We start from the raw sequence: 72,089 nt of genomic DNA on the forward strand, positions 1-72,089 counted from the left end.
TCAGCATCAGGGGGCTTCAGTCTGACCGTCAAGGCCCTCAATGACAAGGCACGGAGGGCGTTTTATGCCATTAAAGCACGGTTTGGCCAACTAAATCTACCAATTAGAACATGGATTAAATTATATCACGCAATCATCAAACCAATCCTACTGTACGGGAGTGAAATTTGGGGACCAATATTAAAATTTGAAAACTGGGACAAAAGTTTAATAGAAAGAACACAATTGGAATTTGCCCAAAACATCCTAAGGGTAAACAGAAGCACTTCTAATATCGCCTGCAGGGCTGAGCTGGGCTTATACCCCTTACACATAGAAATACAGAAAAGAGCTGTTCAGTTTTATCATCACCTGACTCAATCTGTTCAATATAAATCCCCCTTTCTGACATCATCTGTGAAGAACAAAAAAATAAAATATTTTAACATATAAGATGATATTATATATGATATTATAGTTACCGTGTTAGACTACAAACTGAAATCCCAGTTAAACCACTGACAGGATCAAGGCTGTAAACAGCTGTAAGGATAGTCAGATTGATCAACACAGAGTACAGGTTTCCATCAGGACACAATCCCTCGCTGAACTGAAAAACCAAAACAAGCACTGCACAGCAAATGTCAGAGTGTTAAAATCCCAGAGTTTTGATGACCAGAGTATAATTTATACACTTTGGAGTAAACTGGGCTTAAAGTACACTTGTCAGGTTTCACCAGAAACTCTCTCAAGTGTTAGTGTATTGGTTCAGTGTTGATGTGGAGCTGTTGTAGTGTAAATAGTGAGATGATGAACACTTTGAGAGTCAATCTGTTGCTTTCCCGTCCGCACATGAGTTTAGGTTTCGATACGTCATCAGATCGACAACGCGTTGTGGTTGAATCATGATGCAGCCTCGTGGACATCAGTTTCCAACTGACATCTGAAGTCGTCGACATTTTGATTCTGCGGGACCATAGGTAAGAAATCACCAAGTGAATCATCCCGAATATTCCTGTTTGTCTTCTTGTTTTAATTCCCATAACTAAAACACTAAAAACGCTAATGTAGAAGTAGAAGAGGTGTGACGTTTTGTAATTTAGTTTAACTAGCTAACTTACTATACCAATGGTAGCTAAAGTAATGGTGAATGTTTTTTTTAGTGGTGATGTTAACGTTGATCGTTGACCATTAAATGAAATTTCTAATTGAAAATGCAGCAATCATTTGTTAACGTTAGCTGCCGCTCCCAATTTCGCGCCTTGTGCAGGCTAAATTGACTAGCTATCCTTGAAAGCTAACGTTACAGATTCCCGTCTGAAATGATTGAGTCTGACTTTATTTGCACTACATTTGGTATTGTGCGTGTTCAATAAACCAATTGTATTTTTATGTTTTAGTAATATGTGAGGAAAACTACAGCAATGCTTTTCAAAGTGCAGTAACGTTACCAAGGAAAGAAGAAGTACATCAAACTCAATGGAGTAACTTATCATATCCAGCATTTCTCAGGGAGGGTAAGTTAATGTTAATGGCATTCTTCTCTTAGTTCTCTTTATAATTGAAGTTTAGATCAGAGGTCGTGTTAACCGAATATTTTCCGTCATTGACTGATTTTTTTTTAGCAGTGACGGAAACATCTGAAGGTCGAATCCTACAAAGTCTCGAAAGTTTGGAAAATGCTTGATTTAAATTTATTTCTTCAGGACATCAGATGTAACGTTAACTAAAAATATAAATAAAAACGGCTGACAATCTGTATTTTTTATTGTTTAATGTCGCGAGGCAACCTCTGTTACGAAGCACGTCTCGTGTAATTCCATGTATTTGGCGCCTCGTGTATTCACCTGGCGCGCAAACATCTGCATTAAGAAATGTTGCTTGCTTGCTGTAATTTTATCGATAACTGGCTAGAAGATAAATAAAAACTGATTGCGTCGACGATCAACAGACTGAAAGGCATCCTGTTATGTAAGAAACACACTGATGTGAGCGCTATGGGAGAATAAGCCTTCAGCAGCCATTCCAAAGGTAATCGGAGACAAATGAATTTGACTGAATTCTTTAAAAACATTATTAAATTAATTAATATCGAATCAATATATAATTGTAATGTAGGGGGGGGGGGGTTGTTCTTTCCGTCGTGCACGTTTGTCTGAGCACTCTGGTTTCTATTTACAAAAGCAAAAGTTTAAATTTTAACGTCTGCAGCATTGTATGCATTGTAGCCAGTCGAACGTTTAGTTTTTCGTGATGCTTAGAGCAGTAGTTCCCAAAGTGGGGGTCGCGACCGAGAGCGGGGGGTCGCGAGATGATTTACAAAAAATATAATTCCTGTATATATATATATATATATTTTTTTTTTAATATATATATGTTAATTCGAGATGGTGAAAAAAAAAGTCCTAAATACACATTTAGGTCTTTATTTTATTACACTTTGTCTGTTTGCGTCTGTAGATTTCGCGTGAATTCAACAAGAGTTAACGTTGTAAATCATCCTGCCGATCCGCGATCTCTGTCTGCTCTCTTTCATCACAGGCACGGCTGGAAAGCTCTCTCTTCACTGTACAATAATGTCAGATCCAAATATGGTCATTTCCTTTTTATCAGCAACCAATCCCGAAAGTAAAAGGGATGAATGCGCAATCTCATTGGCTGATGATAAATCTTTAAAGCCTGTTTTCTCAAAATGACCTTTCTCTCATACTCCAAGTACGAAATCTCCACTTTAGTAGCACCTATATACACCTAACTTTCCAGTCTTGTACCTAGTTATATTATGAAGACATTTACAGAGGGATTTGTAAATATATTATTCCTAGCCTGATTTATATAACATTTTATTACAAAAAAACATGGCGAAAATCATTTTTTAAGGCTATTGATTGATAGTATATTCTGATTTACAGGATAACATAAGTAGATATCCATAAATCCCTCTGTAATTTTTTTACCATCTAATATGTGAGCACAATGAAAAAAATAATTTTTAATCTGGTTTTATCCAGATCACTTTCATAAGTATTTCCCTGAAGGAGACGCTCCCGATATGACTGGATAAGGTCACCATTTAATGTAACCACGGCAAATCATCTGGCGTCAGATGCGCTTGATGAACTTTCAACCGATCGAACCCTGAGGACGGCATTTGACGGCAAGACGCTGGATGAGTTCTGGGTTTCTGTCGCGCTGGAATATCCACAGTTGTCGAAAGCCGCGTTGGATGTCCTCATGCAATTTGGTTCAACGTATTTATGTGAAAAGACATTCTCCGCGCTGACTTACATTAAGAATAAACACAGGTCACGGCTTAACGTGGAAGATGATCTGCGGGTGGCGATCTCCAAAATTAAACCTAGAGTGGACCTGCTTTGCTCCGCGCACAGCGCCCATCCATCACATTAGGCGTTTGTTTGTTTTTTTGTTTTTTTTTGTTTCTTATTCACAATTTAGCACATATTACACAAACAACGCAATCACAAAAACAAACAAAAAAAACATCCAAAAGAGTACTAAGGCCCATATAGATTGGAACTCTTGCAGTCTTGAATGCTGTTTACTTGTAATCTTAAAAATGAAATTAAAATTATAAAAATATACAATTATCTGCTCCACCCATTGACCAAATCTGGGTCAAGATTGGGAAATCCATACATGTATGCAAGGCGTTTTTTCTGAATACAAAGTTATTGTTGTATGCGTGTTATAGGCAGCTTGTTCGTATTCTGTCTGTAAGCATTTCACAGTTATGGATCTATTTGTTTTTGTCCATAATTTGTTAATAAAATAGCCTGGCTTAGAGATTGTGTTCCTTTTTGTTTTAGCTCTGTCAGTATGTAACCAAATCGCAAATCCTCATAAGACGGGGGGGGGGTCGCGGGTCGTCAGCAATAATATTGGGGGTCGCGGTCTGAAAAGTTTGGGAACCCCTGGCTTAGAGGACTAAACTTTCGGAGTGACCACCGCTTTTACCAGAGTGAGTTCTGTAAATAATCGTTACGTGATAGTAGTAACCATAGCAACGGACGTGACAAAAAAAATCTGATATGACAATATAGATCTGTGCATCATGTCTTACTGTGTAAATACAGACTAATAGAGCTGCCACTGACAAGAATAAATAAAACAAATCAGTGTTGGCTGTATATGTTTAGATTCAGTTAAATAACACTTAAACACTCTTTTTCACGTGTCATTTTTAAAACAATGTTTATTTATTAAAATAATATTTTAAGGTATTTAAGGAAGATATTCATGTATTATATACTCATTATTATCATTATTATTATGCCAACCATCTACAAAAAACTCAACCTAACTTACAGTTGACAACAAATATACAAAAATATAACCACATTTTTAAAAAGTATCCAAAGAGTGATTTAATATAAGTTGTATTATATTGAAGATTCTAATATTTTAGCTTGTAGTTTTCTAAAGGGGTGCTGTTTATACTATTTATATTCTTTAATTTTGTTGCTGCTTGAAAAATGGATTTAGGGACCTTAAAAATGCTTGAAAAGTGCTTAAATTAAACTCTTCAAAATCTGTACAAACCCTGACTATGAAAAGTGACTCTTCATATATTAAAAAAATGAACAATCTAGCCTATATGCTCCTATATCCTGTAAGTTCATGAATGATTAAAAATAAAAATGTGAATTAAAACGAAAGCTATTAAATGTCTTATAATTAAAATATGAAAATTAAAATAGAGTAATATATTAAGGTGCAATTTTTACGACCATATCCATCAAAATAAAGGACAATGTGAAAGTCTTACGCAACCACTGGTTTAGATGTACATTTATATGAAATTTTATTCTTAGCACCATGCTAGTCTACCATAGCTTTGCCCATTAAGATAAAAATAGTGCTAAAAACATTATTGTTCTCCCACTTTCTAACCCTAACACAACAACTTCTGTTTTTTCTGTATTCAAAGCTAAAGAGAAGTTCAGCATACCCCCTGAGACAAACATGTATGTGCTGGATGACAGTGGAACAGAGGTTGATGAAGAGGTCTTCAGCGACATCTTGGAGGAAAAAGCAGACATCCTGTGGACCATTGTTAATGTTCTTTCAGTTTCTGGTAAATGTTTGTACAATTACAGTGTACACTGCAGGGTAACAATACCAATGTGTTAACATTGTAATTTATTTGCTATCACAAAACCAAAACAGTAGCTTCTCACCAATGTCCGATTTGTGCTTTCTCTGTTAAAGGACCACTTTGCATATTTCCAACCTTATCTCTTATCTGTCAGTGTTCACATAAGGATTTGAAAAACTACATTTGAGATAAAACGGATTAGCCAGTAAGACTGTTGACCCGAGTACTTCTCAAAAAACAGTCAGTCTTGCCATCTAGTAGTTAATGTATCATGGCCCAAACTGCTTAAAGTCTGGCCACATTAACTACCAAAACTCATGTAATTTATAGATGGCAAAGAAAAAAGTTTCCTGGAAGCAGTCTCACCATGCCTTTTTTTAACCTCTCCTCACTTAAACCTGTGGAAACATTGACTGAAATATTTTTTTTTAAATTATGATCTTTTTGCCCTTTTCAGACTCTCCCATCCAGTCCTCGTGCACAAACACCTTGTCACTATCATCACCCTCATCGGACAGTGATGCTTCTCTGATGTCCCCAAAAAGACAGCGCATTGATGACACCTTTGTGATGTCCCCAAAAAGTCTACATACTGATGACAGCCAAAAAGAGGTGATGTTTTTTCAGAACATTTCTCTTTATGTTGTAAACATTACATTTACCTGTTACTGTTACCATAACATTTTTACCTGTTGTCAAGCTTGTCAAAAGAATTCTGGAACAAAAGCCTGGAGGTGAGAAAATCCTTGCAAAATATACAATGACAGGAGAGATGAAGGACCGAGCACGCCGTGATCTCGTCAGCATTGTTGTTGCTGAAATGTTTGAAAAGTATGGGTAAGTAAAATGCTTTATGGTGCATGATTTGGTAAAGTGTATATTCATAGAATTCAATTGCAGATTTGGTAGTTGTAATCAAATAGGTGATTATCATTAAATGACAACCGTGGCCAATGAGCTGTGGCCTTGCGCAGATCATAGGTTTTCCGGTGTGTTGGTTTTAATACACAACATTTATTCCACAGACGTGCTCCCCCTATGGATAAAAGAGCACAGTATGCATTGGGGATAGTAACACTGTTCCCCTCTCTAAAAGATCCCTACTCCAAAAAAGGCTATGTGAGTACATATTTAAAAGTAAGATTAATCTTAATAAACAAATGAATAATGTTCTGGTGCATTTTAAAAGTCTAACACTTCTTTTCTAAAGATCTCTATTGATTCATGCTGAAACAATTTTTTTATACATTTCCATCTTTGTTGATACTGTCTTTAGGAACACTTTTTTGACATAGACAGCAATGAGGGCTACATTGCCTGGAAGATTAAAAACACACAGCGAGAACTCAGCAATGGCGGTACCAATGGGGGTAGGAGAAGGAGCTCTCACACTACAGGCAGCAGCGGACCAAACTTAGAGAGAGAAGTGACTAAAGTGCAGCAGTTGGAGGGAGACCAGTGTCGAGAGGCCATATCTCTACTGAAACACAGCACAGACAACGAACAGATCTTCATGAAAATGAGAGAAACCTTCCAGCACAGGCAAAAGTTGATCCATGATCCTGAGCAATGCAGCACAGTGCTTACTGTGTTCCCAAGGTTTCTTGACACAAAAGGCCTGGTAAGTTGTTTTTTTTTTGTAAGCACATTTATTATGTTTTTGCAGTGTCAAGAACAGCTGTTCAAAGATGAAAACGGTCACCTACCACTATACCACCATCATCAAATACACATATGCTTGCTTCCTCCCCTTTAGGTGGCACACGACTTTGACCTGTTGTTTGGAGCTGAGACTTCATCAAAACTCCTTGAGAAATGGGATTTCCTGAAGGCCAAAGTAATAGAGCAAGCCAAGGACATCAGCAAGACACCCCTGCTTGACCATCTCATCCAGTCTGCAGAGGAGAACACTGATGAGGATGACGAGGTCCCAGGTAAATAATTTACATGAATCTGGTGTGTATCTTTCAAATGTTGACTTAATTTATTTACCATGACAAATCGTTGTGTAGACAAATTATATATATTTTTAGGGCTGAAACAACTAATCGATAATGAAAATAATCAAGAAAGAATTTCATTATCGATTAGTTGGGTCTGTGACATCACTGTGGAAAATTCCAGTCAGTGATGTCACTTCACAATGGTGTAAAACGCATTTCTATGCATAAAACTCATCTGAAAAACAGAGCAGAGGTCGCAGAGTTAGCTGCTGCGGGAAAATTGCACAATACAAAGCATGAGAATGTTTTATATTATTATACAATTTATTATAAATTGCCCTTTTAATCCAACCAATTGATTAATAATTGACAGGTTAATCGATTATCAAAAAAAATGTTAGTTGCAGAACTAGTATTGTTATTGAAAAGAGTTTTGAGTTTTAATATTGATGTAGTATCAAAGGTTTTGGTCAGGTGTATATCATGCTTTAAGCAGGTGCTTCTGCCTTCTCAGGTTGGGATAGTGACATGGCCTCACTGCTACTGCTGGTCTACCTACTGCCACCACCTCCAAGTGGAAAGAAGGGAGCTGTAAAGATCAGTACCCGGGAAGCTGTGGACCATGTAGTCAAATTTCATAAGGTCAGTGTGTCCTGATCTCCAATGGCAATAGCCATTGTCAAAAGGCAATTGTGTAACCCCCCAGATTATTGATCTGTTTCTTTTCAATGCCACCTCCACAGAATTTTAAGTCTGATAATTTATGTTTTGCCTCCTTGAAGTGCATAGCGACTAGAGAGTGGGGTTCACCTCTTTTCACTGCAGTCTTGTGCTCGTTCATTCTTATTTTCAGTTGTCTGTTTGTCTTGCTAACGTATTGGAGTTTGCAGGGACATGTGCTAAGGTAACCAACATTAATGACCTCTCTGTTTAATTCCCTCTCTTTGTGTGACCGTGGTACAAAAACCTTGGTTGCCTAATCACAAGCTGAATATATCCTGTATGGGAAAGCTAACTGTGCCATCAAAGGTTTCTATCAGAGTGTGACTTATCCATCAAAATGTGATGTTCAGTGTAGATTCATTTCAGTTTATTCTTATCTTACAGTCATGTCGCAGCCTTCAGGAGCACTCTGGTCCAAACCAGCGGAGGCAGCCCTACATCCTGGCAGTTGGGACGACAAGAAAGCACATCCACGAGTTCTACATTGCATTGGATGGTGATCTCCTTCCCTGCAAGGGCAAGTCTTCCCTGTCAGCCTTTGATGAACTTGTCACAAGGTGACGATCTTTAGGGGCGGAACCAAAATTCGGGAAGTTTGGTTCCGCCCGGAAGTGTTTCCGCCCGGACCGGAAAAACAGAACACCGGAACTTCCGGTAGCGCCGTAAGAGGGAAAATCAGGGAATTCGATGCACCTGTGCCTAGTTAGGGACAGCGGTTGGTGATTGGAGGATACGCTGGACAAGGCAGTACTTAAGGCCAAGTTATTTCACAGTCTGGGAGCTCTTTCTGGTGTGTGTGAAGCACTGTGTCGTGCCCGTCTTGGTGCGCTGCTGGTGGCTGTCTAACTCTCTCTCTCTCTCTCCCTCAGGCTGGAATTGTATGATTGTGAAGACATCGCGAACCTTAAAGGTTGAGAAGTGAATGGATTATACGGCGAATTGAGACGACGTGAAAAAGGGGATTGGAAGCGGCATTGATGTGAGTACTAAGAGCAAGTCGAAAGTGCCCTGTATATTGACCTGGCGTTGTGTAGATCTCCCCAGGAGGAGGAGGGCGGCCCTACCCCTAATATAGCGTGGTGGGAGAGCCGAAGGAATACTTATTGAAGTAGTCACAACGACGACATCACTAGCTAGGCCGCATATTCCATCGCCAGATCCGAACCAAGCGAAGTGAAGGAAGACGGGTGTCCTTTTCGTACACTGAGTGTGGTGGGTGAGTCTTCGTGCTGTGAAAACCTATAATTTTGACGTGGTGCTGTATATTGCTGTGGGTTGCTGTGTATTGCTGTGTGTCCTGTCAGATAAACCCCCGCCTTCACGCACTTCGTCGCGGGAGGACAAGGAGACTGCTGGTTCTAGCCTAGTTCAGTACAGTATATGTTGTGAGCGTGCTTCAGATCTCCGGAGATAGCACGGTACGCTGTGTTCAGCCCAGAGGTGGGAGCTATTCAAAGCAAACTAACTGTGCTTTGTGTCCAATCTGATACCTGTGGAGAGAAAAGGAAAGAGAGAGTGAGTAACACAAGGAGAAACAGAGGAAACCTGTACGTACAGTACGCTGTGTTCAGCCCAGAGGTGAGAGCCATCCAAAGCAGAGTAACTGTGCTATTGTGCCCAAGTTGATACCTGTGGAGAGAAAAGGAGAGAGTGAATAACACGAGGAGGAATAGAGCGAACCCTGTACTTACAGTACGTTGTGTCCAGCCCAGAGGTGAAAGCCATCCAAAGCAGAGTAACTGTGCTATTGTGCCCAAGTTGATACCTGTAGAGAGAAAAGGAGAGAGAGTGGATAACGCGAGGAGAAATAGAGCGAAACCTGTACTTACAGTACGCTGTGTCCAGCCCAGAGGTGAGAGCCATTCAAAGCAAACTAACTGTGCTATTGTGCCCAAGTTGATACCTGTGGAGAGAAAAGGAGAGAGAGTGGGTAACACGAGGAGAGACCGAGGAAACCTGTACTTACGCCGCTGCCTGTGGAGAAAGAGAAAGCGAGTGAGCACCCAAGGAACGAACTGTGTGAACCAGTACTTACTGTGAGCTGCAATCAGCGGAGAGGTGAGAGCAAAAACCAAGCCGAATTAACTGTGCCTTTGCGTCCCAGCCGTTGCTTGTGGAGGAAGAGAAAGAGAGTGAGCACCCCGAGAACGAACTGTGTGAACCAGTACTTACCGTGAGTTGTATTCAGCGAAGAGGAGGAAGAAGGAGGGCGCTACGGATACCTAAGACTCTGGCCGGGCCCCGAGTCCCACGCCCCGGATCCCCGTGGCCCCCTTGCTCCCTGACCTCTTCCCGGCCATAGCCCATCTGGAGGGCCGAGTCAGAGTTTAGTTTTAATTGCCCTTTCCCTATTCCCCAAGCTATTTTTAAATATTTAAATAAAGATTTGTTTTATCACTTACTTGTTCTCGTGTTGTTTGGCCATTGGGTTGGCTTTGGGGACCTCCTCGAGGTGGAAGTTGAGAAGGGGTGTGGCTTAGTCAAAGCATAGCCCGCCCCTTGGGTGTGACAAACTTTTCAAAGCACATTATGTTTTCGGCATCTCCTATGACCAGGCCTTAAATGGCATGTACACATTTGTGCAGACCACCATCTACAACATTGATGTAGGTCATTCTCACGAAACTCCCAGAGTCAAGGACCTAAGAGCTAAGCTCCTCAACTAAAGAGTTATGATGTTCAGATGCTTTGTTTGCAAGTCTAGTTTTGTTACCGTTCAAATGTTGATCCGTCATCTCAAAGTTTTCCATGCCTTTTATCCTGGTAAGAAGTTTCAGTTGATGTGTGACCAGACTGGATGCCACCAGAGATTTTGGACTTTTTCAGGCTTTAGAAAACATCTCCATAACAAACATAGCGCTAAAAGTCTAGATCAATTTGAGAACGAACCCGTCATAGTTGACGTATCTGATGAACCCGTAGTTAATTTAATTCCAGAGCAACCAGAGAATTCTCAAAGCTGTAATGAGACCAGGCAACATACCCAAGAAATGTGTGCATCCCTTATTGCAAATCTCCAAGGCTGTGGTGTGGCTACTAATGTCATAACGACTGTTGTTGAAAATATGGAGGAACTTGTAGAGGAATTGCATTCAAACGTTAAAGATGATGTTGTAAAATTACTCTCTAACGATGAGGAGATCAGAACAAAGTTTGACGATTATTTTGACAACCTTGAAAATCCATTTAGCAAACTGAACACTGAGGCAAAAAGGAAAAAACATTTCAGTGAGAAATGGGGTATTGTAGAACCTGTTGAGGTAGCCCTAGGAGTGAGGTATGACACTAGAAGGAATCGAACTACTGGCACATATGATCAAGTTCCCATAACAGACAAATTTGTTTATATTCCTCTATTGCAAACTTTGAAGTTCATATTCACCAACCAAGAGATCTGTGATCATTTTGTGCAGCCTTGTGAGAAAACTGGGTTTTACAAAGACTTCTGTGATGGTAACTATTTTAGAGATCACCCCCTCTTCTCTGAAAATCCAAACTCTCTCCAAATACAGATATTCTACGATGATTTTGAAATGGCAAATCCTCTCGGATCCAAGCATGGTATCCATAAGGTTGGAAGTATATACTTTGTTTTACGAAACCTATCTCCAAAGATAAACTCCGCTCTTATGAATATTCATCTTTTAGCCCTTTTTCATACTGAGGATGTGAAGAAGTATGGATTTGATTTAATCTTACAGCCCCTCGTACGTGATCTGAAAGTCCTTGAGTGTACAGGAATTGAAGTTCCTTTCTCTGATGAACCAGTTTACGGAACAATTGCACAAGTAACTGGAGACAATTTGGGATTGCACACATTACTCGGGTATGTTGAATCATTCAGTGCAAACAATTTTTGTAGACAAACAGACCTCACAAACGGTTTTCAGGGATGATGATCCAAGAATAACATTGCGTAATAAAGCACTGCATGATCAGCATTGCAATGACCTCATGGTAGATCCTACACTGCCATCCACATTTGGAGTTAAGCGACAATGTTTATTCAATGATCTACAGTACTTTCATGTTTCTGAAAATTATGCTGTAGACATTATGCATGACATATTGGAAGGAGTGGGGCAATTTGAGCTGAAGTTGCTGTTTGCTTACCTCTCAGACAACAAAATCATATCCAAGACAGATGTTTGTAACCGAATATACTCATACAATTATGGCTTTGTTGAACGAAAAAATCGTCCAACCAGAATAAACTTGGAGCAGACTGGAAATGGAATTGGTCTCAATGCCATTCAAACTTTTTGCTTAATCCGGAATATGCCCTTGATCTTTGGAGATGTTTTACTATAGACTCTTGTTGCTTCTGTTGCAAATTATGAACATTATATTTTCTCCAGTTGTTACTGATGGAATGACAGTATGTCTTAAGCATCTCATTGTTGACCATCACCAACTTTTCAAAGAGCTTTACCCACATCGTAGAATGATCCCTAAACATCACTTCATGATTCATTATCCCAGAGTCATTCGAAAAATAGGTCCAATTCTACATGTTTGGTCAATGAGATTTGAAGCCAAACATAGGTTTTTCAAGAACACAATCAAAAATTTCAAAAATGTAACAAAGTCATTGGCCCAAAAACATCAGATGGCTATAGCATACCATTGGGAATCAATGCCATTTAAAAGTATTGACTGTGGGCCAGTAAAAACTGTTCAGCTCATTGACTTGCCACATGGTGAGATGATTGCAGAAGAACTGCAGGTTGACTTAGACTGTCAAGTTGATCTGACTTCTTGGATCACTTGTTTTGGAACTGAGTATCGTCCAGGCCTTTTAGTTTGCACGGACAAAGAGGACGATTTGCCTGTATTTAGTCAGATAAAAGACATCATTGCATTTAATCGAGAATATTTTCTTGTAACAGAGGACTTTCAGACACTTTGTTTTGCAGAGCATTTTCATTCCTTTCATGTGACACAGGGAAATGATCAGAATGTTTCCATGCTTAAAGTTGATAAATTGCACTTCTTTAAGCCGTTTGATCTGCAAACTACTTATGGTTTTGATAGAGATTATCAATATGTGGTTCCTGTACATGTGTTTGTATAAGTTTGTGGTTTTTGAACATCCATGAACTGTTAAATAAAACAGACATAAAAAGCACTGACTTGGGAGTATTTTTAATTCACTGATGGTTCTAGGTTTACACTGCAGGTGTTGGAAACTATTGAAACATTGTAAATAAAAAAGTACCAGCTTTAGAGTACATTTGTACTCTCCAAGTGTTAAATAATGAGCTCTGCAAAGGTTCTAGGTTTACACTGCAGGTGTTCAAAAGCACTGAAACGGTGTCAAAAAGTGCTATTTATAAGAGTACATTTTAACTCTCCAGGTGTTCAAATGTAACTATTTTGAGAGTATTTATTTTACACTTTTTTACAGTGTTCAATGAACATCGAACTCTTGGACCTATATATACACTGAAACCAGTGTTCAGTGTACTCCTATAGAGTACATTGAACACTCAGATTTTTGCAGTGTGGTTTCCACATGTTTTATTTCTCAAGCGGTCAGCACACAGGCTCCTCCCACACCCTTGATCTTCTCCTCTGCTCGTCTACTGAAGAACTTGGCCTTCACGATCACCGGCTGCTTGGGCAGCTTGCCCTTCCCCAACACCTTGAAGTAGCCCTGAAACACAGCACAACATCAGCATGATCACCTCACAAACACACAGGAGAAACCTCCCAACACATAGAGAGCACGCTCCTCACAAACACACAGGAGAAACCTCCCAACACATAGAGAGCATGCTCCTCACAAACACACAGGAGAAACCTCCCAAACACACAGGAGAAACCTCCCAAACACACAGGAGAAACCTCCCAAACACACAGGAGAAACCTCACAAACACACAGGAGAAACCTCACAAACACACAGGAGAAACCTCACAAACACACAGGAGAAACCTCCCAACACATAGAGAGCACGCTCCTCACAAACACACAGGAGAAACCTCACAAACACACAGAGAAACCTCCCAACACATAGAGAGCATGCTCCTCACAAACACACAGGAGAAACCTCACAAACACACAGAGAAACCTCCCAACACATAGAGAGCACGCTCCTCACAAACACACAGGAGAAACCTCACAAACACACAGGAGAAACCTCACAAACACACAGGAGAAACCTCACAAACACACAGGAGAAACCTCACAAACACACAGGAGAAACCTCACAAACACACAGGAGAAACCTCACAAACACACAGGAGAAACCTCACAAACACACAGGAGAAACCTCCCAACACATAGAGAGCACGCTCCTCACAAACACACAGGAGAAACCTCACAAACACACAGAGAAACCTCCCAACACATAGAGAGCATGCTCCTCACAAACACACAGGAGAAACCTCACAAACACACAGAGAAACCTCCCAACACATAGAGAGCACGCTCCTCACAAACACACAGGAGAAACCTCACAAACACACAGGAGAAACCTCCCAACACATAGAGAGCACGCTCCTCACAAACACACAGGAGAAACCTCACAAACACACAGGAGAAACCTCCCAACACATAGAGAGCATGCTCCTCACAAACACACAGGAGAAACCTCACAAACACACAGGAGAAACCTCACAAACACACAGAGAAACCTCCCAACACATAGAGAGCACGCTCCTCACAAACACACAGGAGAAACCTCACAAACACACAGCAGAAACCTCCCAACACATAGAGAGCACGCTCCTCACAAACACACAGGAGAAACCTCACAAACACACAGGAGAAACCTCCCAACACATAGAGAGCACGCTCCTCACAAACACACAGGAGAAACCTCACAAACACACAGAGAAACCTCCCAACACATAGAGAGCACGCTCCTCACAAACACACAGGAGAAACCTCCCAAACACATAGAGAGCATGCTCCTCACAAACACACAGGAGAAACCTCACAAACACACAGGAGAAACCTCACAAACACACAGGAGAAACCTCCCAACACATAGAGAGCACGCTCCTCACAAACACACAGGAGAAACCTCACAAACACACAGGAGAAACCTCACAAACACACAGGAGAAACCTCACAAACACACAGGAGAAACCTCCCAACACATAGAGAGCATGCTCCTCACAAACACACAGGAGAAACCTCACAAACACACAGGAGAAACCTCCCAACACATAGAGAGCATGCTCCTCACAAACACACAGGAGAAACCTCCCAACACATAGAGAGCATGCTCCTCACAAACACACAGGAGAAACCTCCCAAACACACAGGAGAAACCTCCCAAACACACAGGAGAAACCTCACAAACACACAGGAGAAACCTCACAAACACACAGGAGAAACCTCACAAACACACAGGAGAAACCTCCCAACACATAGAGAGCACGCTCCTCACAAACACACAGGAGAAACCTCACAAACACACAGGAGAAACCTCACAAACACACAGGAGAAACCTCCCAACACATAGAGAGCATGCTCCTCACAAACACACAGGAGAAACCTCCCAACACATAGAGAGCATGCTCCTCACAAACACACAGGAGAAACCTCCCAACACATAGAGAGCACGCTCCTCACAAACACACAGGAGAAACCTCACAAACACACAGGAGAAACCTCCCAACACATAGAGAGCATGCTCCTCACAAACACACAGGAGAAACCTCACAAACACACAGGAGAAACCTCCCAACACATAGAGAGCACGCTCCTCACAAACACACAGGAGAAACCTCACAAACACACAGGAGAAACCTCACAAACACACAGGAGAAACCTCACAAACACACATGAGAAACCTCCCAACACATAGAGAGCATGCTCCTCACAAACACACAGGAGAAACCTCCCAACACATAGAGAGCACGCTCCTCACAAACACACAGGAGAAACCTCCCAAACACACAGGAGAAACCTCACAAACACACAGGAGAAACCTCCCAACACATAGAGAGCACGCTCCTCACAAACACACAGGAGAAACCTCCCAACACATAGAGAGCATGCTCCTCACAAACACACAGGAGAAACCTCCCAAACACACAGGAGAAACCTCACAAACACACAGGAGAAACCTCACAAACACACAGGAGAAACCTCACAAACACACATGAGAAACCTCCCAACACATAGAGAGCATGCTCCTCACAAACACACAGGAGAAACCTCCCAACACATAGAGAGCACGCTCCTCACAAACACACAGGAGAAACCTCCCAAACACACAGGAGAAACCTCACAAACACACAGGAGAAACCTCCCAACACATAGAGAGCACGCTCCTCACAAACACACAGGAGAAACCTCCCAACACATAGAGAGCATGCTCCTCACAAACACACAGGAGAAACCTCCCAACACATAGAGAGCACGCTCCTCACAAACACACAGGAGAAACCTCCCAAACACACAGGAGAAACCTCACAAACACACAGGAGAAACCTCCCAACACATAGAGAGCACGCTCCTCACAAACACACAGGAGAAACCTCCCAAACACACAGGAGAAACCTCCCAAACACACAGGAGAAACCTCACAAACACACAGGAGAAACCTCACAAACACATAGAGAGCATGCTCCTCACAAACACACAGGAGAAACCTCCCAACACATAGAGAGCACGCTCCTCACAAACACACAGGAGAAACCTCACAAACACACAGGAGAAACCTCACAAACACACAGGAGAAACCTCACAAACACACAGGAGAAACCTCACAAACACACAGCATGCTCCTCACAAACACACAGGAGAAACCTCACAAACACACAGGAGAAACCTCCCAACACATAGAGAGCACGCTCCTCACAAACACACAGGAGAAACCTCACAAACACACAGGACAAACCTCACAAACACACAGGACAAACCTCACAAACACACAGGAGAAACCTCCCAACACATAGAGAGCACGCTCCTCACAAACACACAGGAGAAACCTCCCAAACACACAGGAGAAACCTCACAAACACACAGGAGAAACCTCACAAACACACAGGAGAAACCTCCCAACACATAGAGAGCACGCTCCTCACAAACACACAGGAGAAACCTCACAAACACACAGGACAAACCTCACAAACACACAGGACAAACCTCACAAACACACAGGAGAAACCTCCCAACACATAGAGAGCACGCTCCTCACAAACACACAGGAGAAACCTCACAAACACACAGGAGAAACCTCCCAACACATAGAGAGCACGCTCCTCACAAACACACAGGAGAAACCTCACAAACACACAGGACAAACCTCACAAACACACAGGACAAACCTCACAAACACACAGGAGAAACCTCCCAACACATAGAGAGCACGCTCCTCACAAACACACAGGAGAAACCTCACAAACACACAGGAGAAACCTCCCAAACACACAGGAGAAACCTCACAAACACACAGGAGAAACCTCCCAACACATAGAGAGCACGCTCCTCACAAACACACAGGAGAAACCTCCCAAACACACAGGAGAAACCTCACAAACACACAGGAGAAACCTCACAAACACACAGGAGAAACCTCCCAACACATAGAGAGCACGCTCCTCACAAACACACAGGAGAAACCTCCCAACACATAGAGAGCATGCTCCTCACAAACACACAGGAGAAACCTCACAAACACACAGGAGAAACCTCACAAACACACAGGAGAAACCTCCCAACACATAGAGAGCACGCTCCTCACAAACACACAGGAGAAACCTCACAAACACACAGGAGAAACCTCCCAACACATAGAGAGCACGCTCCTCACAAACACACAGGAGAAACCTCCCAACACATAGAGAGCATGCTCCTCACAAACACACAGGAGAAACCTCCCAACACATAGAGAGCACGCTCCTCACAAACACACAGGAGAAACCTCACAAACACACAGGAGAAACCTCACAAACACACAGGAGAAACCTCCCAAACACACAGGAGAAACCTCACAAACACACAGGAGAAACCTCCCAACACATAGAGAGCACGCTCCTCCCAAACACACAGGAGAAACCTCCCAAACACACAGGAGAAACCTCCCAAACACACAGGAGAAACCTCACAAACACACAGGAGAAACCTCCCAACACATAGAGAGCATGCTCCTCACAAACACACAGGAGAAACCTCACAAACACACAGGACAAACCTCACAAACACACAGGAGAAACCTCCCAACACATAGAGAGCACGCTCCTCACAAACACACAGGAGAAACCTCCCAACACATAGAGAGCACGCTCCTCACAAACACACAGGAGAAACCTCCCAACACATAGAGAGCACGCTCCTCACAAACACACAGGAGAAACCTCCCAACACATAGAGAGCACGCTCCTCACAAACACACAGGAGAAACCTCACAAACACACAGGAGAAACCTCCCAACACATAGAGAGCACGCTCCTCACAAACACACAGGACAAACCTCACAAACACACAGGAGAAACCTCCCAACACATAGAGAGCACGCTCCTCACAAACACACAGGAGAAACCTCACAAACACACAGGAGAAACCTCACAAACACACAGGAGAAACCTCACAAACACACAGGAGAAACCTCACAAACACACAGGAGAAACCTCACAAACACACAGGAGAAACCTCCCAACACATAGAGAGCACGCTCCTCACAAACACACAGGAGAAACCTCACAAACACACAGGAGAAACCTCCCAACACATAGAGAGCATGCTCCTCACAAACACACAGGAGAAACCTCACAACACATAGAGAGCACGCTCCTCCCAAACACACAGGAGAAACCTCACAAACACACAGGAGAAACCTCACAAACACGCAGGAGAAACCTCACAAACACACAGGAGAAACCTCACAAACACACAGGAGAAACCTCCCAACACATAGAGAGCACGCTCCTCACAAACACACAGGAGAAACCTCACAAACACACAGGAGAAACCTCCCAACACATAGAGAGCATGCTCCTCACAAACACACAGGAGAAACCTCACAAACACACAGGAGAAACCTCACAAACACACAGGAGAAACCTCACAACACATAGAGAGCATGCTCCTCACAAACACACAGGACAAACCTCACAAACACACAGGAGAAACCTCACAAACACACAGGAGAAACCTCACAACACATAGAGAGCACGCTCCTCACAAACACACAGGAGAAACCTCCCAAACACACAGGAGAAACCTCCCAACACATAGAGAGCACGCTCCTCACAAACACACAGGAGAAACCTCCCAACACATAGAGAGCACGCTCCTCACAAACACACAGGAGAAACCTCACAAACACATAGAGAGCACGCTCCTCACAAACACACAGGAGAAACCTCACAAACACACAGCAGAAACCTCCCAAACACACAGGAGAAACCTCACAAACACACAGGAGAAACCTCACAAACACACAGGAGAAACCTCCCAACACATAGAGAGCATGCTCCTCACAAACACACAGGAGAAACCTCACAAACACACAGGAGAAACCTCACAAACACACAGGAGAAACCTCACAAACACACATCAGAAACCTCCCAAACACACAGGAGAAACCTCCCAACACATAGAGAGCATGCTCCTCACAAACACACAGGAGAAACCTCACAAACACACAGGAGAAACCTCACAAACACACAGGAGAAACCTCACAAACACACAGGAGAAACCTCCCAACACATAGAGAGCACGCTCCTCACAAACACACAGGAGAAACCTCACAAACACACAGGAGAAACCTCACAACACATAGAGAGCACGCTCCTCACAAACACACAGGAGAAACCTCACAAACACACAGGACAAACCTCACAAACACACAGGAGAAACCTCCCAACACATAGAGAGCATGCTCCTCACAAACACACAGGAGAAACCTCACAAACACACAGGAGAAACCTCACAACACATAGAGAGCATGCTCCTCACAGACACACAGGACAAACCTCACAAACACACAGGAGAAACCTCACAAACACACAGGAGAAACCTCACAACACATAGAGAGCACGCTCCTCACAAACACACAGGAGAAACCTCACAAACACACAGGAGAAACCTCACAAACACACAGGAGAAACCTCACAAACACACAGGAGAAACCTCACAAACACACAGGAGAAACCTCACAAACACACAGGAGAAACCTCACAAACACACAGGAGAAACCTCACAAACACACAGGAGAAACCTCACAAACACACAGGAGAAACCTCCCAACACATAGAGAGCATGCTCCTCACAAACACACAGGAGAAACCTCACAAACACACAGGAGAAACCTCACAAACACACAGGACAAACCTCACAAACACACAGGAGAAACCACACAAACACACAGCAGAAACCTCACAAACACACAGGAGAAACCACACAAACACACAGGAGAAACCACACAAACACACAGCAGAAACCTCACAAACACACAGGAGAAACCACACAAACACACAGGAGAAACCTCACAAACACACAGGAGAAACCACACAAACACACAGGAGAAACCTCACAAACACACAGGAGAAACCTCACAAACACACAGGAGAAACCTCACAAACACACAGGAGAAACCTCACAAACACACAGGAGAAACCTCACAAACACACAGGAGAAACCTCCCAACACATAGAGAGCATGCTCCTCACAAACACACAGGAGAAACCTCACAAACACACAGGAGAAAACTCCCAAACACACAGGAGAAACCTCACAAACACACAGGAGAAACCTCACAAACACACAGGAGAAACCTCACAAACACACAGGAGAAACCTCACAAACACACAGGAGAAACCTCACAAACACACAGGAGAAACCTCCCAACACATAGAGAGCATGCTCCTCACAAACACACAGGAGAAACCTCACAAACACACAGGAGAAACCTCCCAACACATAGAGAGCACGCTCCTCACAAACACACAGGAGAAACCTCACAAACACACAGGAGAAACCTCACAACACATAGAGAGCACGCTCCTCACAAACACACAGGAGAAACCTCACAAACACACAGGAGAAACCTCCCAACACATAGAGAGCACGCTCCTCACAAACACACAGGAGAAACCTCCCAACACATAGAGAGCACGCTCCTCACAAACACACAGGAGAAACCTCACAAACACATAGAGAGCACGCTCCTCACAAACACACAGGAGAAACCTCACAAACACACAGCAGAAACCTCCCAAACACACAGGAGAAACCTCCCAACACATAGAGAGCATGCTCCTCACAAACACACAGGAGAAACCTCACAAACACACAGGAGAAACCTCACAAACACACAGGAGAAACCTCACAAACACACAGGAGAAACCTCACAAACACACATCAGAAACCTCCCAAACACACAGGAGAAACCTCCCAACACATAGAGAGCATGCTCCTCACAAACACACAGGAGAAACCTCACAAACACACAGGAGAAACCTCACAAACACACAGGAGAAACCTCACAAACACACAGGAGAAACCTCCCAACACATAGAGAGCATGCTCCTCACAAACACACAGGAGAAACCTCCCAAACACACAGGAGAAACCTCACAAACACACAGGAGAAACCTCCCAACACATAGAGAGCACGCTCCTCACAAACACACAGGAGAAACCTCCCAACACATAGAGAGCACGCTCCTCACAAACACACAGGAGAAACCTCCCAAACACACAGGAGAAACCTCCCAACACATAGAGAGCACGCTCCTCACAAACACACAGGAGAAACCTCACAAACACACAGGAGAAACCTCACAAACACACAGGAGAAACCTCCCAACACATAGAGAGCATGCTCCTCACAAACACACAGGAGAAACCTCACAAACACACAGAGAAACCTCCCAACACATAGAGAGCACGCTCCTCACAAACACACAGGAGAAACCTCACAAACACACAGGAGAAACCTCACAAACACACAGGAGAAACCTCACAAACACACAGGAGAAACCTCCCAACACATAGAGAGCACGCTCCTCACAAACACACAGGAGAAACCTCCCAACACATAGAGAGCATGCTCCTCACAAACACACAGGAGAAACCTCACAAACACACAGGAGAAACCTCCCAACACATAGAGAGCACGCTCCTCACAAACACACAGGAGAAACCTCACAAACACACAGGAGAAACCTCACAAACACACAGGAGAAACCTCACAAACACACAGGAGAAACCTCCCAACACATAGAGAGCACGCTCCTCACAAACACACAGGAGAAACCTCACAAACACACAGGAGAAACCTCACAAACACACAGGAGAAACCTCCCAACACATAGAGAGCACGCTCCTCACAAACACACAGGAGAAACCTCACAAACACACAGGAGAAACCTCACAAACACACAGGAGAAACCTCACAACACATAGAGAGCACGCTCCTCACAAACACACAGGAGAAACCTCACAAACACACAGCAGAAACCTCCCAAACACACAGGAGAAACCTCACAAACACACAGGAGAAACCTCACAAACACACAGGAGAAACCTCCCAACACATAGAGAGCATGCTCCTCACAAACACACAGGAGAAACCTCACAAACACACAGGAGAAACCTCACAAACACACAGGAGAAACCTCACAAACACACAGGAGAAACCTCCCAACACATAGAGAGCATGCTCCTCACAAACACACAGGAGAAACTTCCCAACACATAGAGAGCACGCTCCTCACAAACACACAGGAGAAACCTCACAAACACACAGGAGAAACCTCCCAAACACACAGGAGAAACCTCCCAAACACATAGAGAGCACGCTCCTCACAAACACACAGGAGAAACCTCCCAACACATAGAGAGCACGCTCCTCACAAACACACAGGAGAAACCTCACAAACACACAGGAGAAACCTCCCAAACACACAGGAGAAACCTCCCAAACACATAGAGAGCACGCTCCTCACAAACACACAGGAGAAACCTCACAAACACACAGGAGAAACCTCACAAACACACAGGAGAAACCTCACAAACACACATCAGAAACCTCCCAAACACACAGGAGAAACCTCACAAACACACAGGAGAAACCTCACAAACACACAGGAGAAACCTTACAAACACACAGCAGAAACCTCCCAACACATAGAGAGCATGCTCCTCACAAACACACAGGAGAAACCTCCCAACACATAGAGAGCATGCTCCTCACAAACACACAGGAGAAACCTCACAAACACACAGCAGAAACCTCCCAAACACACAGGAGAAACCTCCCAACACATAGAGAGCACGCTCCTCACAAACACACAGGAGAAACCTCACAAACACACAGGAGAAACCTCACAAACACACAGGAGAAACCTCCCAACACATAGAGAGCACGCTCCTCACAAACACACAGGAGAAACCTCCCAACACATAGAGAGCACGCTCCTCACAAACACACAGGAGAAACCTCCCAACACATAGAGAGCATGCTCCTCACAAACACACAGGAGAAACCTCACAAACACACAGGAGAAACCTCACAAACACACAGGAGAAACCTCACAAACACACAGGAGAAACCTCACAAACACACAGGAGAAACCTCACAAACACACAGGAGAAACCTCACAAACACACAGGAGAAACCTCCCAACACATAGAGAGCACGCTCCTCACAAACACACAGGAGAAACCTCCCAACACATAGAGAGCACGCTCCTCACAAACACACAGGAGAAACCTCACAAACACACAGGAGAAACCTCCCAACACATAGAGAGCACGCTCCTCACAAACACACAGGAGAAACCTCACAAACACACAGGAGAAACCTCCCAAACACACAGGAGAAACCTCACAAACACACAGGAGAAACCTCACAAACACACAGGAGAAACCTCACAAACACACAGGAGAAACCTCACAAACACACAGGAGAAACCTCACAAACACACAGGAGAAACCTCACAAACACACAGGAGAAACCTCACAAACACACAGGAGAAACCTCCCAACACATAGAGAGCACGCTCCTCACAAACACACAGGAGAAACCTCACAAACACACAGGAGAAACCTCACAAACACACAGGAGAAACCTCACAAACACACAGGAGAAACCTCCCAACACATAGAGAGCACGCTCCTCACAAACACACAGAAGAAACCTCCCAACACATAGAGAGCACGCTCCTCACAAACACACAGGAGAAACCTCACAAACACACAGGAGAAACCTCCCAAACACACAGGAGAAACCTCCCAAACACACAGGAGAAACCTCACAAACACACAGGAGAAACCTCACAAACACACAGGAGAAACCTCCCAACACATAGAGAGCACGCTCCTCACAAACACACAGGAGAAACCTCACAAACACACAGGAGAAACCTCACAAACACACAGGAGAAACCTCACAAACACACAGGAGAAACCTCACAAACACACAGGAGAAACCTCCCAACACATAGAGAGCACGCTCCTCACAAACACACAGGAGAAACCTCACAAACACACAGGAGAAACCTCCCAAACACACAGGAGAAACCTCCCAACACATAGAGAGCACGCTCCTCACAAACACACAGGAGAAACCTCACAAACACACAGGAGAAACCTCCCAAACACACAGGAGAAACCTCCCAAACACACAGGAGAAACCTCCCAAACACACAGGAGAAACCTCCCAAACACACAGGAGAAACCTCACAAACACACAGGAGAAACCTCACAAACACACAGAGAGCACGCTCCTCACAAACACACAGGAGAAACCTCACAAACACACAGGAGAAACCTCACAAACACACAGGAGAAACCTCACAAACACACAGGAGAAACCTCCCAACACATAGAGAGCACGCTCCTCACAAACACACAGGAGAAACCTCCCAACACATAGAGAGCACGCTCCTCACAAACACACAGGAGAAACCTCCCAAACACACAGGAGAAACCTCCCAACACATAGAGAGCACGCTCCTCACAAACACACAGGAGAAACCTCACAAACACACAGGAGAAACCTCACAAACACACAGGAGAAACCTCCCAACACATAGAGAGCATGCTCCTCACAAACACACAGGAGAAACCTCACAAACACACAGAGAAACCTCCCAACACATAGAGAGCACGCTCCTCACAAACACACAGGAGAAACCTCACAAACACACAGGAGAAACCTCACAAACACACAGGAGAAACCTCACAAACACACAGGAGAAACCTCCCAACACATAGAGAGCACGCTCCTCACAAACACACAGGAGAAACCTCCCAACACATAGAGAGCATGCTCCTCACAAACACACAGGAGAAACCTCACAAACACACAGGAGAAACCTCCCAACACATAGAGAGCACGCTCCTCACAAACACACAGGAGAAACCTCACAAACACACAGGAGAAACCTCACAAACACACAGGAGAAACCTCCCAACACATAGAGAGCACGCTCCTCACAAACACACAGGAGAAACCTCACAAACACACAGGAGAAACCTCACAAACACACAGGAGAAACCTCCCAACACATAGAGAGCACGCTCCTCACAAACACACAGGAGAAACCTCCCAACACATAGAGAGCACGCTCCTCACAAACACACAGGAGAAACCTCACAAACACACAGGAGAAACCTCACAAACACACAGGAGAAACCTCACAACACATAGAGAGCACGCTCCTCACAAACACACAGGAGAAACCTCACAAACACACAGCAGAAACCTCCCAAACACACAGGAGAAACCTCACAAACACACAGGAGAAACCTCACAAACACACAGGAGAAACCTCCCAACACATAGAGAGCATGCTCCTCACAAACACACAGGAGAAACCTCACAAACACACAGGAGAAACCTCACAAACACACAGGAGAAACCTCACAAACACACAGGAGAAACCTCCCAACACATAGAGAGCATGCTCCTCACAAACACACAGGAGAAACCTCCCAACACATAGAGAGCACGCTCCTCACAAACACACAGGAGAAACCTCACAAACACACAGGAGAAACCTCCCAAACACACAGGAGAAACCTCCCAAACACATAGAGAGCACGCTCCTCACAAACACACAGGAGAAACCTCCCAAACACATAGAGAGCACGCTCCTCACAAACACACAGGAGAAACCTCACAAACACACAGGAGAAACCTCACAAACACACATCAGAAACCTCCCAAACACACAGGAGAAACCTCACAAACACACAGGAGAAACCTCACAAACACACAGGAGAAACCTTACAAACACACAGCAGAAACCTCCCAACACATAGAGAGCATGCTCCTCACAAACACACAGGAGAAACCTCCCAACACATAGAGAGCATGCTCCTCACAAACACACAGGAGAAACCTCACAAACACACAGCAGAAACCTCCCAAACACACAGGAGAAACCTCACAAACACACAGGAGAAACCTCACAAACACACAGGAGAAACCTCCCAACACATAGAGAGCACGCTCCTCACAAACACACAGGAGAAACCTCCCAACACATAGAGAGCACGCTCCTCACAAACACACAGGAGAAACCTCCCAACACATAGAGAGCATGCTCCTCACAAACACACAGGAGAAACCTCACAAACACACAGGAGAAACCTCACAAACACACAGGAGAAACCTCACAAACACACAGGAGAAACCTCACAAACACACAGGAGAAACCTCCCAACACATAGAGAGCACGCTCCTCACAAACACACAGGAGAAACCTCCCAACACATAGAGAGCACGCTCCTCACAAACACACAGGAGAAACCTCACAAACACACAGGAGAAACCTCCCAACACATAGAGAGCACGCTCCTCACAAACACACAGGAGAAACCTCACAAACACACAGGAGAAACCTCCCAAACACACAGGAGAAACCTCACAAACACACAGGAGAAACCTCACAAACACACAGGAGAAACCTCACAAACACACAGGAGAAACCTCACAAACACACAGGAGAAACCTCACAAACACACAGGAGAAACCTCACAAACACACAGGAGAAACCTCACAAACACACAGGAGAAACCTCCCAACACATAGAGAGCACGCTCCTCACAAACACACAGGAGAAACCTCACAAACACACAGGAGAAACCTCACAAACACACAGGAGAAACCTCCCAACACATAGAGAGCACGCTCCTCACAAACACACAGGAGAAACCTCCCAACACATAGAGAGCATGCTCCTCACAAACACACAGAAGAAACCTCCCAACACATAGAGAGCACGCTCCTCACAAACACACAGGAGAAACCTCACAAACACACAGGAGAAACCTCCCAACACATAGAGAGCACGCTCCTCACAAACACACAGGAGAAACCTCACAAACACACAGGAGAAACCTCCCAAACACACAGGAGAAACCTCCCAAACACACAGGAGAAACCTCACAAACACACAGGAGAAACCTCACAAACACACAGGAGAAACCTCACAAACACACAGGAGAAACCTCACAAACACACAGGAGAAACCTCCCAACACATAGAGAGCATGCTCCTCACAAACACACAGGAGAAACCTCCCAACACATAGAGAGCACGCTCCTCACAAACACACAGGAGAAACCTCACAAACACACAGGAGAAACCTCACAAACACACAGGAGAAACCTCACAAACACACAGGAGAAACCTCACAAACACACAGGAGAAACCTCCCAACACATAGAGAGCACGCTCCTCACAAACACACAGGAGAAACCTCACAAACACACAGGAGAAACCTCCCAAACACACAGGAGAAACCTCCCAACACATAGAGAGCACGCTCCTCACAAACACACAGGAGAAACCTCACAAACACACAGGAGAAACCTCCCAAACACACAGGAGAAACCTCCCAAACACACAGGAGAAACCTCCCAAACACACAGGAGAAACCTCACAAACACACAGGAGAAACCTCACAAACACACAGAGAGCACGCTCCTCACAAACACACAGGAGAAACCTCACAAACACACAGGAGAAACCTCACAAACACACAGGAGAAACCTCACAAACACACAGGAGAAACCTCCCAACACATAGAGAGCACGCTCCTCACAAACACACAGGAGAAACCTCCCAAACACACAGGAGAAACCTCCCAAACACATAGAGAGCACGCTCCTCACAAACACACAGGAGAAACCTCACAAACACACAGGAGAAACCTCACAAACACACAGGAGAAACCTCACAAACACACAGGAGAAACCTCCCAACACATAGAGAGCACGCTCCTCACAAACACACAGGAGAAACCTCACAAACACACAGAGAGCACGCTCCTCACAAACACACAGGAGAAACCTCACAAACACACAGGAGAAACCTCACAAACACACAGGAGAAACCTCCCAACACATAGAGAGCATGCTCCTCACAAACACACAGGAGAAACCTCACAAACACACAGGAGAAAACTCCCAAACACACAGGAGAAACCTCACAAACACACAGGAGAAACCTCACAAACACACAGAGAGCATGCTCCTCACAAACACACAGCAGAAACCTCACAAACACACAAGAGAAACCTCCCAAACACACAGGAGAAACCTCCCAAACACACAGGAGAAACCTCACAAACACACAGGAGAAACCTCACAAACACACAGGAGAAACCTCACAAACACACAGGAGAAACCTCACAAACACACAGGAGAAACCTCCCAACACACAGGAGAAACCTCACAAACACACAGGAGAAACCTCACAAACACACAGCAGAAACCTCCCAACACATAGAGAGCATGCTCCTCACAAACACACAGGAGAAACCTCCCAACACATAGAGAGCATGCTCCTCACAAACACACAGGAGAAACCTCACAAACACACAGCAGAAACCTCCCAAACACACAGGAGAAACCTCACAAACACACAGGAGAAACCTCACAAACACACAGGAGAAACCTCACAAACACACAGGAGAAACCTCACAAACACACAGGAGAAACCTCACAAACACACAGGAGAAACCTCACAAACACACAGGAGAAACCTCCCAACACATAGAGAGCACGCTCCTCACAAACACACAGGAGAAACCTCACAAACACACAGGAGAAACCTCACAAACACACAGGAGAAACCTCACAAACACACAGGAGAAACCTCACAAACACACAGGAGAAACCTCCCAACACATAGAGAGCACGCTCCTCACAAACACACAGGAGAAACCTCACAAACACACAGGAGAAACCTCCCAAACACACAGGAGAAACCTCCCAACACATAGAGAGCACGCTCCTCACAAACACACAGGAGAAACCTCCCAACACATAGAGAGCACGCTCCTCACAAACACACAGGAGAAACCTCACAAACACACAGGAGAAACCTCCCAAACACACAGGAGAAACCTCCCAAACACACAGGAGAAACCTCCCAAACACACAGGAGAAACCTCACAAACACACAGGAGAAACCTCCCAACACATAGAGAGCACGCTCCTCACAAACACACAGGAGAAACCTCCCAAACACACAGGAGAAACCTCCCAAACACATAGAGAGCACGCTCCTCACAAACACACAGGAGAAACCTCACAAACACACAGGAGAAACCTCACAAACACACAGGAGAAACCTCACAAACACACAGGAGAAACCTCCCAACACATAGAGAGCACGCTCCTCACAAACACACAGGAGAAACCTCACAAACACACAGAGAGCACGCTCCTCACAAACACACAGGAGAAACCTCACAAACACACAGGAGAAACCTCACAAACACACAGGAGAAACCTCCCAACACATAGAGAGCATGCTCCTCACAAACACACAGGAGAAACCTCCCAAACACACAGGAGAAAACTCCCAAACACACAGGAGAAACCTCACAAACACACAGGAGAAACCTCACAAACACACAGGAGAAACCTCACAAACACACAGGAGAAACCTCACAAACACACAGGAGAAACCTCACAAACACACAGCATGCTCCTCACAAACACACAGGAGAAACCTCCCAACACATAGAGAGCACGCTCCTCACAAACACACAGGAGAAACCTCACAAACACACAGGAGAAACCTCACAAACACACAGGAGAAACCTCACAAACACACAGGAGAAACCTCACAAACACACAGGAGAAACCTCCCAACACATAGAGAGCACGCTCCTCACAAACACACAGGAGAAACCTCACAAACACACAGAGAGCACGCTCCTCACAAACACACAGGAGAAACCTCACAAACACACAGAGAGCACGCTCCTCACAAACACACAGGAGAAACCTCACAAACACACAGGAGAAACCTCCCAAACACACAGGAGAAACCTCCCAAACACACAGGAGAAACCTCCCAAACACACAGGAGAAACCTCCCAAACACACAGGAGAAACCTCACAAACACACAGGAGAAACCTCCCAAACACACAGGAGAAACCTCCCAACACATAGAGAGCATGCTCCTCACAAACACACAGGAGAAACCTCACAAACACACAGCAGAAACCTCACAAACACACAGAGAAACCTCCCAACACATAGAGAGCACGCTCCTCACAAACACACAGGAGAAACCTCCCAAACACACAGGACAAACCTCCCAAACACACAGGAGAAACCTCACAAACACACAGGAGAAACCTCCCAACACATAGAGAGCATGCTCCTCACAAACACACAGGAGAAACCTCACAAACACACAGGAGAAACCTCACAAACACACAGGAGAAACCTCACAAACACACAGAGAAACCTCCCAACACATAGAGAGCACGCTCCTCACAAACACACAGGAGAAACCTCACAAACACACAGCAGAAACCTCCCAACACATAGAGAGCACGCTCCTCACAAACACACAGGAGAAACCTCCCAACACATAGAGAGCATGCTCCTCACAAACACACAGGAGAAACCTCACAAACACACAGGAGAAACCTCCCAAACACACAGGAGAAACCTCACAAACACACAGGAGAAACCTCCCAAACACACAGGAGAAACCTCCCAAACACACAGGAGAAACCTCACAAACACACAGGAGAAACCTCCCAACACATAGAGAGCACGCTCCTCACAAACACACAGGAGAAACCTCACAAACACACAGGAGAAACCTCCCAAACACACAGGAGAAACCTCACAAACACACAGGAGAAACCTCCCAAACACACAGGAGAAACCTCACAAACACACAGGAGAAACCTCACAAACACACAGGAGAAACCTCCCAACACATAGAGAGCATGCTCCTCACAAACACACAGGAGAAACCTCACAAACACACAGGAGAAACCTCACAAACACACAGCAGAAACCTCACAAACACACAGAGAAACCTCCCAACACATAGAGAGCACGCTCCTCACAAACACACAGGAGAAACCTCACAAACACACAGGAGAAACCTCACAAACACACAGCAGAAACCTCACAAACACACAGAGAAACCTCCCAACACATAGAGAGCACGCTCCTCACAAACACACAGGAGAAACCTCACAAACACACAGGAGAAACCTCACAAACACACAGCAGAAACCTCACAAACACACAGGAGAAACCTCCCAACACATAGAGAGCATGCTCCTCACAAACACACAGGAGAAACCTCCCAACACATAGAGAGCACGCTCCTCACAAACACACAGGAGAAACCTCACAAACACACAGAGAAACCTCCCAACACATAGAGAGCATGCTCCTCACAAACACACAGGAGAAACCTCACAAACACATAGAGAGCACGCTCCTCACAAACACACAGGAGAAACCTCACAAACACACAGGAGAAACCTCACAAACACACAGGAGAAACCTCCCAACACATAGAGAGCACGCTCCTCACAAACACACAGGAGAAACCTCACAAACACACAGAGAAACCTCCCAACACATAGAGAGCACGCTCCTCACAAACACACAGGAGAAACCTCACAAACACACAGAGAAACCTCCCAACACATAGAGAGCATGCTCCTCACAAACACACAGGAGAAACCTCACAAACACACAGGAGAAACCTCCCAAACACACAGGAGAAACCTCACAAACACACAGGAGAAACCTCACAAACACACAGGAGAAACCTCACAAACACACAGGAGAAACCTCACAAACACACAGAGAAACCTCCCAACACATAGAGAGCATGCTCCTCACAAACACACAGGAGAAACCTCACAAACACACAGGAGAAACCTCACAAACACACAGGAGAAACCTCACAAACACACAGGAGAAACCTCACAAACACACAGGAGAAACCTCACAAACACACAGGAGAAACCTCACAAACACATAGAGAAACCTCCCAACACATAGAGAGCATGCTCCTCACAAACACACAGGAGAAACCTCACAAACACACAGGAGAAACCTCCCAACACATAGAGAGCACGCTCCTCACAAACACACAGGAGAAACCTCACAAACACACAGAGAAACCTCCCAACACATAGAGAGCACGCTCCTCACAAACACACAGGAGAAACCTCACAAACACACAGGAGAAACCTCCCAACACATAGAGAGCACGCTCCTCACAAACACACAGGAGAAACCTCACAAACACACAGGAGAAACCTCCCAACACATAGAGAGCATGCTCCTCACAAACACACAGGAGAAACCTCACAAACACACAGGAGAAACCTCCCAACACATAGAGAGCATGCTCCTCACAAACACACAGGAGAAACCTCACAAACACACAGAGAAACCTCCCAACACATAGAGAGCACGCTCCTCACAAACACACAGGAGAAACCTCACAAACACACAGGAGAAACCTCACAAACACACAGGAGAAACCTCACAAACACACAGGAGAAACCTCACAAACACATAGAGAGCACGCTCCTCACAAACACACAGGAGAAACCTCACAAACACACAGGAGAAACCTCACAAACACACAGGAGAAACCTCACAAACACACAGGAGAAACCTCCCAAACACACAGGAGAAACCTCACAAACACACAGGAGAAACCTCCCAACACATAGAGAGCACGCTCCTCACAAACACACAGGAGAAACCTCCCAACACATAGAGAGCATGCTCCTCACAAACACACAGGAGAAACCTCACAAACACACAGGAGAAACCTCCCAACACATAGAGAGCACGCTTCTCACAAACACACAGGAGAAACCTCACAAACACACAGGAGAAACCTCACAAACACACAGGAGAAACCTCCCAACACATAGAGAGCATGCTCCTCACAAACACACAGGAGAAACCTCCCAACACATAGAGAGCACGCTCCTCACAAACACACAGGAGAAACCTCACAAACACACAGGAGAAACCTCACAAACACACAGGAGAAACCTCACAAACACACAGGAGAAACCTCCCAACACATAGAGAGCACGCTCCTCACAAACACACAGGAGAAACCTCACAAACACACAGCAGAAACCTCCCAAACACACAGGAGAAACCTCACAAACACACAGGAGAAACCTCCCAACACATAGAGAGCACGCTCCTCACAAACACACAGGAGAAACCTCCCAACACATAGAGAGCATGCTCCTCACAAACACACAGGAGAAACCTCACAAACACACAGGAGAAACCTCCCAAACACACAGGAGAAACCTCACAAACACACAGGAGAAACCTCCCAACACATAGAGAGCACGCTCCTCACAAACACACAGGAGAAACCTCACAAACACACAGGAGAAACCTCACAAACACACAGGAGAAACCTCACAAACACACAGGAGAAACCTCCCAAACACATAGAGAGCATGCTCCTCACAAACACACAGGAGAAACCTCACAAACACACAGGAGAAACCTCACAAACACACAGGAGAAACCTCCCAACACATAGAGAGCACGCTCCTCACAAACACACAGGAGAAACCTCCCAACACATAGAGAGCATGCTCCTCACAAACACACAGGAGAAACCTCCCAACACATAGAGAGCATGCTCCTCACAAACACACAGGAGAAACCTCCCAAACACACAGGAGAAACCTCCCAACACATAGAGAGCACGCTCCTCACAAACACACAGGAGAAACCTCACAAACACACAGGAGAAACCTCACAAACACACAGGAGAAACCTCCCAACACATAGAGAGCACGCTCCTCACAAACACACAGGAGAAACCTCCCAAACACACAGGAGAAACCTCACAAACACACAGGAGAAACCTCACAAACACACAGGAGAAACCTCACAAACACATAGAGAGCATGCTCCTCACAAACACACAGGAGAAACCTCACAAACACACAGGAGAAACCTCACAAACACACAGGAGAAACCTCACAAACACACAGGAGAAACCTCCCAACACATAGAGAGCACGCTCCTCACAAACACACAGGAGAAACCTCCCAACACATAGAGAGCATGCTCCTCACAAACACACAGGAGAAACCTCCCAAACACACAGGAGAAACCTCACAAACACACAGGAGAAACCTCCCAACACATAGAGAGCACGCTCCTCACAAACACACAGGAGAAACCTCACAAACACACAGGAGAAACCTCACAAACACACAGAGAAACCTCCCAACACATAGAGAGCATGCTCCTCACAAACACACAGCATGCTCCTCACAAACACACAGGAGAAACCTCACAAACACACAGCAGAAACCTCACAAACACACAGAGAAACCTCCCAACACATAGAGAGCACGCTCCTCACAAACACACAGGAGAAACCTCACAAACACACAGGAGAAACCTCACAAACACACAGGAGAAACCTCACAAACACACAGGAGAAACCTCACAAACACACAGGAGAAACCTCCCAACACATAGAGAGCATGCTCCTCACAAACACACAGGAGAAACCTCACAAACACACAGGAGAAACCTCACAAACACAGGAGAAACCTCACAAACACACAGGAGAAACCTCACAAACACACAGGAGAAACCTCCCAAACACACAGGAGAAACCTCACAAACACACAGGAGAAACCTCACAAACACACAGGAGAAACCTCACAAACACACAGGAGAAACCTCACAAACACAGGAGAAACCTCACAAACACACAGGAGAAACCTCACAAACACACAGGAGAAACCTCACAAACACAGGAGAAACCTCCCAACACATAGAGAGCATGCTCCTCACAAACACACAGGAGAAACCTCACAAACACACAGGAGAAACCTCACAAACACACAGGAGAAACCTCCCAACACATAGAGAGCACGCTCCTCACAAACACACAGGAGAAACCTCCCAACACATAGAGAGCATGCTCCTCACAAACACACAGGAGAAACCTCCCAAACACACAGGAGAAACCTCACAAACACACAGGAGAAACCTCCCAACACATAGAGAGCACGCTCCTCACAAACACACAGGAGAAACCTCACAAACACACAGGAGAAACCTCACAAACACACAGAGAAACCTCCCAACACATAGAGAGCATGCTCCTCACAAACACACAGCATGCTCCTCACAAACACACAGCAGAAACCTCACAAACACACAGAGAAACCTCCCAACACATAGAGAGCACGCTCCTCACAAACACACAGGAGAAACCTCACAAACACACAGGAGAAACCTCACAAACACACAGAGAAACCTCCCAACACATAGAGAGCATGCTCCTCACAAACACACAGGAGAAACCTCACAAACACACAGGAGAAACCTCACAAACACACAGGAGAAACCTCCCAAACACACAGGAGAAACCTCACAAACACACAGGAGAAACCTCACAAACACACAGGAGAAACCTCACAAACACACAGAGAAACCTCACAAACACACAGGAGAAACCTCACAAACACAGGAGAAACCTCACAAACACACAGGAGAAACCTCACAAACACACAGGAGAAACCTCACAAACACAGGAGAAACCTCCCAACACATAGAGAGCATGCTCCTCACAAACACACAGGAGAAACCTCACAAACACACAGGAGAAACCTCCCAACACATAGAGAGCATGCTCCTCACAAACACACAGGAGAAACCTCACAAACACACAGGAGAAACCTCACAAACACACAGGAGAAACCTCACAAACACACAGGAGAAACCTCCCAACACATAGAGAGCACGCTCCTCACAAACACACAGGAGAAACCTCACAAACACACAGAGAAACCTCCCAACACATAGAGAGCACGCTCCTCACAAACACACAGGAGAAACCTCACAAACACACAGGAGAAACCTCCCAACACATAGAGAGCACGCTCCTCACAAACACACAGGAGAAACCTCACAAACACACAGGAGAAACCTCCCAACACATAGAGAGCATGCTCCTCACAAACACACAGGAGAAACCTCACAAACACACAGGAGAAACCTCCCAACACATAGAGAGCATGCTCCTCACAAACACACAGGAGAAACCTCACAAACACACAGGAGAAACCTCACAAACACACAGAGAAACCTCCCAACACATAGAGAGCACGCTCCTCACAAACACACAGGAGAAACCTCACAAACACACAGGAGAAACCTCACAAACACACAGGAGAAACCTCACAAACACACAGGAGAAACCTCACAAACACACAGGAGAAACCTCCCAACACATAGAGAGCACGCTCCTCACAAACACACAGGAGAAACCTCACAAACACACAGGAGAAACCTCCCAACACATAGAGAGCACGCTCCTCACAAACACACAGGAGAAACCTCACAAACACACAGGAGAAACCTCACAAACACACAGGAGAAACCTCACAAACACACAGGAGAAACCTCCCAAACACACAGGAGAAACCTCACAAACACACAGGAGAAACCTCCCAACACATAGAGAGCACGCTCCTCACAAACACACAGGAGAAACCTCCCAACACATAGAGAGCATGCTCCTCACAAACACACAGGAGAAACCTCACAAACACACAGGAGAAACCTCCCAACACATAGAGAGCACGCTCCTCACAAACACACAGGAGAAACCTCACAAACACACAGGAGAAACCTCACAAACACACAGGAGAAACCTCCCAACACATAGAGAGCATGCTCCTCACAAACACACAGGAGAAACCTCCCAACACATAGAGAGCATGCTCCTCACAAACACACAGGAGAAACCTCCCAACACATAGAGAGCACGCTCCTCACAAACACACAGGAGAAACCTCACAAACACACAGGAGAAACCTCACAAACACACAGGAGAAACCTCCCAACACATAGAGAGCACGCTCCTCACAAACACACAGGAGAAACCTCACAAACACACAGCAGAAACCTCCCAAACACACAGGAGAAACCTCACAAACACACAGGAGAAACCTCCCAACACATAGAGAGCACGCTCCTCACAAACACACAGGAGAAACCTCCCAACACATAGAGAGCATGCTCCTCACAAACACACAGGAGAAACCTCACAAACACACAGGAGAAACCTCCCAAACACACAGGAGAAACCTCACAAACACACAGGAGAAACCTCCCAACACATAGAGAGCACGCTCCTCACAAACACACAGGAGAAACCTCACAAACACACAGGAGAAACCTCCCAACACATAGAGAGCATGCTCCTCACAAACACACAGGAGAAACCTCCCAACACATAGAGAGCATGCTCCTCACAAACACACAGGAGAAACCTCCCAAACACACAGGAGAAACCTCCCAACACATAGAGAGCACGCTCCTCACAAACACACAGGAGAAACCTCACAAACACACAGGAGAAACCTCACAAACACACAGGAGAAACCTCCCAACACATAGAGAGCACGCTCCTCACAAACACACAGGAGAAACCTCCCAAACACACAGGAGAAACCTCACAAACACACAGGAGAAACCTCACAAACACACAGGAGAAACCTCACAAACACATAGAGAGCATGCTCCTCACAAACACACAGGAGAAACCTCACAAACACACAGGAGAAACCTCACAAACACACAGGAGAAACCTCACAAACACACAGGAGAAACCTCCCAACACATAGAGAGCACGCTCCTCACAAACACACAGGAGAAACCTCCCAACACATAGAGAGCATGCTCCTCACAAACACACAGGAGAAACCTCCCAAACACACAGGAGAAACCTCACAAACACACAGGAGAAACCTCCCAACACATAGAGAGCACGCTCCTCACAAACACACAGGAGAAACCTCACAAACACACAGGAGAAACCTCACAAACACACAGAGAAACCTCCCAACACATAGAGAGCATGCTCCTCACAAACACACAGCATGCTCCTCACAAACACACAGGAGAAACCTCACAAACACACAGCAGAAACCTCACAAACACACAGAGAAACCTCCCAACACATAGAGAGCACGCTCCTCACAAACACACAGGAGAAACCTCACAAACACACAGGAGAAACCTCACAAACACACAGGAGAAACCTCACAAACACACAGGAGAAACCTCCCAACACATAGAGAGCATGCTCCTCACAAACACACAGGAGAAACCTCACAAACACACAGGAGAAACCTCACAAACACAGGAGAAACCTCACAAACACACAGGAGAAACCTCACAAACACACAGGAGAAACCTCCCAAACACACAGGAGAAACCTCACAAACACACAGGAGAAACCTCACAAACACACAGGAGAAACCTCACAAACACACAGAGAAACCTCACAAACACACAGGAGAAACCTCACAAACACAGGAGAAACCTCACAAACACACAGGAGAAACCTCACAAACACACAGGAGAAACCTCACAAACACAGGAGAAACCTCCCAACACATAGAGAGCATGCTCCTCACAAACACACAGGAGAAACCTCACAAACACACAGGAGAAACCTCACAAACACACAGGAGAAACCTCCCAACACATAGAGAGCACGCTCCTCACAAACACACAGGAGAAACCTCCCAACACATAGAGAGCATGCTCCTCACAAACACACAGGAGAAACCTCCCAAACACACAGGAGAAACCTCACAAACACACAGGAGAAACCTCCCAACACATAGAGAGCACGCTCCTCACAAACACACAGGAGAAACCTCACAAACACACAGGAGAAACCTCACAAACACACAGAGAAACCTCCCAACACATAGAGAGCATGCTCCTCACAAACACACAGCATGCTCCTCACAAACACACAGCAGAAACCTCACAAACACACAGAGAAACCTCCCAACACATAGAGAGCACGCTCCTCACAAACACACAGGAGAAACCTCACAAACACACAGGAGAAACCTCACAAACACACAGAGAAACCTCCCAACACATAGAGAGCATGCTCCTCACAAACACACAGGAGAAACCTCACAAACACACAGGAGAAACCTCACAAACACACAGGAGAAACCTCACAAACACACAGGAGAAACCTCCCAAACACACAGGAGAAACCTCACAAACACACAGGAGAAACCTCACAAACACACAGGAGAAACCTCACAAACACACAGAGAAACCTCACAAACACACAGGAGAAACCTCACAAACACAGGAGAAACCTCACAAACACACAGGAGAAACCTCACAAACACACAGGAGAAACCTCACAAACACAGGAGAAACCTCCCAACACATAGAGAGCATGCTCCTCACAAACACACAGGAGAAACCTCACAAACACACAGGAGAAACCTCCCAACACATAGAGAGCATGCTCCTCACAAACACACAGGAGAAACCTCACAAACACACAGGAGAAACCTCACAAACACACAGGAGAAACCTCACAAACACACAGGAGAAACCTCCCAACACATAGAGAGCACGCTCCTCACAAACACACAGGAGAAACCTCACAAACACACAGAGAAACCTCCCAACACATAGAGAGCACGCTCCTCACAAACACACAGGAGAAACCTCACAAACACACAGGAGAAACCTCCCAACACATAGAGAGCACGCTCCTCACAAACACACAGGAGAAACCTCACAAACACACAGGAGAAACCTCCCAACACATAGAGAGCATGCTCCTCACAAACACACAGGAGAAACCTCACAAACACACAGGAGAAACCTCCCAACACATAGAGAGCACGCTCCTCACAAACACACAGGAGAAACCTCACAAACACACAGGAGAAACCTCACAAACACACAGGAGAAACCTCCCAACACATAGAGAGCACGCTCCTCACAAACACACAGGAGAAACCTCACAAACACACAGGAGAAACCTCACAAACACACAGGAGAAACCTCACAAACACACAGGAGAAACCTCACAAACACACAGGAGAAACCTCCCAACACATAGAGAGCACGCTCCTCACAAACACACAGGAGAAACCTCACAAACACACAGGAGAAACCTCCCAACACATAGAGAGCACGCTCCTCACAAACACACAGGAGAAACCTCACAAACACACAGGAGAAACCTCACAAACACACAGGAGAAACCTCACAAACACACAGGAGAAACCTCACAAACACACAGGAGAAACCTCCCAACACATAGAGAGCACGCTCCTCACAAACACACAGGAGAAACCTCCCAACACATAGAGAGCATGCTCCTCACAAACACACAGGAGAAACCTCACAAACACACAGGAGAAACCTCCCAACACATAGAGAGCACGCTCCTCACAAACACACAGGAGAAACCTCACAAACACACAGGAGAAACCTCACAAACACACAGGAGAAACCTCACAAACACACAGGAGAAACCTCCCAACACATAGAGAGCACGCTCCTCACAAACACACAGGAGAAACCTCCCAACACATAGAGAGCACGCTCCTCACAAACACACAGGAGAAACCTCCCAACACATAGAGAGCACGCTCCTCACAAACACACAGGAGAAACCTCACAAACACACAGGAGAAACCTCACAAACACACAGGAGAAACCTCACAAACACACAGGAGAAACCTCCCAACACATAGAGAGCACGCTCCTCACAAACACACAGGAGAAACCTCCCAACACATAGAGAGCATGCTCCTCACAAACACACAGGAGAAACCTCACAAACACACAGGAGAAACCTCCCAAACACACAGGAGAAACCTCCCAAACACACAGGAGAAACCTCCCAACACATAGAGAGCACGCTCCTCACAAACACACAGGAGAAACCTCACAAACACACAGGAGAAACCTCCCAACACATAGAGAGCATGCTCCTCACAAACACACAGGAGAAACCTCCCAACACATAGAGAGCATGCTCCTCACAAACACACAGGAGAAACCTCCCAAACACACAGGAGAAACCTCCCAACACATAGAGAGCACGCTCCTCACAAACACACAGGAGAAACCTCACAAACACACAGGAGAAACCTCACAAACACACAGGAGAAACCTCCCAACACATAGAGAGCACGCTCCTCACAAACACACAGGAGAAACCTCCCAAACACACAGGAGAAACCTCACAAACACACAGGAGAAACCTCACAAACACACAGGAGAAACCTCACAAACACACAGGAGAAACCTCCCAACACATAGAGAGCACGCTCCTCACAAACACACAGGAGAAACCTCCCAACACATAGAGAGCATGCTCCTCACAAACACACAGGAGAAACCTCCCAAACACACAGGAGAAACCTCACAAACACACAGGAGAAACCTCCCAACACATAGAGAGCACGCTCCTCACAAACACACAGGAGAAACCTCACAAACACACAGGAGAAACCTCACAAACACACAGAGAAACCTCCCAACACATAGAGAGCATGCTCCTCACAAACACACAGCATGCTCCTCACAAACACACAGGAGAAACCTCACAAACACACAGCAGAAACCTCACAAACACACAGAGAAACCTCCCAACACATAGAGAGCACGCTCCTCACAAACACACAGGAGAAACCTCACAAACACACAGGAGAAACCTCACAAACACACAGGAGAAACCTCACAAACACACAGGAGAAACCTCCCAACACATAGAGAGCATGCTCCTCACAAACACACAGGAGAAACCTCACAAACACACAGGAGAAACCTCACAAACACAGGAGAAACCTCACAAACACACAGGAGAAACCTCACAAACACACAGGAGAAACCTCCCAAACACACAGGAGAAACCTCACAAACACACAGGAGAAACCTCACAAACACACAGGAGAAACCTCACAAACACACAGAGAAACCTCACAAACACACAGGAGAAACCTCACAAACACAGGAGAAACCTCACAAACACACAGGAGAAACCTCACAAACACACAGGAGAAACCTCACAAACACAGGAGAAACCTCCCAACACATAGAGAGCATGCTCCTCACAAACACACAGGAGAAACCTCACAAACACACAGGAGAAACCTCACAAACACACAGGAGAAACCTCCCAACACATAGAGAGCACGCTCCTCACAAACACACAGGAGAAACCTCACAACACATAGAGAGCATGCTCCTCACAAACGGGGCACGACCGTCGGTTCAAATGCCTAAATTAAAGTGCTCATTTATATCATGTTCCAAATCTACACAAGCTTGTCCTCATGTTGACCGCTTTCATTTTTAAGATAAACTTCTTTAAAGGTTCAAACTAATGATGATGAAACCTCAGACACTAAAGCACTTGATTTGACTGATTTATCACCTCACACAGAGTCAAGCACAGTCTCAGGGACAGGAGGACATCAGAGATTACATCAGGAGGAACGAATGACCCCCAGCTGTGTGTGTGTGTGTGTGTGTGGGGAAGCACAGGTCTGACTCACAGCACGCACGACGTCTCTATCTGAGATGAAGTGTGTGTGTGTGTGTGTGAGAGGTGTGTGTGTGTGTAAGGCAGTGATCCTCAAATCTGGCTCGCGAGATCCACTTTCCGGCGAAGTTTATCTCTAACCCTAATCAAACACGCATGAGTTTGCTAATCAGTGTCTTCAGGATCTTTAGAAAATCACAGGCAGGTGTGTTTAATTAGAGTCGGAGCTAAACTCTGCAGGAAACTGGATCTCACGAGCCAGATTTGAGGATCACTGGTGTGAGGTGTGTGTGTGTGAGGAAGCACAGGTCTGACTCACAGCATGCATGATGTCTCTATCTGAGACGAAGTGTGTGTGTGAGGTGTGTGTGTGAGGTGTGTGTGTGTGTGAGGTGTCTGTGTGAGGTGTGTGTGTGTGTGTGTGTGAGGTGTGTGTGTGTGAAGTGTCTGTGTGTGTGAGGTGTGTGTGTGTGTGTGTGAGGTGTGTGTGTGTGAAGTGTCTGTGAGGTGTCTGTGTGTGTGTGTGAGGTCTGTGTGTGTGAAGTGTCTGTGTGTGTGAGGTGTGTGTGGAGTGTGAAGTGTGTGTGAGGTGTCTGTGAGGTGTCTGTGTGAGGTGTGTGTGTGTGTGTGTGTGTGAGGTGTGTGTGTGTGAAGTGTCTGTGTGAGGTGTGTGTGTGTGTTTGTGTCTGTGTGAGGTGTGTGTGTGTGTGTTTGTGTCTGTGTGAGGTGTGTGTGTGTGTGTCTGTGTGAGGTGTGTGTGTGTGTGTGTGTGTGAGGAAGCACAGGTCTGACTCACAGCTCGCACGACGTCTCTATCTGAGATGAAGTGTGTGTGTGAGGTGTGTGTGTGTGGAGTGTGAGGTGAGTGTGTGTGGAGTGTGAGGTGTGTGTGTGAGGAGTGTGAGGTGTGTGTGGAGTGTGTGTGTGAGGTGTGTGTGTGTGAGAGAGAGGTGTGTGTCTGTGTGAGGTGTGTGTGTGTGTGTGTGTGTGTGAGTGTGTGTCTGTGTGAGGTGTGTGTGTGTGAGTGTGTGTCTGTGTGAGGTGTGTGTGTGTGTGTGTGAGGTGTCTGTGAGGTGTGTGTGTGTGTGTGTGAGGTGTCTGTGAGGTGTGTGTGTGTGTGTGAGGAAGCACAGGTCTGACTCACAGCACGCATGATGTCTCTATCTGAGATGAAGTGTGTGTGTGGTGTCTGTGAGGTGTGTGTGGAGTGTGTGTGTGTGTGAGGAAGCACAGGTCTGACTCACAGCACGCATGATGTCTCTATCTGAGATGAAGTGTGTGTGTGTGTGTGTGTGAGGTGTCTGTGAGGTGTGTGTGTGTGTGTGTGTGTGTGAGGTTACACAGGTCTGACTCACAGCTCGCACGACGTCGATGATGGGTGCCGGGCCGTCCGTCTTCTTGCTGTAGTTGACCCTCGTCTGCTCGCTGACCAGCGTCCACAGCTTGTCCAGGTTAATGGTGGGGCAGAAAAGTGTGTTCCTCTTCAAGTGATAGTGTCTCATGCCCACCTTCCCAAAATAACCAGGATGACTGCAAGAAACAAACAAGAATTAAAGAAGCGTCACATTCACAAACAGCTACTTCTCGTCAGAAACACTCTTCCAGCAAACAGACTTCTGCAGACTTCACAAAGACACATTTAAGACTCAAAAACTACAAGTTATAGCTGGACAGTTCTCAACACTTTATTAACTCATACCTAATGTTTCGCCACCATCTTAAGGAATCACGATTTTGAGTGGAAATATTACCAAACATTTGATAACATATCAATGAAGGGAACGATCCAAACACACGTGATGGAGCAGAAATACGTGGCTAGAGCCGTTCACACACACTGAAGCAGGAGGACCACAGCTGAGCTCTTTTAACTTGAACACGGTTTAGAGAGCAGCTTCATTCAGCAGAGGCTTTTATCCTAAGAGACTCACAGGACAACAGCAGTGCTGGGACACGTCTCCGTTAGCATAACAGGATATAACCAGGGGTTTATTATAATAAAACAGAAAACCAACAGAATAGAACAGAGACGAGTGCAAAAGTCAAGCACGTCCATGTTCACAGAGAGACAACAGACAAGCAGCACGATCTAAAATACCTGTAAATATTACTGTATGTCTGATATGTCATGCTCAATGTTTTCATTGTCATTTTGAATTTCCTTGACTTGAGAAGCATTTTCTTTCTATTATTTCTTAACGGTGAATGTGATTAAGACAAGTTTGCATCATTGCAGCAGACAAGTGTTTGTTTAACATTAGCTTGATGTGTTCTGCAGCTGGAACAGAATGAAACTCACTATTTGTCGAAGTTGATTCTGTGATGGTGCATGCCCCCAGCATTACCTCGACCCCCGGGGTGCTTCCTGTGCTTGCCTAAAGAACACAGATGACACACACATCTGATCTGTCTGTCGGTCAAACACACACACACACACACACACACACACACACTCCAGCAGGGCCGCGGGAAGTAATTTTGAACAGGGGGTGCTGTGAATTTATTTTTTTTTTTGACAAAAAACCTATGAGCCTATAGGCCTATTTAAAATAAATTTTAAAAATAAATACATTGAGATTTACTACTTTATTGTCATATACACTTCAGTGCAGAGCCAGCCAGGGTCTGAAACACACAGACATCAGTTCTCAGATATGCGCAATGCGTTATTAATCTGAAGCAGAATGATAAATAATAGTTTAATAATCGAAAGAAAACGAAATAATTACTTTCATTACAATTTCAGATAGCCTATACATACATGCAACTTATTTAGATACAACAAATAATATTACAACAAAATATAATATTAATCAAACTTCACAATAACGCTAAAACAATGCAATCGGTTTTGTCAGCTGGCTTGAGTCACTGCACGTTTATTTCACACGCAACTCTATTAACTCCAAAATCTTTTTACGCACACCAGAAGGAAATAATCTCTGAATATTTAAGCAATTTGTTTATTGAACAGTTCTCCACATCCATTACGCAAAGAACACACGCACAGTATAAAGCTTTCTGTCTCCATCTCCAACCTTTTTACACAAACCACAAGGAAATAATCTCTGACTATTTAAACGTTATTTAACAGTTCTCCACAACCATTACGCAAAGAACACACGAACGAAATAATACTCTCCATCTCCATCCCCACCACCTTACAAAAATACTATAGTATACTACTTACAATTGCTTCGCTAGTCAAAGCTGATCCCACACTTGTTGCCAAAAAAATAAATGTTAGAAGCGCGGCAGCACCATGCTCTTACCTGAGCTACATGAAGGCGGGGTGCCCTGGTTACAGGTGTCCAAATGTCTAGGTGCGCTCTGGGGTCGTGGACATAAAGTCTCTCATGAGGGGACGAATGTCCAGGGAGTTCAGAATGTCTGTGTTGGTATGCATCAGCGAAAACTATGTAAATTTACTAGTCAGCTGCTGCCAAAGATGGATGTATTCTGCATGGAACGAGCGGGAAACCTCGTTACTCGGCGACCAAACCTGCCTGCCTGACGTTGACAACGTAACTTCCGAACCTGTGTTGATTAGGCCTCAAAATATGAATAATAGGCCTACATTTTTTTTAATCTCCCTCTCGTCACTAGGGGGTGCTGCAGCACCCCCACTTCCCGCGGCCATGCACTCCAGCCATCAGCGCGTGCACTCACCGATGCGCCCGTGCCCGTGGCTGACGTGCCCGCGCAGCTTCCTGGTCTTCGACTGTTTGGTCGGCTGTGGAGAAAACACATTTATTGTGTCACTTCTGAGAAACATCAGTGCTAGTACTGCTAATATATCTCTGACCCGGAGACCATCTGCACAAAACAGACCGAGGATCACACTTAAACTGAAGGGGAACCACATCAACCACTCATACAGCGGGTCTGACTCTACTTCATGAAGGATTGAGAAGGATCATGTTTAATCACAGTCAGAGAGCCGCTCATAAACACCTACCATGGCGGCAGAGGAACCCAAAGAGGACGAGAAGGGTCTGGCTGCAGACCATGGGCGAGTGGAGCTCCACTCTCAAACCGGAAATACGTCACCTCCACTTGAAAACATCAAGATGGCGTCGCCGGGAGTACTTCAAACTTAAACTCAGGTAATTTTATCTCTGCATCGCTAAAATGGTGAACTGACGCTGTTGTAACGTGCAGTGTAAGAAAAACGCACATGGCTTACGTGAAATTAGTAACATAAGAATTACTAAACACTATGGATTTATAGATTTATAGATCGCGAGCAATGTTGATGTCTGGCCACTGATCATCTATACACCACATATAGTAATTTATAGATCAATGTTTCTGTCCAATGTGTTTTTTTTATTAAGTAATCAAGTTCAATTACAAACCTTTACCCCACATTTCAACAACTGAACACATATTATTAGTGTTGATACAGCCAAATAGAAAGAAAAAAGATGGAAAAAATAACAAATAACAATAATCACACCATAAGATAAAACAGAATAAATAACGGAAAGAAAAAGAAAGATGTCTTAGGGTCTTATTCTAACAAAAACAAGTTCAAAGCATACAAGAGTTTCTGGGCGTTCCTGTCAATCCTGTAATGAAGAGACTTTGCAAATATCTTTAGTTCATTCTTCTATCCGCTGAAGTGAGGTTTAACCTTTAAAAACGTACTTATCTTACTTATCTACTTATCTATGAATCTAGTATTTGCACAAAGTAATTAAGTTATTTATCAAAAAGTCTAGGATCTTTTCCTTCAACAATACTCCAACCTTAACTGAGATCACAGTCAAAGGGTGTATTGATATCTGTTTGAAATGAAGCCAGTTTTGAAATTCCAGCCAAAAAGTCTGTACAGATTCACATTTCAAAAACATATGATCAACAGTTTCAATATCTTTCTCACAGAACCCGCATGAATTGTTCTCCCAATTAAATCTTTCTTGTAGGAAGTGATTAGATGGATAAATGTCCTTTAGAATTTTAAATGTTACTTCTTTGGCTTTAGGAAGAACTGGATAAGTAAAATAAAGCTTCCTTATTTTCTTTGCCTCTTCTTCACTAAATTCTTGAAGAACATACTTTCTTTTCAGTTGACTGGGGAAGTACAGTTTGGATAATACATTTCTGAAAAACTTATTTGTCAATTGTTTGCTCTTTAAATTTTTACCTTCAGTACATGATGGATAGCATAGATGTAACTTAGTTTTTGGTGGCTTGTGGTAAAATAACGTAGTGAATAATGAAAGGACACGATCGTTTTGTATGTGTATTCCTTTAGCATTTGTTATATAATGTTAAAAAGGTCATATGAGGAGGTTGTTTTCATATTTAATTTTTCATTCACTTCCAGGGATAGCATTGGCATGGAAGATGCAGCACTCTTTACATTTTAAATGTATGTTGCCACCTTAGAAGTCAAGTTCTTTTTACATGTGACATTAACATATTTATTTTTTCTATTTTGTTGTTCTGTTATTCTATTGTTTTACTTTTTTTGTTTCAGATCAAATGTATATCAAGTGTTATCCATCCTCATAACACCTCCACAAATAGAGACTGAAACTTCTGAGCACCATCACCTTGTCTGCTATGGAACTGTCATAGGAGAATGATGCAGTACTATTCTGTGTTGAATTTACCTAACGTCAGCACACAGACATAGTATTGTTCCAGTTTTGCTGTGCTCAAGTCTTCTTTGTGTCCCGAGCCCAGCAATCAGATGCATCAGAACAACAAAGCACAACTGTGGTGGACCAGGCACCTTCAGCAACAAGTAAATTGCTTTAACATTAATGATAATTAAATGTCAGTATTGTAATTAAACTTGACCCATCTGACGTAATTGTTCATGCCAGAGATTTAACAACACTGTTAGTCAGGAGCATATTTAACAGGAGCCACACTCAACTGGCTTGATGGTGACTTCAGTAAGTGTGGTCAACCCTCTTGTTTTTGTGGCTATAACAATTAGACTAAGTAATCTCACTCTCTTCCATTTCCTTAACATTACCCTTTTTTTTTGTTGATACTGAAAAGGTGCAGTGAAGATATTTAAAGAGACACTATCTAAAGTACAGAAAGCCTTACATCATCTCTAGGTGCAGTCACCTACAGTGCAGCCAGCTTCACAAAGACTGTGGGGCTGGTCACCAGGAAAATGGCCAACAAGGAGTGCTTTTGGGGTTTTACTCCTCAGATGACCACCCTGGCTACTGTAGCTGGGATTGCTTCACAGACAATGGAGGTCTTGAAGAGTAAAGTGTGCGTGCATGTGAACACATTGTGTTATTACAGTAACAATTATGGTCACTTGCAGTTCATGTGTTTTCAATGTAGTATAAGATGTGTTAATTATTATTATTACTCAAAAACCATTAAAACTTCTAAATTGTGGAAGTTATTCTTCATTATTTTACTGTGGTTATTTTGTATATGTTGTTATTTTGATTAAAATACAAAATTCAACACACATAATTCTGGTTGAGGTATTATTTTAATAATTTATTTAATATTTCATTTATTTTTCACTGCTAAATATTAAAAACATAAGGTTAACTTTCTAAAATGTATGGAATGTTACATTGGCAGTTGTACACTGGTAAAACAAACATGGAAAAAAAAAATGCTGTCTTGTCATAAACCGTAAAAGATTAGTATATATATATATATATATATATATATTTTTTTTTTTTTCTACTAATTAAAAGCAACAAAGATAAAAGTACAGAACATATTAACATTACGTACAAAGAGGTGACATAACTGGCAAAGCACCCTTTATACGTGTATATAACAAGTAATACAAAACGAAAGTTTGTATTAGAAGGTGGTAGTGACATATTTTCCCTCTTAAATGGAGCTCCACTCGCCCCCATGGAGGCGACGTAATTCTACGTAAAGTGTTACCCGGACCAACATGGCGGCCGCGTCATTAGTGGAAGGCGACGTAATTCTACGGAAAGTGTGGCCCGGTCCAACATGGCGGCGGCGTCCCTAGTGGAGGTGACGTATTTCCGCTCTTGAGTGGAGCTCCACTCGCCCATATGTCTGCAGCCAGACCCTCTTGAAGAGGACAGCGCTTCTTCTTCTTGCTTGATGTTTAACGGCGGTTGGCATCCAATTTCAATGGTGCATTACCGCCACCTACTGTACTGGAGTGTGAACCGGAGCTAGACAAAGAGAATCTAAAACTAAAATGGAGACTTCCAACTCTCTTCCCCCACCCTTTAATTAATAAAAAAAAATTAAATAAATAAAAAATTGTCTTCTATATTCTATTTGCTATCCCTGTGTCCTTAAGGAAGGTAAATAAATGAGTACTGATATCATTTGAAGTTAATCCCAGAAGTTCCTTAAGTGAATTCCCTTGCACCCCCAAATTCCTTATGTTTTCTTTCATCTTTATCCTTTCTCTATCATATTTTTGGCATTCAAGTACCACATGTTCAACAGATTCCATACTGTCACAAAATTCACATCTTCCTGTTACATGCTTACCTAAAATATGTAAGCACTTATTCAACCCACAATGTCCAATCCTTAACCTAGCGAAAATTATTTCTTCCCTTCGACTCCTTCCAGTGATCCTCTCTGTCCCAACCTTCTGTTGTATTCTGTATAAATGTCTCCCTTTCTCCTCTCTATCCCAACCACTCTGCCACTTTTTCATAATTTCCATCCAGATTTTTGTTTTAGCTTCTGTTTTACTCATTAAGATTGATATTTCCACATCTTCTCTTTTACTGGCTTGTTTTGCCAAACCATCTGCCATTTCATTTCCTTTAACACCAACATGAGCTGGTACCCATGTAAATTTTACCTTCACCCCCAACTGAGAAATCCTTGTGTAACTTTCTAGTACCTCATATACTATGTCTAGTCTTGATTTTGACTTAAATGATTGCAAACACTTTAGTACTGCACTAGAGTCTGAACAAATTACAACTTTATCTGGTCTTGTTTCTTCTACCCACTGTAGAGCCAACCAGATACCCATCAATTCCACTGTAAATACAGATATTTGATCAGACAGTCTCTTCTGTACCTTAACTCCCATTTTTGGTATTCCAAATGCAGCCCCTGTTTGCCCAGACTTAGGATCTTTAGACCCATCTGTGTAAATATCCAGATACCCATTAAACTCCTCGTTCAGATGTTCACAAAAAACTCTACATAAATCCACCTCTACTCTACTCTTTAAGTTTCTATTTAATAACTGCAAATCCACTATAGGTTCCACAAACAACCATGGTGGTCTGACAGGCAACAGAACTGTTGGACTAAATTCTATACCCTCTAACCCCAAGTCTTTTCCAATAGCATCACATACCCATCCAAAACTCTGACTTTTAACCCTTTCGTGCTCCCAGCACACCTGCATTACTACTCTAGTTGGGTGGGACCTATTATGTCCTTGTAGGTTTGCCCAATAGTTAGCTGCCAACTGTTCCCTCCTTAAATGTAAAGGCATCTCACCCATCTCTACTTGCAACGCCACTGCAGGTGATGTCCGAAAAGCCCCACTGCATATCCTAAGTGCTTGAGTTTGTATTACTTCCAGTTTAGCCAGTGTAGTTTTTGCTGCATCTCTATATGCTATACAACCATAATCTATAACAGACTTAATCAGTGAAACATATATCTCCCTCAGTGATTGCCTGCTCGCCCCCCAGTCCACTCCTGTCAGACACCTCATCACATTTAATACTTTTTTACACTTTACTAAAACTTTCTCAATGTGACCTGCCCATGTTAACCTAGCATCAAAAACCATTCCCAAAAACCTAAAGGACTCTACTTTCTCCAGAACATGTCCATATAATTTAAGATTAATTTCCTCCCCTATCTTTTTCCTTGTAAAGAAAAGCACTTGAGATTTTTCCTTTGAAAATCTAAAACCCCATCTCATTGACCAATTTTCTACCTGTTCTATTGCTTCCTGAACCTTACTTACTGTGTATTTTATGTTTCTTCCCCTCTTCCACAAGGCCCCGTCATCTGCAAACAGCGATCTTCCAATCCCAGGCCCTACATCTGAAAATACATCATTTATCATAATGATAAAGGGCAGTGGGCTGATAACACTACCCTGAGGTGTTCCATTTTCTACCATATAACTACCAGATAATTCTTTCCCAATTCTCACCCGAGCGTTCGTACAGGAAATCCTTTACCCAGTTAAAGGCCCTCCCTCCTATTCCCAAAAGATGTAATTTAATCAACATCCCCTCTTTCCACATCATATCATACGCTTTCTCAACGTCAAGGAAGACTGCCACCACTGATTCCCTATTAACCTGGGATTTCCTTATTTCATCTTCCAGGCACATTATTGGATCCATTGTTCCTCTTCCCTTCCTGAATCCACTTTGATAAGAATCAATTAATTCTCTTTTCTCCAAAAAATAGACCAGTCTGTCTGTTACCATACGTTCCATAATTTTACCTATATGGGATGTCAGCGCAATTGGTCTATAACTATTAGGTTTTGCAGGATCCTTCCCTGGTTTCCTAATAGGAACTACAATTGCTTCCTTCCAACTTTTTGGAAGTTGTCCTTCCTCCCATACTCTATTATATAATCTAAGCAGTCTTCCTAACGCAATCTTACCCATAAAAGTCAACATAGCATAACACAGTTCATCTCCTCCTGGTGCTGTCATCTCTGCCTTAGAAAATGGTGCACTCAATGCATCATCTACTTCCTCTCTTTTTCCTAAGACCCCAGGATATGTCCTCAATGTCCTTTCCCTTCCTTTCTTCCATTCTCCCTCCAGATTATCAGAGCTATGTATTACTACAAAAGCTTTTGCCATCATTTCTGCCTTCTCCTTATCCGTCACAGCTTTCTCCTCCCCACTCACCATTACAGGGTAAACCCATTCCCTCCTTTCCCCACCCATCCTCCTTATCATCCCCCACACTTCTCCCACAGGTGTCATTCTACCTATTGAGCTGCAGAACTGACGCCAATAATCTCTCTTAGACTGTCGAATAGTCTTTCTTACTAATGCTTGAGCTCTTTTATATTTAATTAAATGCTCAAAATTATGCGTCCGTCTCAACTGCCTAAAAGCCCTATTCCTATTTCTTACTACTTCTACACATTTCTCTGTCCACCACGGAACTGCTTTCCTTCTCCTTATTCCAGAGCTCTTAGGAATAGTTTCATCTGCCACCCCTTTAATAATTTCCTGGAAACTACTGTATTCTCTGTCAATATCCATTTCTCTAACCTCCTCATCTAACCTTTCCTCACAAAGCTCCTTAAATTTTGCCCAATTTGCCTTACCAAACATCCATCTCCTTCCTCCCTCTTCAGACTGTCTTTTCGTCCTCATTTGGATAGAACATAATATAGGAAAATGATCACTTCCTACAGTTGATTCCTCCCATACCTCCCATTCACATAATCTTCCTATATCATTAGATGTAATTGTAAGATCTAACGCCGACTCATTTCCAGATACCATATCAATTCTTGTTCCTCTACCATCATTAAGACACACCAGCCCTTTTAAATCCAACAACTCCTCTATGACCTGACCATTTCTATCCAACTTCTTCCCACCCCAAAGTGGGCTATGAGCGTTAAAGTCCCCACACCATACTACCTTTCATCTATCCTGTCCCTCAACCCCCTCTATTGAATTTAAGTCCAATTTCCTACATGGATTGTAAAAGTTAATTATTGCTATACTGTCCATCCCTATCCACACTTCCACCACCACATACTCTAACTCCTTTCCCAGTCCCAAAATCCTATATGGAAGCCCCTGTCTAATAAATGTAATACACCCTCCCCCACCACCTTCTTTCCGATCTCGACTAACCCCCACATATCCCTGTATCACAAAATCCAAATTTGGACTAAGCCACGTTTCCTGTATACAAATAACATCTGGATTTTCCACCATTCCATCAATAAAAGATTTAAACTCTTGTCCATTTGCTATAATTAAAAACATAATTAATATTAACCAACACATGATTCCTGACTAGACTGTTGTTTGAGATAATCTCTCACTATTTCCCATGTCAGTCCTGTTATATCCAGATGTCGTACTGCTGCCATAACTATCAACTGTATCCTTTCGGTCTTAGATTTAACCTCTGCTGTTTTATTAATCACACCGGCAATAAACGTCACTAATTTCCTTACATTGACTATCATCATTTCCCCCTCATTCTCCTTTACTTGACTTGTTTCAATCTCCACACTACCCCCACTGCTACTTCCTGCTGACTGATTTCGTACCATTTTTACTGCTTCTGCATATGATACCTTCTGCCCCACTCTTACTTGTTGTACCTGCACAGCTTCCTTCATCACTGCACATCCACCATAAGCCACATTGTGCGCACCTCCACAATTACAACAATTTGGCGATACACCTTCCCCACACTGACCATAATTATGATTTCCTCCACATCTGGCACACCTTCTAGTTTCCTTGCACATTGCTGCTACATGTCCAAACCGCTGACAATTATAGCATCTAAGCGGTTTTGGAACATAAGGTCTGACAAAGTAACTCCTATATCCAATTGTTACTCTTTTTGGGAGAGCCTCACCCTCAAACTGCAGCAAAACTGATTGGCTATCCACCTTAGCCCCCTCTCTTGATGCTTGAAGTCTTTGTGCATTCATTATAGTACCACCTCTTAAATTAGATTTCACCTCTTCCATCCCTACACACAACGGGATACCTGTAATCACCCCCTTACTCCACTGATTCCTTCCCTGATCAACTACAACCCTGTCCACCTGAAATTGCCCCAATCTTTCCAGCCTGAGAGCCCGATCTCTCTGACCCACATCTTTACACTTAATCAGTAAACTTCCATTTCTCAGAACCCTTGCTGCAATTATATCTCCAACTGCTTTCTTAAACGCCACAGTCAATCGAACCGGATTTACACCTTCCACTCCACCTCCGTCTTTAAATTTAATAACTACTTTAAACTCTTCATCATCTCGTTCTTCTAAAGTACAGGTATCACTCTCCTCTCCACTCAAATCTGAGTTACTGCTAATACCTAATGTATTTGCCTTCCTTTTCTTCTTCTGATTTTCAAATTTTCTCCCTATCTGCTTTCCCTTACCACTTTTCTCCTTATCTCGTCCTCTTCCATCTCCTTCTTCCATCTCCGGTCCAGTCACAGTACAGCTGTGCCACCCGCCGTCTCTCTCAAACACCCAATTCGTTTTCTCGATGAAAGTATCCGCTCCCAACGTATCTATCCGATACAAACTCCCTCTCGCTAGCGTCGCACACCAGTTTCCGTTGCCACCAAACCGGAAGTCCAGGTGGAGTCACTCGTCGAGGACAGCGCTGCTGTGATCTCGCAAGATAATGCGTGTCGAATCGCGTCGAGCGGGATCTCAGCGAGAGAGCGCCCCCTGCAGACTGGAGTCGAAACTACTGCAGTTTTCATTCTCTGCCGATTCTCCGATTTTCAGTGTTACAACATCATCGTCATTATTATTATTATAAACATTTTCCTTCTTATTTAATCCAACACGTCTAATTGTGTACATGCAGTAAAAAGAAAAAAATCTAGGCCTTAATCATATATTGTAAAACGGAAAGACATATATTAGTCGGGAGGTTATTAAGATTTACCACACACCTTCGCCAAACGAAAGGCTTTTATTTAAATCCAATGTAGGTTACACATTTTTAACGTAATAAGATCAAGGTAAATGTGTTTGACAAACGTTACACAGGATATAAACACGATGGGCTGTATACCAATGTTACACATTTGTTGTCTATTGAGTGTTTTCCTGTGACACTGAAATAAGACTGGGTAAGAATATTTGAACAACAAATGTGTAAACGTTTTAAACCTGGTAATTACAACAATTAAAATTTTAACATAAAAATTAAAATGACATTAAATTTGAAATCTGTCCCAGTCTATGTAAATAATAATAACAATAATAATAATAATAATAATAATCGGGTCATTCCTGTTATAAGGTGACTTTTATGTGTCAATGATTTATTTAATCATATTTTCTCTAAAATCATTCACATATTTATAAGATATGGCTTAAATTGTATATTTAGGTTTTCTTTATAACTTAACCAGAGATAATAGAAATTATAAATACTATTTTGTATTTTACACACCTTTTTATTGATATATGCAGTCAATTTGATGATGTCCTCAGTGCAAAGTAATCAACTTTCAGAAGAAATATAAACCATTAAATTATAAAAACTATGTAAATATGTTGTAATTATGTTACATACTAGGCTAAAATGCCTCTAATCATACATACATACATACATACATATATATATATATATATAATTTGAAAAGTTATTTTTGAGTAGTTTTCTTCAATTACCGTGTTCCTGAAGTCATTTTCCACCCTGTTAGAACATACTTTCTCACCTTCCAAAATTGACAGCAATATCATTGAAACCATTTTATAGAAGTGACATAATTTATTTTTCCCACTGCAGTTCAACTGTACAAATTAAGGTAAGCTTCAACTCTCACTCCTAACTTTTTTTTATGTTATCCTGCTTGTCACACACTTAAAGTTCCACCCTGTTAGGCTATATTATGGAGAATGTTTGTCCTGTCAACAAAAAAAAATCTAACATCTGACAATGAGCTATGGCTAACTTAGCTCAAATTATATATATATTTCCCTTTCATAGGTCACTTCGATGCTGCGGTGACGCCACCACGTATGGGAACACCTTCGGTGTGACGAATGTCTGAAGCCCTATACCATCCCGCCAATCCTATTGGCCAAATAGCGCTTGGCACCGCCCTACGCATGCGTACGCGTCGTATACCTGGGTACCGCGCGCCATTTCGCTCAGATTTCATTCCTTCAGGGAAGCGAATCATCTGCCCTAGGGTTAATCTCGCGTTCTCCAGCGGTTTTCTACAAGTGTTTAACTCCTCTTCGCGGATGCGATGGGTCAACGAAAGGTAAGAGTCGTATAATGTGTTTATCACGAGGAGGCACTCATGAGAGGTTCTTAGCAGCCTCTCTGCATGTTCTTTCCGTGATAGCCTACAGCTATGGTAAAAAAAAAAAAAAAAGGAATCCGCGCTCTGGAGAGTATTTCTTATGTCGCCTCGCGTCTAATCCCCACCGTTTCAATTCTGTGGTCGCCGAGGCCCCGCACGAGGTGTTGGTTAGGGGCGATATGTGCGGCTTGACTATGAATACAGTGATGCACTGGAGTCTTCCACTTGCTCGCTCTCCCCCACTCGAGTGTGTTAATCAGAGCAGTTTTGCTTTGTAACTATGTTTGTCATAACTGCGGCTTCGAACTCAGAGTAGGCTCTGGCTGGCATACGCGGTTCTCTCCCTCCAAGCGGACAGGAGAACCCCCCCCCCCCTCCCCCATTAGCCGCTACCCTTCTCACGGACCTCCACCAAGAGGTTTCGAGGTCCTGGAAGCAGCCTTAATCAGCGCACGTCACGAACGCCGCGGGTTTCGCCACGATTGACTGACATGGCGGACTGCTATTATACAGCGATGCCGTTTTTGACTACCTCTCTAGCCGAACGGATCGCGCCGAACTCGGCCGCGGCCTAGTCTCGTCGAAGGCATATCGAGTCGTGTCTAATTTCGGCAAATTTACTTCTCTTTATGGCGATTCTTACGAGAAGCCTCTCCTCCTCAACCCCCACGCTCTTCATCGACTGCCTCGCAGCAAAGGCACCTCGAGCGTCATTGAACTGAGCTATCATTTGAGCTATCATTTGAGGAGTTTGAGGGACGGCACAAGAGGCAATGGCTCTTATGCATACACTTCCCCTGTGCACAAAATGCCGCAGGCTTTTCGTGCCGGACATTTTAACGTGCATGACAGCGTTGCAGGAAGTGAAAATTTTGAGACCGCTAGTACTGTTGTATTTCTCAATGGGTGTTATGCACAATTTGTCACAGATACACCATTCAGTTTTTAAGAGGCCCGCCTCCTTTCCGCGGAATTCTTTCCACGGTGGTAACCGATGGAAATAGTGGTGCTGCGACAGGAGATGTCAACTCTGCTGAGCAAAGGGGCTATAGAAGACGTACACCCCTCTCAGATGGAGGCAGGGTTTTACAGCCGTTATTTTGTGGTACCAAAAAAAAAAAAAAAGACAGCGGATTGCAACCCCATACTTCTCAAAATGCATGGATGCAGCTCTGGCCCCGTTGCGGCTCCAGGGCGTTCGTGTTTGAACTACTTAGACGATTGGCTGGTGTTAGCGCAATCGCAGACTCAAGCACACTCTCACCGGAATCACTTAAACAGCCTGGGCTTACGCACAAATTTCCAGAGAAGTGTTTTAATCTCTACATGGAATTTGGCTCTGTGAAGGTGTTGTTGTGACTGAAGCCTAATTATGTTCCTAAGGTCGCATCTAATCCCTTTCGCTTTCAGCAGGTGGTCCTGGAGGCTTTATCCCCTGCTGAGGCGGTGTCAGGAGATCTAAGTCTTTGCCCTTAGAGCTTTAAAGACTTATGTGGATCGTACAGTCCCATGGCATGAGTCTGACTAGCTGTTTGTCTGTTTGGACATAAGAATAAAGGCCATGCGGTTACAAAGCAGCGCATGTCCCATTGGCTGGTGGAGGCAATATCTTTAGCCTATGAGGCGCGCAGACTCGCTTCGCCCATAGGAGTTAAAGCTCATTCCACGAGAGCAGTGGCTTCTTCTCAAGCTTTTTTCAGTGGATCTTCTATGGATGATATCTGTGCTGCGGCAGGATGGTCCTCACCGAGCACTTTTATTAAGTCTTACAGTCTGGATGCGAGGATGGCTCCTGGATCCCGGGTTCTCGCCGCTTGAGCAGATGCTTCCTTGGATCCCAGCTATCAGGTACGTCAGGCGTTATGGTATAGCGTTCCCATACGTGGTGCACATGCTCAGGTGCACATGTAGTACCCTAACCGCCTGGTTAGGGGAGATATACAGTCAATAAAAGACACAGGACACGGAGCAGCTGCAATATCTTTTGAGTCTCTGTATTGTGTGAGCAGCGCGCCCCCTCCCCCAGCAGGTGAAAGTCCCAAGGCAAAAGAAATCAAATAATCGATCATCCATACTAGGCAAGGAATACCAATCACCATCATCCAAAATAATACACTATGCATTAATGGCATATAGTTTATTTTTCAATGACACTAATTATTATAAATTATATATTTTTATTATATATGTTATACTTTATATATTTTTGTAACCACCACATTCTCCCCATCAAAAATAAATGTCATCCCGACATTACTCTCCTTTTGCTTCAACCTAAAATAAGAAATTTTATTTCTGCTGATAATGTTGTTTTATCTCAATGCTCTACTGATTATCTTTATTATTTATGTTTTAACGTTTTTCCTACATTATTTATATTAAAATATGTTATGTAGGCAATAACTCAGTTTACTATTTGACTAATTTACTGAGGTGGCATCGTTGTTAACTTACAAAAATGATGATAATTTGGTGGATAATTTACATTTTTTCCGTTAATAACAGGTAGTGTATTCCGATGTAAAATTAACAGTCGACTGAGGACGATCAACAACCATCTTATCTGAGCTCAAAACGCTGCTTGAGCGAGTTTCAAGATACTAAAAGTAATAAATACATAATTATGAACGTTCATGTGTATTTATTTTTGTTCTCGGTACGTTATTTTAATAGCAATTAATGATTATGAACATAAAAGCATTACAAATATATATATATATATATATATATATATATATATATATATATATATATATATATATATATATATATTATTACTATATGTAACAGAGGCTGCAACACCCACTCCTTAACATCAAATAGAGGGCAGTAAACCCGCTCAGGCTATTCAATTAAATGAATAAATGTCTAGGCCTTGGTGTAGTATATGGTCCTTTTATTCATAAAGGGAAAAAAAAGGAAGAATGAACCCTACATCTATACAACAAACAAAAACTAAATACAAAATAACAAACAGACAAAAACCCAAAACAGAACGGACGAACCGGGGGCCAAAATGGCTAAGCTGGAATATAAGCCCTGGGACTGGACATAGCAGTTTCAGCTAGTTCTAATACAACAATACAACCTGTGCCACAACGTAATATACCATTAAACAAATCAACCACTAGTGTTATCACTGCATCACACCGCACACACTGGTAGCTGGAATACTGCTCCGCCAGATACAAGGCCCCCAGATTAACAAAACATAAAACCTACAATATCACATAAACTCAATCATGAACAAAAAACAAATAAATTCACATAACAGAATCAAATAAATCAAATAAACCCAAAAATAAAAACAATGCTCAAATGATAATCAAACGAAACAAGATATAACAAAAGAAAAAAAAAATTAACAATTATAATATCCAATACTGGGAAAAACAGTGGCCTACTATATTAGGTCCCAGGTAGATTTGCTAAAAAACACAATTACAAATTTAAATACATTTCATACACTATAAAAAACTACACATTACATTTAGACATATTACTTACAACTTTATATTTTTGTTAAAAAAAAACTACATTACCTTCACAATGTTTCCTATATGAAATGCCTCCTAACACCAAAAAAACAACTGTGCTGCCAAGTTCGTCCCTACCATAAAAACAAACCGCATACTTAAGGACAAACACACACTATTTATAGCACATAATAAATCAAACGATCTACCCGGATATAGTCAGCAATACGAACAGCAGAAACACGATAAGAGACGAACAGCTCCAAATCAATAACTGCAATGCCAAGTTTGTTGCTAGTAACCAACACAGATCGGGACGAAGGGAGAATTCAAACTGCAGTGCAAAGACGCTCACGCAGTACAGCACCAAACCACCATGTACCTCTCTCCCGTGTCACACCATACCACATTTAAATTAATCTAAGCGGAAGTTACGTGACACCCATTCGTACGTTGTTTTTGCAACAGCTCCAAATCTCACGCGAAGTGTAGGCTATACGTCACTGTCCGAATCCGTTCACTTATTTATTTGTTCACTCATTCCAGATATGAACTCAACTGCCATGCACGAATTCCCTTCCCTTGAGTTGTGATGTTAGACTTTTTTTTTTTTTTAACTGTTCCTGTGGTGTTGAGCAACTACAATTCATTTTAATCCTATAATTTTATATTGTAATTTATTTAAAGCGAATAAATTGTACTGAAAAATAAATAAAACACCTAAAGTAAATCGTAAGTGGAAGTGCATCTGTCAATGTTTAGGGGAATAGGGCATTATTAATATACCATATAAGGTGGTATGTGCTAGAAATGGGTAAACCACTATCAGTGAGTCTGCCCACATTGTCCCTCAGAAAAATACCCCCCCCCCCCCCTTGGGGTTATTAGCAGGTGGTCACCCTAACATATTCATCTCGCCAGTTTTCAGACCCAGATCTCTAATGGGAGATAATCACAAGGCATCAAGAGGTTGCGGTGGAGAACACGTGATCTTCCTTTACCATGTTCTGGTTTCACTTCAAAAACCGGGCTTTTCCTCCTATTTGACGCACTACTATGTTTACAATATCTTCCCAATGGTTTCGAAGCTTCCCAGTTCCACCTCTAGGTGTCAAGTTCCTCACCAAGACGTGATCTCCAGGACATAACATAAAACCCCTCACTTTTACATCATAGTTCCTCTTGTTTCTTTCTGCCACCTTCTTTGCAGTCTGTCTGGTGATTTCCAATGCTTCCTGAATTTCTTGTCTCCATCTCTTCACATACTCTTTATAATCAGTAGTTCCGGTTTCAGATGTCAAACTGAACAATAGATCAACGGGTAATTTTGGTGACCGTCCGAACAGTAAATAGAATGGTGAAAATCCTGTCACTTCACATCGTGTGCTGTTGTATGCAAAGATGAGTTTGTTGAGTGACCCTTTCCAATTAGTTTTCTGCTGTTCAGTCAATGTCTTCAGCATCTGAAGTAACGTTCGGTTGAAACGTTCAACTTGCCCATTCCCCTGGGAGTGATATGGAGTGGTCCTTGATCCAACAACTCCACAAATCTTCTTCAACTGAGCAACCAGCTGGTTTCTTTGTGGGAAGCCAAACCTCAGATCGTAGTCATTAAACAACTTGTCAACAACAGTTTTAGCCGATTTTGAAGTAGTTGCATAGGCTTGTGCAAATCGTGTGAAGTGGTCAACCACAATTAGAATATACTCATATCCTCCTCTACATTTATCCAAGTGTAAGAAGTCAATGGAAACAAGCTCGAACGGATGAGTAGTAACGATATTCTGGAGTGGTGGCTCTGGCCTCCCTACATGGTTTCTTCTGTTTCAGGCAAACACAACTCTTGGTGACATAGTGATCAACATCATTCTGCATTTGTGGGCAATATAATCTTTCTCTGATTAAAGACATTGTTGTTACCTTGCAGGTAAGACTAGCTGTGTCTGGGTGTTCGTATTTCTACGGAGAATGCCATCGTCTTCCAGGAAAATTTTGTCCCAACTGCGAAATAAACATTTACTTTGTGCACTCAAGGTCTTAAACAGATGTCCTGTTGGCTTTTCATTGGACAGCTGTAACTGCAGAACAGGTCCTATGTGGTCATCATTTCGCTGTGCTTGTCTGATCTCCTCCACAGGTAATGGTTCGCATGCATGCTCAGACTCCATGGTGTCGTCAAGAGAAATCATTCCGGTCCAAGAAAGGCTGAAGTGTGGTGCCTCAACAGATTGAATGGTTGCTTTGACACAGTCAGATGACAATTCCGCAGTGCATTCCTTCATTACTCTCTCAATGTTCAGTGGCATCCTGGATAGAGTATCTGCATCCACATTTTCTTTGCCAGGCTGATACTTGATGTTAAAATGGAAATCCGCGAGTTCCGCCATCCATCTACATCCAGTCGCATTCAGCTTTGCACTGGTGAAAACGTAAGTCAGTGGATTATTATCATTATACACAGTGAAGGTGGGAGCATAGTACAGATAATCCTTACATTTTTCAGTGACAGCCCACTTCAGGGCAAGGAACTCCAATTTCCCTGAGTGGAGGTGATACTTCTTTTCCGTGACTGTCAGGGTTCGGGACCCATAGGCGATAACTCTAAGCTTTCCCCCTTGCTTTTGACATAGAACTGCCCCAAGACCCTGATGATTCGATGCGTCAGTATGAAAAATGAACGGCTGTGAGAAGTCCGGGAACGCAAGTTCTCTTGACAATCGATCAGTCCCTCCATTATCTCTTGGTGCTTGTCCGTCCACACAATCGGCCTGTAAGATGGCACTCCCCTTTTCTTTCCTTTAACCTGTCGATTACGTATCTCCACTTCCTTCTCTTTCTCGGTTTCTTTAAACAGGTCGTACAGCGGACTCGCAATTCTGGAGAAATCTTTTATATATTGCCGATAGTAGCTCAACAGACCCATGACTGCTCTCAACTGTCCAACTGTGCTTGGTCTTTTATCGTTCAGACTTCTCACTGCAACTGTATCAGCCGGGTCCATCTTACTCCCTTCCACCGGGACAATCCTTCCAAGGTATCGCACCTCACGTTTAAATAGTTCACATTTGCCAGGTTTAAGTTTGATTCCATACTGTCTCAATCTTCGCAGGACTTTCCTTACATCATCCACGTAGTCTTCAAAGGTTTTACTGAACACTAATGTGTCGTCCAGATAAGGAACACAGATGCTGTCTCTTAACTCATCCAGACACTCCTCCATGCAGCGCTGAAAAGCTGAAGGAGCATTCATAAGGCCGAAAGGTATCCTAATCCACTCATATAAGCCCCACGGTGTCACAAAGGCTGTTAAAGGTCTGCTCTCCTTGGCCATGAAGCCCTGATGATATGCTTTACCTTGGTCCAGCAGCGAAAACCAGGAGTTCCCCCCCAAACTGTCCATTATGTCTTGCTATAACCATCTTGCCTGCTAACAGCAAGTCATGATCTGTAGGGTTCTGGACGCTGACAACTATGTGTGTTGTATGTCGCCGCAAGGTTATGATTGTCTCACAGAACTCCAACCCCTCTGCCCACTGTGGGTTAACATCAGGCTCAAAAATGAGCACAGTCTCTTGCTTTGGTCTGTGTGTCTGCACTCTACATTCCACTTGTACCGATGTATGTTTGGGCACATTAACATTTTTCTTTGTTGTTGTGACGGTGTATTCACATGGTGTTTCAGCATGGATTTTTTTTATGAAAGCTTGAACTGTTGCGGCACTAGGGCAGGCTGTTCTCTGGAATTCACTTGTGATTGGCTGCGTTATTCTCAGTGTTCACCATTTGCTCGATCACATTATATCTGATGATGGGATGACGAAGCTGACTACCCCTCATCACCAACACAGGTATTAGAAGTTCATCTGTTTCCACTTCATTTAATGCCAAACCAAAACTTACTTCCATCCACCCAATGTAAGGTATTTCCTGTCCGTTTGCCGCCACTAGACGAAGTTCCTCAGGTGCATCAATTACCTCTGCCACATTTCTAAATCTGATGTTTGGTAAATGTTCACTTTTCCACTGTTCATCCACTATACAAACTTGAGATCCTGTATCCCACAATGCATCAGCAAGAAGCCCTTGAAGGTAACACAGCACTAGACACTGTTTTCCTACAAAGGCCGCACGTGTAGACTTGTCAGCTTCACATTTCTTTCTGTGTACTGCAGAATTTGTGTGTACTACTGCTGTCTGGTTACATTGTTTTACATGGACTGTCCAGTGATTAACTTGACATGCTTTAGAGCAATAAAAAGTTTGTTTACAGGCAGCACATTGTCGCAGTCTAAAGTTTGAACCTGTGATACCGCACTGTGCGCATCTTTGTGGGGACATCGCTGAATAACTGGTCACTCCTCGTCCCGCAGTCTTGACCCTGTCTCCGTTTAACGACTGCTCTCTGTATGTCGTTGAGCCTCGTGCTCTACAACCAGCCACAAAATGATCACTACTGCCACACCTATAGCAGTGGGTACAGTATACATCCAATCCGCTTTGCTGACATGCCAAACATTTTCTCACACGAGTTGAGGGAGGATAAGAACGATGTGCAGGAAGCCACTGTGGCTGCTGGAATGCCCCCATTCTCCTGTCATATTGCTGCAAATAACGTTGAGGTGGGTACTGAGGCTGGGGTGGTGGCATGTTGGTTTGATCCCGCACATTGGCAGAAAACTGTGTGGACATGATCTGAGGTTTTAGAATGGATTCTTTAATTTGAGACACCTCCACACTGAGATCCTTCAACAATGCCATGTCAGACCGCATTTCCTTTAACTCACTCAAAATGTCAGGTTCAACTTTCTCTGTGTTTTTGTGACACTGTGTCTTTCCTTTCTTTTGAACAGCAACTTCATTAACCTGCACTGGATTCACTTTGGTGTGTTGATATATCAGCTTCTTCTTGTTTTGCCGTTCGGTTTCATTTGCACAAGCAACATTGACTTTATCAAAAAGAATTTCATCACTCACATCAATGGTCATCAAGTAAGGTTGCAGATCACTTCTGATACTGTAATTCTGCAGGCTAGTAAGGACAGTGTGAAGAAACATGCTCTGAAATAGGTTTGGGTCATATTTCAAACTGGATTCCGCTTCCTGGGATGCAAACAGGATCTTTTGCCTCAAATCAAGACACCGAACGAGGAAACTTTGTGGGGTCTCTTTACTACTTTGTGCCTCGGAGGTAAGCTGTTTGTACAATTCAGTCGCACCTCTTTCTTGAAAATGTGCTCTCAGTATACGTCTTAGCACAGGGAGGGTTAAACTTGGTTTTCCTTCCAGGTAACTACGCAGCTGCATGCCTGGTGCGATTGCTCTTATTACTGCATCCACTATTTCAAGTTCTGACAATCCCTGGCTCAATCCATGTTCAATCTGATGCGCCAAACTTGAAAAGGTGAATTTATCTTTTTGTCCAGTTTCACCTATCTGTCCTGATATCTTGAATTCTCTGTTCCAGGGTGGCATGACTTGTCTGTGTGTCATGAACTGCAAATCAGAGCTTGTGTCTGGCTATACATTTGGACGTGGCAATGTGGAATAACTCTGTATGGTACTTATGTTCTGTTGTGTGTTGTGGTGTGTGATTAGCTGCTCTCTGTTTTTGCACGATTAACTTCTGTAATGCTGATTGTAATTTGTCAATTTATTTTTGTTGTTTCTGCTACTGGATTTACATTCACTATCTTAGTGGTTGGTGCTGTCTGTCTTTCTGAATCACTGTTTTCATTAAGGCCTGGTTCACACAGGACGATTTTAAAATTGTCGGCCGATTTTCCAAACCTGAGAGACCCCACACACGGCGATAAAAAATCAAGGGTCTAACAGTTTTGGTCGTTCCGTGTGTGGTGTGCAGCCACACGGCAATATCAACACATCACACACGAACCGATTGGACTCCCCGAGCATTCCCAGGTCAGACGGGAAATCTCGCAAAATCCCTCGAGATCAAACGTGACTTCAGAGTAAACAATCATGGCGGATGAAGAGGATGCAGTGGCCATAGTTTGTGCTGTGTTTTTAACAGAAAAAAAAAAACAAGAAAAACAAGAAAAGGCGATGGTCAAAGAGGTGGAGACAACGCAAGCATGGACTATACTTGCTACATCATGATATGGAGGTAAGTTGTTGTTTTATCTCATCAAATGTTGTTCGTACTACACAGATTAATAACCGTTGAAATAAACGTTCATATATTCGTTTCTATGTACTCTGGTGGACTGGAGTTGTGGATGTAGTTATGCCCATCGACTTTATTTGTATTTGTTATATTATATACGCCGGCTGTTTTGATTTTGTTTCCCGGTACTTCCTCGCCGCCTCGTCACCTCGCTTTCTGATTGGCTACACGCCACAGTCCACAGGCTGCGCGATTGTTTGTCCTAGGGGGATACCACACACGAGAAGAAATCGGGCCAAATAAATCCAACATGTTGGATATCCCCGATTTGAGATCGGAGCGGTCCCAACGTTCTTCCGAGCAGAGGAGAGCGGTCTTAACACACCACACACGGCAGGAATATTTGATCAGATTATTTTACGATAATCGGAGCATCCTAAGATTGTCGGAAGGGGTGAATCGGGGCTAAAATCGGCTTAATTAACCAGCCTTAACACTTTGAATTTCACAGATTTTGTCTTTTAGACACAAAAGCTCTGCCATACCCTCATCTTCAATCTCCTCTAATGCCTCTCTCTCAATGTGTCTCACAATCAAAGAAATAAAAAAAGACCGGCTTTTGCTACTGACATGTTCACAATCAATTCCTAGGAATTTACAGTTCAATCAAGATTTCTCGTGAAAGAGCATATACTGCTCCTATAACCTCAAGCTTCAGATCCTCTACGTGATCCATGAGTTACTCAGTCTCGATGTATGCAAAGTAATAGAAGAAATGCCCTTAGCAGGCTGGAATCCTGCAGCGTTCCTGGTATCGAAAATAAACCTCAGATTGCTTGCACTTTCCTTCCTGGCTCGACACGGACACCGAACGTCTTCACTCCACTGGTCACCTGGGCTGAGTATAAGGCTGAATGGCACTGGAGGACGTCTGTCGTCACTGGAAGCCAACTCGCACTGCATTCATCTCGCTGGGGCCTCCAAAATGTAGTACCCTAACCGCCTGGTTAGGGGAGATATACAGTCAATAAAAGACACAGGACACAGAGTCCTGCTGCAATATCATCTGAGTCTCTGTATTGTCTCACATTAATGCAAATCATTCTGCATTCTGCATTCTCATATGTCATATAAAACATATAACAACATGTCTCTTTTAGAGAAAAACACAATATATGGAAAAAATATATAGAATTTCTCACATACAGCTTCTCGACAGGTACTGTTTCCATCAATTAAACAAATAATTTCAATAGAAACTTGAATTACACATTAATACTACTACTTGCTGTATATTGCCTACAATATTCACATGTGATACTCTACATTTTAAACGTGTCGTTTACCATGTCTTCAACTCTTTTAAACTTCTTAAATTAGCTCAAGAAATATTGCATGTCAGCAAAACTAATTATCTCTTTACACACCATTAGTATGAACACATATTACAGTTTCTCTTATGAATCAACAGATTATTTTTTTCTTTAAGCACTGTCACCTGTAACTTAATTGTTAAATTAGTTCTCAAAAACACTAGTATGGTATTAATTCACTCCGTTGTCACATTTCTATGACCGCATGGTCTCTACCATCAGTTTAGCATTCACCAGTTGTACACGTGATACACACGCGGTAAACTTGAACCGAACTTTTAAACATAAATATACAATGCATAGACTTCAAACAATGACACTTGCCATTTTTTATAGCCTTGACTTACATAAAGTGTATTTCCACTACAATTTACTAACATCATACCTGGTTAGGGGAGATATACAGTCAATAAAAGACACAGGACACGGAGCAGCTGCAATATCTTTTGAGTCTCTGTATTGTGTGAGCAGCGCGCCCCCTCCCCCAGCAGGTGAAAGTCCCAAGGCAAAAGAAATCAAATAATCGATCATCCATACTAGGCAAGGAATACCAATCACCATCATCCAAAATAATACACTATGCATTAACGGCATTTAGTTTATTTTTCAATGACTACGATTATTATTAATTATATATATTTTTTAAATATATTATATACTTTATATATTTTTGTAACCACCACACACACAGAGATCTCTTAGCTGGCCAGGCACACTGCGGACCACTCACGCTGCCGGATATCCGAACTACGGATCCTTAGACAGGAAAACAGAAGGTGAGAATTAAACTTGGACACCACACAAAACATGCGCAAAGACAAATCAATCTACTCACGATGACAGACAGAAAAGCAGAGACATAAAAGGGAGTGGGGGAACAAGCGACAGGTGGGGAAGAATCAGCTCGTGATCTGCACAACCCTGCCACGATCAGCGCTGATTGCCCAGACCATGAGCTACCGAACAGACAGGACAACACAGACCGCAGGGGAAGCTGAGATGGCACCCTGCACCGTGACAGTGATAAGGAACCACATCTCCCTCCCTCCCCCAATGGAATTCTGGATTATTATTATTATCTTTTATTTGATATTGTTTTGAAACAATATTATATAGGTGCAGTTCCACACTGTACAGATGGGAAACTATGCAGGACAATGACAGAAAGCTTCTCTACTGTTTGAACCTGTTAACACTGGTGTTGCACCTTGTTATGCTCCTTTCCACTCCATTTACATTATTAACATATCTATATGTCCCTAACAGCGGCGCTTCTCCAGAGAACATCAACCTAGACCATCACCAGAGACCCTCACCCAAGACCCAAACCCAGACCATCACCAGAGACCCTCAACCAAGACCATCACCTGAGACCATCACCAGAGACCATCATCCAAGAACATCAACTGAGACCCTCACCCGAGGCCATCACCAGAGATCCTCACCCGAGACCATCACCTGAGACATCTATGCTAATATTTGTCTGTTTCTCTCTTATTCCGAGGTCACCGTAGCCACCAGATCCAGTCCGTATCCAGATCAGAGGGTCACTGCAGTCACCCGGATCCAGTACGTATCCAGACCAGATGGTGGATCAGCACCTAGAAAGGACCTCTACTGCCCTGAAAGACAGCGGAGACCAGGACAACTAGAGCCCAGATACAGATCCCCTGTAAAGACCTTGTCTCAGAGGAGCACCAGGACAAGACCACAGGAAACAGATGATTCTTCTGCACAATCTGACTTTGCTGCAGTCTGGAATTGAACTACTGGTTTCGTCTGGTCAGAGGAGAACTGACCCCAACTGAGCCTGGTTTCTCCCAAGGTTTTTTTCTCCATTCTGTCACCGATGGAGTTTCGGTTCCTTGCCGCTGTCACCTCTGGCTTGCTTAGTTGGTATGGAGGGATTATTTGGTCAGATTATAAACTAAAAGTCTAAAACTATAAAAGTCTTAAACCAAAACTAAAAATCTAAATTTGAAACTTCAAGTCCAAGTCGAAAATTAATTTGGTATTTAGGATTGGGCATTTGGTATTTAAGATAGGGCATTTTGTATTTAGGGTTGTGCATTTGGTCATTTAACCATTTAGGATTTAGGATTGGGCATTTGGTATTTAGGGTTGTGCATTTGGTCATTTAACCATTTAGGATTTAGGATTGGGCATTTTGTATTTAGGGTTGTGCATTTGGTCATTTAACCATTTAGGATTTAGGATTGGGCATTTGGTATTTAAGATAGGGCATTTTGTATTTAGGATTGGGCATTTTCTATTTAGGGTTGTGCATTTGGTCATTTAACCATTTTGTATTTAGGATTGGGCATTTTCTATTTAGGGTTGTGCATTTGGTCATTTAACCATTTAGGATTTAGGATTGGGCATTTGGGGATTTAGGGTTGGGAATTTGGTAGTTAGGATTGGGCATTTAATAATTTAGCCATTTAGGTTTAAGGATTGGGGATTTAGGATTGGGCATTTGAAGATTGAGGATTGGGCATTTGAGGATTGAGGATTGTATGCAAATTAGGAGGTGTGGCCCAAATACTGGAGGCTGGGTTTGAAATGGCTGGTGTGCAGAGGCATCTTATGGATAGCAGAGGGAGCTCCCAGTGCACACTGTAATGAAACCAAACGGAACGAGTGAGCGGCTTGAGCGAGGACTGTGTGATAACTTCAACTTAATGACAGCTTTGTAACATTTGTGGCCTCAAACACAAATTGACCAGTGAAAGGAGTGGTATCGGTCTGACGACAAGAAAGCAGCAGACAGTGCAGCAGGTAAGATGCTAACATTAGCTACTAGTTATATAAGCCTTTATAAGTTATATTGCTAACATGCTTTAGTAGGGTATTATTATATTGGGACATGTGGTTTTGTTTTTTAAACTGCGGTTAACCCCTCTGATATTAGTAAATACACTCCTTTCACATTGCCACTAGATGGTCCTGTTTCTGTTTTTTTTTTTTTTTGCTATATATATTTGTTATGACTGCTATGGGTCAGCCGTAACAGGAAAAGGAAGAGAGTCTCGGAACCAGAGAGATGTTGAATAAACAATAATTTATTTACAAGTTGGGGCTTAATGTCAGGGGCAGACAAGGACAAAATAAGTCAAGTCACCTTTATTTATATAGCGCTTTAAACAACATACATTGGGTCAAAGCAACTGAACAACATTCATTAGGAAAACAGTGTCTCAATAACAGAGATGTATAGTAACGAAGTAGAACTACTTCACTACTGTACTTAAGTACTAAAAGGCGGTATCTGTACTTTACTGGAGTATTATTTTTTTCTCCTACTTCCACTTTTACTTCGGTACATATTTTCGCTGAGTTTAATACTTTTACTCCGATATTTTTTTTATGTGCTGCATCGTTACTCGTTACAATTATAATAATGTTACGAATCATTCCATTACAAACCACTGCCAGAACTGTAGATGGCAGGTTTGATGAAGCTGGCACATCATTGAGCGAAACAAGCGATTAAGAAGACTGCACGTGCTGACTGAACTGCTGTGAAGAGAGAGATGAACACCGAGCCGAGCCAGATAATGACTCGTTCACGAGTCAAGAAACGGTTGCATCGGTTCTCGGATGACCAGTAACGTTAGTTCTTTCTGACAGTTCGATTCAATAAACCAGTTGAAGAAAACAGTTCACCGATTCTTTTGCGCTCGATGCAATGGCGTCATTGGCGTTTACTGCACCTGGGCTCATAACATTAACACAGAATCAGTTCAGAATCAATCACCAAAAGAATCAGTTCAGTTCAGACGCTCTGTGTGTCGGTCTGCTCCACGCTGAATCACACATGCGCAGTATCATCAGCTCCTCGGTTCACGAATCGGACGCGTCTGACAGAAACGGTTCTTGACTCGTGAACGAGTCATTATCTGGCTCGGCTCGGTGTTCATCTTCAGTTCTCTCTTCACAGCAGTTCAGTCAGTGTACTGTTTGAGTAAATGAATTACTCCGGGATATTGGTTTATTCTGACTCAGAGGGAGTGTCAGCCACATTAAACAAGTTAACAGCTTAATTCATCTGTGGATTAATGCGTATTGGAGACGCGAACCGTTTAAAATGATTCAGTTCGATTTGGTGGACTGTTTCAAAAAGATCCGGTTACATCGAATGATTCATTCGCGAACCAGATATCACAAACTGCTTTGTTTTTAACTGTCTTACAACAGACACGGAAGAGAAGACAATGCTGAATAAAGTCTAGTTTTTGCTATTTTTGGACCAAAATGTATTTTCGATGCTTCAAAAAATTCTAAATGACCCTCTGATGTCTTACGGGTTTGAAACAACATGAGGGTAAGTTATTAATGACATCATTTTGCAAATTGGGCTAACTAACCCTAGTAACCGTTTTTTGTTTACAAGAAGTTACAGTCAAAGGAATTGTTATTGTCCTTTAGGTTAATCATTTGAAATAGTAAAAACAATATGTTCAAACTTTTGACTACTTTCTTTAATAGCTACATAACACAATACTTCTACTTTTACTTTCAGTACTTGAGTAGTACATTTTAAAATAGACTACTTGCAATACTTAAGTACAAAAAATGTTGAATACTTTAGTACTTCTACTTAAGTGTGGTGCTTAAAGAGCACTTCTACTTCTACTCAAGTCACTTTTTTGATAGAGCACTTGTACTTTTACTCAAGTATTGCTCTCTAGTACTTTATACATCTCTGGTCAATAATGCAAAATGATAGTTAAAGGCAGTTCATCATTGAATTCAGTGATGTCATCT

At 43.5% G+C, this 72,089-nt stretch overlaps 1 protein-coding gene and 1 long non-coding RNA gene across 2 annotated transcripts; one reads left to right on the forward strand and one right to left on the reverse strand.

Moving 5' to 3' along the window:
* The first annotated feature begins 4,895 nt into the window (after positions 1-4,895).
* LOC128014375 (uncharacterized) lies at positions 4,896-8,323 on the forward strand. The gene is made up of 7 exons (XM_052597955.1): positions 4,896-5,074; positions 5,553-5,932; positions 6,121-6,214; positions 6,372-6,716; positions 6,852-7,029; positions 7,553-7,680; positions 8,146-8,323. The coding sequence occupies exons 2-7, from the start codon at positions 5,856-5,858 to the stop codon at positions 8,320-8,322; spliced, it is 999 nt and encodes a 332-aa protein (XP_052453915.1). The 5' UTR covers positions 4,896-5,074; positions 5,553-5,855; the 3' UTR covers position 8,323.
* Positions 8,324-12,890: 4,567 nt separating this feature from the next.
* LOC128014433 (uncharacterized) lies at positions 12,891-37,681 on the reverse strand. Its single transcript, XR_008183534.1, has 16 exons — positions 36,783-37,681; positions 33,762-33,944; positions 32,848-33,463; positions 31,190-31,233; positions 31,078-31,121; positions 30,919-31,009; positions 29,998-30,129; positions 28,547-29,108; positions 27,820-28,233; positions 23,508-25,869; positions 19,696-21,250; positions 19,285-19,535; positions 18,760-19,083; positions 17,160-17,250; positions 16,482-16,864; positions 12,891-13,495 (listed from the first exon to the last, which is right to left on the reverse strand). It is a non-coding gene; the product is annotated as an uncharacterized LOC128014433 (long non-coding RNA).
* Positions 37,682-72,089: the final 34,408 nt, after the last annotated feature.

This window comes from Carassius gibelio, chromosome B25, assembly GCF_023724105.1.
Source record: "Carassius gibelio isolate Cgi1373 ecotype wild population from Czech Republic chromosome B25, carGib1.2-hapl.c, whole genome shotgun sequence".
Taxonomy (NCBI): Eukaryota; Metazoa; Chordata; class Actinopteri; order Cypriniformes; family Cyprinidae; genus Carassius; species Carassius gibelio.

What these genes read in the sequence shown, in the direction of transcription:
- LOC128014375 (XM_052597955.1), top strand. Translation starts at nt 5,856, where the DNA reads ATGACAGGAGAGATGAAGGACCGAGCACGCCGTGATCTCGTCAGCATT. An exon ending in GAAATGTTTGAAAAGTATGG is followed by an intron (nt 5,933 to 6,120) that starts GTAAGTAAAATG and finishes TTTATTCCACAG; the next exon opens with ACGTGCTCCCCCTATGGATA. An exon ending in CCTACTCCAAAAAAGGCTAT is followed by an intron (nt 6,215 to 6,371) that starts GTGAGTACATAT and finishes TACTGTCTTTAG; the next exon opens with GAACACTTTTTTGACATAGA.